Source organism: Stegostoma tigrinum, chromosome 1, assembly GCF_030684315.1.
Source record: "Stegostoma tigrinum isolate sSteTig4 chromosome 1, sSteTig4.hap1, whole genome shotgun sequence".
In the NCBI taxonomy this organism is placed as follows: Eukaryota; Metazoa; Chordata; class Chondrichthyes; order Orectolobiformes; family Stegostomatidae; genus Stegostoma; species Stegostoma tigrinum.
In genome coordinates this window covers 181,112,256-181,184,344 of record NC_081354.1, presented here as the reverse complement: position 1 = coordinate 181,184,344, position 72,089 = coordinate 181,112,256, and the positions used below count along the sequence as shown (strand labels likewise).

At 45.2% G+C, this 72,089-nt stretch overlaps 1 protein-coding gene across 1 annotated transcript; it reads left to right on the top strand.

Moving 5' to 3' along the window:
- The first annotated feature begins 26,396 nt into the window (after positions 1-26,396).
- On the top strand, positions 26,397-67,231 carry LOC125455018 (BCL2/adenovirus E1B 19 kDa protein-interacting protein 3-like). Its single transcript, XM_048536490.2, has 6 exons — positions 26,397-26,767; positions 47,549-47,711; positions 58,314-58,398; positions 59,695-59,801; positions 62,150-62,299; positions 65,139-67,231. Exons 1-6 carry the CDS (start codon positions 26,731-26,733, stop codon positions 65,185-65,187), a joined length of 591 nt encoding a protein of 196 aa, XP_048392447.1. The 5' UTR covers positions 26,397-26,730; the 3' UTR covers positions 65,188-67,231.
- The last annotated feature ends 4,858 nt before the right edge of the window (positions 67,232-72,089 follow it).

The window sequence follows — 72,089 nt, the reverse complement described above, 5'->3', positions numbered from 1 at the left end:
TTAGTTTTGCTGACGTTGAGAGGTAGATTGTTTTCACTGCACCCTGTCACCCAGCTGTCTATCTCCCTTCTGTATTCAGGCTCATCACTAGAGTGATGTCTCTAGCAAACTTGTAGATGGCATTCATTTTTTATGGCAATACAATCATGTGTGTACATGCAGGTACTGTAGGGGGCTGAGGATGAATCCTCGGGAGGGAGGGGTGCTCCAGTGTTGAGAGTAATTGTGGAGGAGGTGTAATTGTCTATCTTCACTGATTGCAGCCGGTCAGAAAGCTGAGGATCCAGCTGCAGAAAATGGAGACGAGACCATGGCCTCACAGTTTTAAGATCAGTCTGGAGGGGATAATGGTGCAAAAGGTGGAGCTGTAGTGAATGAGCAAGAGTCTGACGTAAGTGTCTTTATTGTCCAGGTGTTCCAAGGATGAGTGCAGGGCTAGGCATAAGGCACTCTCTGTGGACCTGTTATGTCGGTAGTCAAACTGTAGGGGATTGGGGCAGGTTGGAGGGCTGGAGTTGATGCAGGCCATGACCAGCCTCTCGAAAAACTTTGTGATCTTGAAGTCAGACCTATTGAGCAGTAATCAGTAAGGGAGACTGGTGTGTTTTCTTGGGTACAGGGATGCTGGTGATCTTCTTGAAGCAGGTGGGGCTTCGACTTGTTGGAGGGAGATGTTGAAGATGTTGGTGAATACCTCTGCCAGTTGGTCCACGCAGGATCTGAGTGCCCAGCAGGGGACACCGTCTGGGCCCGTTAGTTTTCCTTGGGTTGACTCTCAGGAAGACTGATCTGATTTCTGAAGCAGTGACAGAAGGAACACGTATATCTGGGCTGTTGGGGCAGGTGTTGCCACGCCGATGGTATTCTGCTCAAACCGAGCAGAGAAAGCATTGAATGCATCAGCAGAGGATCGGTCATTCTCCGCTATCTTGTACTGTTTCATTTTGTATCCCATAATGTTGCCTAGGCCTTGCCATAGACAGCAGGAAGCTGTTTGGTAGGTCTGGTCCTCTAACTTTGTCCGTTGCTTCCTCTTGTCCTCCCTGATGGCATTGCAGAGGTCATACTTGGATTTTCTGTATTGTTAAAGTCACCCTTTATAGTTTAAAAAAATCATGAGGGGCATGCATAGGGTGAACAGCCAAGGTTTTTTCTCGGTGTAGAGAAGTTCGAAACTAAAGTGCTAAGGCTTAAAGTGAGAGAGGAAAGATTTAACACAGACCTGAGGGGCAACTTCTTTGCACAGAGGGTGCTGCGCGCTTGGAATGAGCTGGCAGGGGAGTTTTTTTATAGAATCCCTACTGTATGGAAACAAGCCCTTTAGCCCAACATATCCACACTGACCCACAAAGCATCCCACCCAGACCCATCCGCCTATATCCCACCTAATCTACACATCCCTGAACGCTACGGGCAATTTAGTACGGCCAATCCACCTAGCCTGCACATTTTGGACTTCGGCAGGAAATCGGAGCACCCGGAGGAAACTCACACAGACACGGGAGAACATGCAAACTCCACACAGGCAGTTGCCCCAAGGGTGGAATCAAACCTGGGTTTCTGGAGCTGTAAGGCAGCAGTGCTAAACACTGAGACACTGTGCCACCCTGAGATGGTGGAGTCTGGTGCAATTACAACATTTTAAAGGCATCTGGATGGGTAGATGAATAACAAAGGATTTTGAGAGATGTGGACCAAATGCTGGCAAATGGGACTAGATTAATAATTGATCTAGGCACCAGAAATGACAACGTCAAATCCGCTCCCTGTCAATCCAGCAAAGTCCTCCTTGCAAACACTGGGGAGCTAGTGTCAAAATTGGGAGAGCTGACTCTCAGACTAGTCAAGCAAAAGCTTAACACATTCATACTCACAGAATCAGACAGAATCATGGAACTGTTATAATGGAGAAGGCCATTCAGCCCATTGTACCTACATTGGTTAGGATTCCTACTACCCATGTCACTGTACACATGTCCTATCCGAATAATCATCCAATGCCTTGAATGCCTCAATTGAATCAGCCTCTACCACACTTCCAGGCAATGGATTCCACATTCACTAAGTGAAAAAGGTTTTTCTCACATCACACTTTCTTAAATTCCAGAAAGCCCTTATTCTGCCCTGTCCCATTAGCAGAGCAGACCCAGCAGAGGTCCCAGCTCGGTAGAATAACATCGGGAAGGAGTTGCCCTGTGAATCCTCAACGTTGACTCCGAATCACCCCACAAAGTCTTGAGACTTCAAGTCAGTCATGGACAAGAAAAGATCCTACTGATTACCAAATATCTCACTCCCCCTTCTCAGAACGTCTCCGTAAAGAAACACTGAGCGTGGCAAAAGGGTATTCTGCATGGGGGACTTCAATGTCTGTCACTGAGAGTGAATCAGCTGCACCACTATTGTAACTTTTGCATATCATGGGCAGCAGAGTGGTTCAGTGGTTAACACTGCTATCTCACAGCATCAGGGACCTGAGTTGGATTCCATCATCCACGCTTGCGTGCGTGTGTGTGTGTGTGTGTGTGTGTGTGTGTGTGTGTGTGTGTGTGTGTGTGTGTGTGTGTGTCTGTGTGTGTGTTTGTGAGTGAGTGTGTGTGTATATGCGCTCTTCAGAGGGACAGTGTGGGCTCATTGGGCTGAATGACTTGCTTCCACACTGCATGGATTCCAAGATTCCTGGGTGCCAGGGTCCATGATGTCTCGGATGTGTCTTCAAGATCCTTAAGGGGGACGTGAACAACCAGCAGTCATGGTACACATCGGTACCAATGACATAGGTAGAAAAAGGACTGAGAATGTGAAAAACGAGTACAGGGAGTTAGGTTGGAAGCTGAAGTCCAGGACAAGCAGAGTAGTTATCTCTGGATTAATACCAGTGCCTAATGATAACGAGGTAAGAAATAGGGAGAGAGTACAGCTAAACACGTGGCTACAGGGCTGATGTAGGAGGGAGGGCTTCCATTACTTGGATAATTGGAGCACATTCTGGGTAAGGTGGGACCTATACAGTAAGCACAGGTTACACCTAAACAGGAGGGGCACAAATATCCTGGGAGGAAAGTCTGCTCGAGCTGTACGGCGTGGTTTAAACTAGTTTGGCGGGGGTGGGGAACCGGATTTATAATTCAGAGGATGAGGTATTCGGCCTTCCAACAGGCATAACGGAGAGTGATGGTAAAATGTGAGGCTGGATGAACACAGCAGGCCAAGCAGCATCTCAGGAGCACTCCCATTGCACTTCCCTGGACTGACCTATCCCCTCCCTACCTCCCCACCTACACTCTCTCCACCTATCTTCTTTACTCTCCATCTTCGGTCCGCCTCCCCCTCTCTCCCTATTTGTTCCAGTTCCCTCCCCCCATCCCCCTCTCTGATGAAGGGTCTAGGCCCGAAACGTCAGCTTTTGTGCTCCTGAGATGCTGCTTGGCCTGCTGTGTTCATCCAGCCTCACATTTTATTATCTTGGAATCTCCAGCATCTGCAGTTCCCATTATCTCTGATACTATTTTAACCTCACTGCGAAGCCTCTTCCAGGGATGCCTAACCTGAAGAAGTTACCCTCCTCCCTCCGGACCAACCTCAGGGAATCTCTCTCCCATTGCACTTCCCTGGACTGACCTATCCCCTCCCTACCTCCCCACCTACACTCTCTCCACCTATCTTCTTTACTCTCCATCTTCGGTCCGCCTCCCCCTCTCTCCCTGTTTATTCCAGTTCCCTCCCCCCATCCTCCTCTCTGATGAAGGGTCTAGGCCCGAAACGTCAGCTTTTGTGCTCCTGAGATGCTGCTTGGCCTGCTGTGTTCATCCAGCCTCACATTTTATTATCTTGGAATCTCCAGCATCTGCAGTTCCCATTATCTCTGATAACGGAGAGTGAGGTGGTTTATAAAGAAATGCGGTCGATGGAGTGTAATTGTGGACACCGGGATGGTTTGAGGTGTGCATACTTGAATGCTAGAAGTCTCAGAAATAAAGCGGATGAACTTAAAGCATGGGTCGGTACTTGGAACTACAATGTTGTGGCCGTTATAGAAACTTGGGTAACTCAGGTGGAGGAAGGGTTGTTGGAAGTTCCGGGATTTAGATGCTTTAAAAGAAATAGGGAGGAAGGAAAAAGAAGCAGGGGAGTGGCATTGCTAGTCAGGGCGAGTATAGCAACTACTGAAAGGCAGTTTGAGAATGATATGTCTACAGAGTCAGTTTGGGTTGCGGCCAGGAACAAGAAAGGAGCAGTCACTTTGTTGGGTTTTTTTTACAGACCCCGTAATAATCGCAGAGTTGTAGAGGAGCAGATTTGGAGGCAGATACTGGAAAGGTGCAGAAGTCATAGGGTCGTAATCATGGGTGACTTCAACTTTCCAAATATTGATTGGAAACGTAATAGTTGTAATAGTTTAGATGGAGTGGATTTTGTCCAGTGCATTCAAGAAGGATTCCTGACACAGTATGTAGATAGACCAACATGAAGAGAGGCTACTTTGGATTCGGTGCTTGGCAACGAACCAGGCCAAGTGTTAGACCCGTTGGTAGGACAGCATTTTACTGGCAGTGATCATAACGCTGTTTCTTTCACAATAATCATGCGTAAGGATAGGCACATACAGCAGGGTAAATCAGGGGAAGGGTAATTACAATTCTGAGGGGCAAGAACTGGGTAACATAAATTGGGAACAGATGCCGTCAGGGAAGAGCACCACAGAAATGTGGAGGTTGTTTAAGGAATGGATACCGCATGTGCTCGATATGTTTGTCCCTAGCAGGCAGGGAAGATGCGGTCGAGTGAGGGAGCCATGGTTCTCGAGAGAGGTGGAACAACTGGTTAAGAGGAAGAAGGATGCTTATGTAAGGTTTAGGAAACAAGGAACGGAAAAGGCTCTAGAGGGATACAAGCTATCCAGAAAAGTGCTGAAGAAAGGGCTTAGGAGAGCTATCGGGGGCATGAGAAAACTTTGGCAGATAGGGTCAAGGAAAACTCCAAGGTTTTTTACACTTACATGAGGAATAAGAGAATAACCAGAGAAATAGTAGGGCCAATCAAGGATTGTAAAGGGAATTTGTACATGGGGCCTAAAGAGATAGGAGAGATCCTTAATGAATACTTTTCTTTAGTATCGACAACTGAGAAGGGCCTAGTTGTAGAGGCGGATGTTGTGAAACAGGCAGGTAGGTGAGAGAAGGGTGATGTTCGTAAAGAGGATGTGCTAGGAATTCTGAGGAAGTTAAAGATAGATAAGTCCCCAAGCCTGATGAGATTTATCCGAGGATTCTATGGGAAGCGATGGACGAGATCGCAGGACTTCTGGTGATGATCTTTTCAACCTCACTGTCCACCGGCATAGTGCCGGAAGATTGGAAGAGGCAAACGTCATTCCCTTGTTCAATAAAAGTAACAGGGATAACCCCGGAAATTACAGGCCAGTTAGTCTTACATCAATGGTGGGCAAATTATTGGAAAGGGCTATGAGACGCAGGATTTATGATCACTTGGAAAGGCACAGTTTGATTCATGATAGCATGGATTTGTGAGGGGTAGGTCATGCCTCACAAACCTTATTGAATTCTTTGAAGAGGTGACCCTACACGTGGATGAAGGTGGAGCTGTGGATGTGGTATACACGGATCTAAGTAAGCCATTTGATAAGGTTCCCCATGGTAGGCTCATGCAGAAGGTAAGGAGGCATGGGATAGGGGGAAATGTGGCAGATTGGATTCAGAATTGGCTGACCCTTGGAATACAAAGGGTGGTCGTGGACGGAAAATATTCAACATAGTGCTCAGTTACAAGTGGTGTACCAGAAGGATCTGTTCTGGGTCCTCTTCTATTTGTGATTTTTGTGAATGATTTGGATGAAGGACTGGAAGGGTGGATTAGTGAGATTGCGGCTGATACAAAGGCGGGTCACGTTGTGGACAGTGCGGAGGGCTGTTTTAGGTTACAAAGGGACATTGATAGAATGTAGAGCTGGGGTGAGAAGTGGCAGATGGAGTTTAACCCTGAAAAGTGTGAGATGATTCATTTTGGAAGGACAAAATTGAATGCAGAATACACGGTTAACAGAAAGATTCTTGGCAGTGTGGAGGAACAGAGGGATCTTGGGGTTCATATTCACAGTTCCCTGAGAGCTGCCAAAAAGGTGTATAGAGTTGTTAAGAGGGCGTATGGTGTGTTAGCTTTCATTAATAGAGGGATTGAGTTCAGGAGCCTTGAAGTTATGCTCTAGCTATACAAAAGCCTGGTTCGGCCACATCTGGAGTATTGTGTCCAGTTCTGGTCGCCTCATTACAGGAAAGATGTGGAAGTGTTGGAAAAGGTGCAGGGGAGATTTACCAGGATGTTGCCTGGAACGGAGGGAAGGTCTTACGAGGAAAGGTTGAGCGATCTTGGGCTTTTCTGTTTAGAACGACGAAGGATGAGAGGTGACTTGACAGAGATGTACAAAATGGTCAAAGGTACAGACAGCCAGAGACTTTTTCCTGGGGTGGAGGTAGCTATTATGAGGGGGCATAGTTTTAAAGTGAGTGGAGGTAGATATGGGGGGAGATCAGAGGTAGGTTCTTTATTCAGAGAGTGGTAGGGGTGTGGAATGAATTGCCGGAGAGGGTAGTGGAGTCGACATCATTAAGAGCATTTATGCTGCTGTTAGATAGGCATATGGATGATAGTATAAGGTAAGGGTAGAGGTTATATACACCTTAGGATTAGGGTACAAATTTGGCACAACATCGTGGACTGAAGGGCCTGTACTGTGCAGTAGTGTTCTGTGTTCTATGCTCTGTTCTATAACATAAGCGCCAGATTGAGTCTGAAACCAACAAGAATGAAAAAACCTGTTCGACTGACTCCTTACCAATCTACCAAAGATGCTTCTGCCCATGGCAGTATTGGTAGGACTGACCACCGCACTGACCTCGAGTCTTTATATTGTTTTATGGGTACTACCTCGATGCTAAATGGAACAGATTTTAAGCAGATCTAGCAATGTGCACAATACTAGGGTTAAAAGGTTGAAAACATTTGGACACAGTGTGCACAGCTGGACTGTATTTTGAGATTCAAAGGATGATAATTGATCTGACTGAGGTTTTTAAAAAGATAAGCAGATTTTATGAGGTTGACACAGACTTTTTTTGTGTGTGTGTTAATCATAGTAAAAAAGGAACTATCTTGAAATTACAGCCAAAAGTGAAGTACATTAGAACAAAAACGGACAGTGGAAACTTGGAATTCTCCCTTCCAAAGTTTGTGGATTCTGGGAAGTGGTGGGTGGGTTGTAATTTAAGTATTTGAGACAAGGTTTTCAGGAATTTTAATTGTTAACCGTTAATCAAATGATCAGGGTCAAATGTGGGCAAGTGGGGTCGCCCTGCAGCTTGAATGGGCTGAACGGTCAACTACTAAGTTTCTGGAAGATGAGTCAAGTATCACAAACAATGTCAGCTCACTGTCAAAAGGTTCACTCACAGGGACTCTACTCAAGCATATTCTAACCAGTTCCACCTATTCAGCAGATAGTCAGGGTGTCAATGGTGGGCCAATTCACCTAGCATTGATGGTAAGGTTTCTCTTGCCTGGCTTGGCCATTACCTCGGACAGCATGGTATGAATGCTGCTTACCACAAGTCATCTTAACCCTGATAGTGGGAACTGCAGATGCTGGAGAATCCAAGATAATAAAGTGTGGAGCTGGATGAACACAGCAGGCCAAGCAGCATCTTAGGAGCAGAAAAGCTGTCGTTTTGGGCCTAGACCCTTCATCAGAGAGGGGGATGGGGAGAGGGAACTGGAATAAATAGGGAGAAAGGGGGAGGTGGACCGAAGATGAAGAGAAAAGAAGATAGGTAGAGAGGAGAGTATAGGTGAAGAGGTATGGAGGGTTGAGGTCAGTCCACGGAAGACGGACAGGCCAAGGAGGCGGGATGAGGTGGTAGGTAGGAAATGGAGGTGCGGCTTGAAGTGGGAGGAAGGGATCAGTGAGAGGAAGAACAGGTTAGGGAAGCAGAGACAGGCTGGGCTGGTTTTGGGATGCAGTGGGGGAAGGGGAAGAACTGGGCTGGCTTTGGGATGCAGTGGGGGAAGGGGAGATTTTGGGATGCACGTTTGGACATTGAGCAGTTTTTCCACTGCCTTCGCCTCCATGCTTACTTCTTTAACCGGGAGCCTAACCCTCCCTCCACTGACCCCTTCACCCGCCTCCAACACAAGTCCTCTTCCTGGACACCACCCCCAGGCCTCCTACCCTCCCTTGACCTCTTCATCTCCAACTGCTGTCGAGACATTAACCGCCTCAACCTCTCCACCCCTCTCACCCACTCCAACCTCTCCCCCACAGAACGGGCAGCCCTCCGCTCCGTTCGCTCCAACCCCAACCTCACCATCAAAGCCGCAGACAAGGGAGGCGCAGTGGTAGTATGGCGCACTGACCTCTACATTGCCGAGGCCAAACGCCAACTCTCCGAAACCTCCTCCTACCGCCCCCTCGATCATGACCCCACACCCGAGCACCAAACCTTCATCTCCAACACCATTCATGACCTCATCACCTCAGGGGACCTCCCACCCACAGCCTCCAACCTCACTGTTCCCCAACCCTGCACGGCCCGTTTCTATCTCCTTCCCAAAATCCACAAACTTGCCTGTCCTGGTCGACCCATTGTCTCAGCCTGTTCCTGCCCCACCTGACTCATCTCCACCTATCTGGACTCCATTTTCTCCCCTTTGGCCCAGGAACTCCCTAGCTATTTCCATGACACCTCCCATGCCCTCCACCTCCTCCAGGACTTCCAATTCCCTGGTCCCCAACGCCTCATTTTCACCATGGATGGCCAGTCCCTATACACCTGTATTCCTCATGCAGATGGCCTCAAGGCCCTCCGCTTCTTCCCGTCCCACAGGCCCGACCAATCCCCCTCCAACGACACCCTCATCCGCCTAGCCGAACTCGTCCTCACCCTCAACAAATTCTCTTTCGATTCCTCCCACTTCCTACAGACAAAGGGGATGGCCATGGGTACCCGCATGGGCCCAAGCTATGCCTGCCTCTTTGTAGGTTATGTGGAACAGTCCCTCTTCTGCACCTACACAGGCCCCAAGCCCCACCTCTTCCTCTGTTACATTGATGACTGTATCGGCACTGCCTCTTGCTCCCTAGAGGAGCTCGAACAGTTCATCCACTTCACCAACACCTTCCACCCCAAACTCAAGTTCACCTGGGCCATCTCCAACACATCTCTCAGCTTCCTGGACCTCTCAGTCTCCATCTCAGGTAACCAGCTTGTAACTGATGTCCATTTCAAGCCCACCGACTCCCACAGCTACCTAGAATACACCTCCTCCCACCCACACTCCTGCAAAAATTCCATCTCCTATTCCCAATTCCTCTGCCTCCGCCTCATCTGCTGCCAGGATGAGAAATTCCACTCCCGCACATCCCAGATGTCCACGTTCTTCAAGGACCGCAACTTTCCCCCCACAGTGATCGAGAACGCCCTTGACCGTGTCTCCCGCATCTCCCACAACACATCCCTCACACCCCGCCACAACCGCCCAAAGAGAATCCCCCTCATTCTCACATACCATCCCACCAAACTCCGGATACAACGTATCATCCTCCGACACTTCGGCCATCTACAATCCGACCCTACCACCCAAGCTATTTTCCCATCCCCCCTTGTCTGCCTTCCGGAGATACCACTCTCTCCGCAACTCCCTTGTCCGCTCCACACTCCCCTCCCACCTCAGCACACCCGGCACCTTCCCCTGCAACCGCAGGAAGTGCTACACTTGCCCCCACACCTCCTCCCTCACCCCTATCCCAGGCCCCAAGATGACCTTCCATATTAAGCAGATGTTCACCTGCACATCTGCCAATGTGGTATATTATATCCATTGCACCCGGTGTGGCTTCCTCTACATTGGGGAAACCAAGCGGAGGCTTGGGGACCGCTTTGCAGAACACCTCTGCTCGGTTCACAACAAACAACTGCACCTCCTAGTCGTGAACCATTTCAACTCCCCCTCCCATTCTTTAGATGACATGTCCATCATGGGCCTCCTGCAGTGCCACAATGATGCCACCCGAAGATTACAGGAACAGCAACTCATATTCCGCCTGGGAACCCTGCAGCCCAATGGTATCAATGTGGACTTCACCGGCTTCAAAATCTCCCCTTCCCCCACTGCATCGCAAAACCAGCCCAGCTCGTCCCCTCCCCCCACTGCATCCCAAAACCAGCCCAGCTCGTCCCCTCCCCCCACTGCATCCAAAACCAGCCCAGCCTGTCTCTGTTTCCCTAACCTGTTCTTCCTCTCACCCATCCCTTCCTCCCATCTCAAGTCGCACCTCCATTTCCTACCTACCACCTCATCCCGCCTCCTTGACCTGTCCATCTTCCCTGGACTGACCTATCCCCTCCATACCTCCACACCTATACTCTCCTCTCTTCCTATCTTGTTTTCTCTCCATCTTCGGTCCGCCTACCCCTCTCTCCCTATTTATTCCAGTTCCCTCTCCCCATCCCCCTCTCTGATGAAGGGTCTAGGCCTGAAACGTCAGCTTTTGTGCTCCTGAAATGCTGCTTGGCCTGCTGTGTTCATCCTGCTCCACACTTTGTCATCTTAACCCTGTCTGCTCATCGGGTCCTGCTGGTAGCTGGCTGTGGTTACTCTATCATTGAAGGATCTGCTAAATGGAGCAGAACAGTGAATTGTCGGTCAGCAGTTCCTGATCTAACAATGAGTAAGGCTTAATGATCAATGAGGATGTTTTACTGAGATATGATCTGTGGGTCCCTGTAATGACTGACCTCCAGAACTAGAACAGTTTTCCTATTTCTGACTCTTCATGAAATAATTCTCTATTGGGCTTCTAAATACTCCTCATCAATTAAAAAATTATGGATGATCATGTACGTGAATTGTGTATCAACATGCCCATGGAGAGATGATGGCCTAGTGGTATTATCGCTGGATTATTGATCCAGTGACCCAGGTAATGTTCTGGGGACCTTGGTCCGATTCCTGCCACAGCAGATGGTGAAATTTGAATTCACTAAAATCAATTAATGGTCTAATGATGACCATGAATCGATTGTCAAAAAAACCCATCTGGCTCACTAATGTTTCTGGGGAAGGAAATTGCTGTTCTTACCTGGTCTGGCCTACGAGGGACTCCAGACCCACAGCATTGTGATTGGCTCATAACTGCCCTCTGGGCAATTCGGGATGGGCAATAAATGCTGCCTAGTCAGTGGCACCCTCATCCTGTGAATGAATAAAAGACACTGGTAATTGTCTCTTGAACCTAAATGATATGAAGTGCCTGCCCAATGTTTTTTCACAAAACAAAAGCAAAGATTTTACCGTATTTGCTGCTCACAATGTGGTCTCCTCTACACTGGGGAGATGAAGAACAGATTGGGTGATTGCTTCACAGAACACTTACCTTCTGTCCACATAAAATAAAGTGATCCAGTTGCCTGCCACTTCAACATACCACACTGTTCCCTGGCCAACCTCTCTGTCTCAGGCCTGCTGCAGTGTTCCAGCAAAGCTCAGTGCAAGCTCAAAAAACAGCACCTCATTTTCCTCTTGGGAACTCTGCAACTTTCTGGATTCAATATCAAGGTCAATTATTTCAGGGCCTGAGTATTTTCTCCTATATCCTTACCCAAATCCACCAACATGCCTGGTCTTGCTATCACTTGGGCTGCTACCGCAAACAACCCATTGTCAGCAACTTATGGTCCTCATTAGCAGTTTTCATTCTCCCAGGCTGCCCTTTACCCTTAGAGATAGTAGAAGTTGCTGATTCTGGAGAATCTGAGGTAACAAGGTGTAGCACTGGATGAACGCAGCAGACCAAGCAGCATCAGAGGAGCTGCAAGGCTGATGTTTCAGGTCTGGAGGCTTCTTCAGAAATGACCCTTCTATTTCTGAAGAAGGGTCCAGACCTGAAACATCAGCTTTCCTGCTCTTCTAATGCTGCCTGGCTTGCTGTGTTCATCCAGTGCTACACCTTGTTACCTTATACCCATTACCCTTCCTTTGTCCGCCGAACTGTGTTTCTCTCTCTCTCTGGGCTCCATTTTCACCTAACATTTACTCCTTTTTCCTTCCTCACCCCATCTTAAGCATAAAAACCAAATTTTTAATGGCTGCAATCAGTTCTGAAGAAGGGTCACTGGACCCAAAACGTTAACTCTGCTTTGCCTCTGCAGATGTTGCTAGGCCTGCTGAGTTTTTCCCTCAATTTTCGATTCATTTCACATCCCTTTTTACTTTGGAAGAAAATGTTCCACTTTTCATCCAGTTTTGTTCTCAATGACTGAAATTTTCCCAAATAGAGTTTTGCCACAAGAATAGGAGTTAATTCTGTTTTGCACCTGCAACTAATTATAATGTTCACTGGATATTTGCATAATATTGTTAATTGCTGAATAAAGATACTTAGTCAAAGCTTTACACCTTATACCCAGCAGGGGTTTTTTCAAGAGTATCAGGACGTAGTGATTGGAATGTGGCCAGATGGTTCTCATTGACTATGAAAACTCTGTTTGCGGTTGCTAATAGGGACGAATCAGGGAGCCCTGGCTGACTGATAATAAACAAGAGAATCACAACATCTGCCCACTCCAGGGATTGGCTTTGAGCTGGATGGTCTGAATCCATGTACTGTGCACAGTTAAATGAGGGGTAGCCTGGTGGTGGGACCTGGTCTCTGCAATTCTTTCAGGAGAACACCCAATATATATACTTTGAGAGGAGATAGCCAGTTGGCAAGGTTGGAGAAGCGTCAACAGTGAGGATGCACAGGTTAATCATGATTGACAGTTAACTTCCAGGCTGGGAGGGCATTTCAAGACTCAGAAGCATATTTTTAAGGTGAGAGGAGAAAGGTTTTAAAAAGATATTATTTTTAGACAGTGGCTCATGTGTGACAGGAATGTCCAGAGGAAAAGGTGGATGTGGGTATAGTTGGAATGTTTAAAAGAAATTTAAGTATGTAAACAAATAATAAATGCTTGGAGGGATATGGGCCAAATGGTGGGACTAGCAGAATTCAGAATTATGGTCATCATGGACTGAAGGGTCTTTCCATGGTGTACCACTCTATGACTCTGATCAAGGCATGTCCACCTCCCCCTCTCTCCCTATTTATTTCAGAACCCTCTCCTCATGCCCCTCTCTGATGAAGGGTCTAGGCCCGAAACGTCAGCTTTTGTGCTTCTGAGATGCTGCTTGGTCTGCTGTGTTCATCCAGCTCCACACTTTGTTATCTTGGATTCTCCAGCATCTGTAGTTGCCATTATCTCTGAGCAAATGGCTGCTACTTATTTTGTTGAATTGAAACAGATGCAGTGTTTGTACGTCAATTTATTCTTTACAAAGGAGAGGGCCCAGTGTATTCATGTATGTTGCTTCCAGTCGACAAAAGGGTGCCACATTGAGAATATCACTGACAATCCAAACTGGCTGTCAGTGTTATCCCTCATGCACTGATTATCCAGTAAATGTTGTCTAATTACAGGACAATCTCTAACGTTACTCGCTGTGGTGTGAGTTTTGTGAGCACAAGCTGCTTGGGTACGTTCAGTACCTTATGTTCCAAACAGACAAATTTATGTACCACCATATTCATCTGTGTGATAGGCAGAACACTTTATTTGCTTGACAGCAGCATCCAGTTAGGGGTGATCTGAGTCCATTTGCCAACTAATCAGCATTCTCCTCTCCTACAGCATTACGTTATTTTTCCCCTTAAGTTGGTATTTCTTGAGAACAGTCCTGATGTGTGCAGGATGAAAGGCTTTGACAAAATTTGTCTTTTTATCAGCCATTCTAAAGTTCTGCGTTACCAAACAATGAAAACCTTGTTTCATTTTCTTGATGTTCATCCCTGATGCCCTCCGAAAGTGAGGGTCAGCCACCTTCTCACAGTCAGAGTAATACAGCATGGAAACAGACCCTCTGGCCCAAACTGGTCCATGCTGACCATAAGACCATAAAACAAAGGAGGAGAAATTAGGCCACTCAGCCCATTGAGTCTGTTCCGCCATTCAATCACGACTAATAAGTTCCTCAACCCCATTCTCCTGCTTTCTCCCTGTGACTCTTGATATAATCAAGAACCTATCTATTTCAGTCTTAAATGTACTCAATGACCTGGCCTTCAGAACCTTCTGTGGCAGTGAATTGCATGGATTCACCACTCTCTGGCTGTAGAACTTTCTCCTTATCTCCTTTCTAAAAGGTCTCCTCTTTACTCTAAGGCTGTACCCTCGGGTGCTAGACTCTCCTACCAATGGAAGCATCTTCCCAAAATCCACTTTGTCCAGGACATTCTGTATTCTGAAAGTTTCAATTAGATCCACCCTCATCCTTCTAAACTCCTATGAGTAAAATCCCAGAGTTCTCAAACATTCCTCTTATGTTAACCTTTCCATTCCTGGGACCATTCTTGTGAACCTCCTCCGAAGCCGTTCCAGGGCCAGTACACCTTTCCTGAGATATGGGGCCCAAAACTGAACACAATACTCCAAATGTGACCTGACCAGAGACTTATAAAGCCTCAGTAGTACATCCCTGCTTTTATATTCACGTCCTCTCAAAATAAATACCAACATTGTATTTGCCTTCCTGACTACTGACTCAATCTGCAAGTTTACCTTGACAGAATCCTGGGCTAAAACATTTGCCCTCTAGTTTCCAATTTCCCATCTCTGGGGTAAAAGACTATATGCATTCATTCTATCTCTGCCCGTAAGGATTTTATACACCTCAGTGAGTCTCTTTGCACATCAGACTTCTGAATTTTCTCCCCATCTAGAAAATAGTCCATGCTTTTATTCTTCTTACCAAAGTGCATGACCTCACACTTTCCCACGATGTACTCCATCTGTCATTTCTTTGCCATCCTCCTAACCTGTCAAAATCTTTCTCAGCCTTGCTACCTCCTCAGCACTACCTGTCGCTCCACCTATCTTTGTATCATCTGCAAACTTAGCCAGAATGCCCACAGCTCCTTCATCTAAATCATTAGTGTACAAAGTGAAAAGTTGTGTTCCCAGCACTGACCCTTGCGGAATACCATTTGCCACTGCTGCCATCCCAAGAAAGTTCCCTTTTTCCCCACTCTCTGCTTTCTGCCAGTCAGCCAATCTTCTATCCATGCTAGCACCTTGCCTCTAACACTGTGGGCCCTTATCTTACTCTGCAGCTTCCTGTGTGGCACCTTGCAAAAGGTCTTCTTGAAGTCCAGACACTGACCATGGTGCCCACCCAGTTAGTTCCAATTACCCACAATTAGTCCCTTTATCCCTCAATTTCCTCAATATCCCTTTATCCCACAATTATCTCTCTAAACTCTTCTCATCCATGTACCTATCCAAATGTTTTTAAGTGTAGCTCTTGTACCTGCCTCAAACATTTTCTCTGGCAGACAATTCCATATACATATCACTCTCTGCATGAAGAATTTGCGCCTCAGGTCCTTCTTAAATCTATCATCTCCCACCTTAAACCTATGCCCTCTAGTTTCCAATTTCCCATCCCTGGGAAAAAAGACTGTATGCATTCATTCTATCTCTGCCCGTCATGATTTTATACACCTCAATAAGGTCAACCCTCATTCTCCTACATTCCAAGGCATAAAGCTCTATCCTGGCCAACCTCTCCCTATAACTCAGGCCTACCAGTTCTGGCAACATCCTTGTAAATCTTTTTTGCACATGTTCCAGTTTAACTATGTGTTTCGTATAACATGGTGACCAAAACTGTACACAATACTCCAAGTGTGGCCTCACCAATGGTTGTTATACAAGTGTAACATAACATCCCAACTCCTGTCCTCAGTGCCTCAACCAATAAAGCCGGCATGCTAAATGCCTTCTTCACCAATCTGTCTACCTGTGATGCTGCTTTCAATGAACTATGTACTTGTACTCCTAGGTCCCTCTGTTCCATAACATTCCTCAGGACCTTGCCATTTACTGGATAAGTCTCTCCTTGGTTTGACTTTCCAAAATGCAACACTTCATACTTATCTGTACAGAATTGCATTTGCCAATCCTCAGCCCACATTCCCACCTGATCAAAACCTCTCTGTAATTCTTGATAACCTTCTTTGCAAACAATGATATTTCCTAATTTTTTATCATCCGCAAATCATGCCTTGTACATTCACATCCAGATCATTTATGTAAGTAACAAATAACAAAGGTCCCAGCACTGACCCCTGTGGCACACCATGAGTCACGGGCCTCCAGTCAGAAACAATCTTGAACCATCACTCTCTGCTTCCTACCATCGAGCCACTTAAATCCAATTGGCTAGCTCACCCTGGATCCCATGCAACCTAACCTTCATGACTAGCCTGCCGTGTGGGACCTTGTCAAAGTCTTACTAAAGTCCATGTAGACAATGTCCACTGCCCTACCCTTGTCCACCCTCTTGGTTACCTCTTCAAAAAACTCCAAAAGATTGGTCAGACATGATTTCCTGCACACAAATCCATGCTGACAATTCCTAATCAGACCCTCTTGATTTGCTGTAGATTCCATGTAGTTTGATGCGACTATGTATCTGGCTAGATCACTCCAAGGCCAATCCAGAGTTAAATGCATGGAAACGAGGTTTCAGTCAGCCATAGCTGCAGAAATCAATCGGCATTACAAATTCAGTGGTTATGAGAGGTTATAAATTCTGCACAAGTTAACACACACTCTTGCTCTCCCCAAAGTCCCATCCACCACTAAGTTCAGGAGTGCAACGGAATACTTTCTACTTGCTTGGATGGGTACAGTTCCAATGGCACACAAGGAGCTTGACATCATCAGGGACAAAGCAGCCACTTGACTGGTACACCTGAAATACTCATCCCCTTTGCCACTAAGGCACCATCTACAGTGTCCACTGCAGCGACTCACCAATGCCCCTTCGACACCCCTTCCAAAACCTCTGCCACCCAGAAAGCAAAGGCAGATGAGGGACATCAGTTATAGGAAGCTCCCCTCCAGCCACACACCCGTATCCCACAAATGAATTCTAAAAATACAGAAAATGACTGAAAGATTGATCAGGAAAAGAAGCTAGAACAGGAGAAAGAAATTAATACAATACAGACCTGGAGGAACACAGCAGGTCAGGCGGCATCAGAGGAGCAAGAAAGTTGAGGTTTTTGGGGCTAGGCCCTTCGTCAGGACTCAGGTCCAGGCCCAAAATATCAACTTTCCTGCTCCTCTGATGCTACCTGACCTGCTGTGTTCCTCCAGCTCCACAGTGTATTGACTCTGACTCCAGCATCTGCAGCTCTTGCTGTCTCCTTATAGGAGAAAGAAATTGTTATAGGAGCAGGAACTAGCTTGAAATGTAAAAATGGATGGAGAAAGATTCTACAAAAAGGAAAAGAGTAAGTAAAGTGAGTAAAAGCTAAAAGAACTGTGGATGTTTAAATCAGGAACAAAAACTGAAGTTGCTGGAAAAGCTCAGCATCTGCGAAGAAAAATCTGAGTTAACGTTTCGAGTGACCCTTCCTCAAAACATAAAGTGAATACTGGTCCACTAGAAAGTGCAAATAAGGAGTTAATAGTAGATATTAAGGAAATGGCAGATGAAATGATCAACTGTTTTCCTTCTGTTTTCATTAGAGGATGCAAAAATATCCAAGTCATTGTTGTAAATGAGGAAGTAGTAAGGAGAGTGTGTTAAAATTACAACAGCTAGGGAAGTGATACTAAACAAACTGATTGAACTGTGGGCTGATGTCACCCCAAAATTTGATGGGCACTATTCTTAGTCCTTAAAATAAGTGAATAACGAGGTAGTCAGTGAAATATGGGAATTTTCCAAAATTCTCAGGATTCAGGCAAGGTTCCCTCCCATTGGAAAGTCACAAATATAATAGGAGGTATGCAGAAAATGGGAAATTATAGGTCTGCAAGCCTTGGGTCTGTCATAGGGAAAGTGATAGAAATAATCATTAAAGAGTTGAAACGAGCATTTAGAAAGATGCAAGGTCATTATGAAGAGTTAACATGATTAAATAAAGGGAAAATTACATTGAATACATTTATTCGACATCAAGTAGCCAGTCAATAGTACAGTAATTGATAATTTCTGAAAAAGTGAAATGTTTTACTCGAGCTTTTTGAAGAATTATGCTGACAACCAAATTAGAATTGTCAATCAGGCTCTCACTGTGGCACACTTATGCATACTTGAAGTTGCATATGTTAACACATAGGATCCCTTTCTTTGTGGACAGAAAGCACATGTACATGGACTTTGCCTCCTTCAACTCAACAAAATGAATCATAGCAATTCAAAGAACAGCACAGGAACAGGCCCTTCAGCCCTCCAAGTCTGTAGCAGTACATTTTGCCCTTCCATACTAAAACTGCCTTCACTTACAGGATCCGTATCCCTCTGTTCCCTTCCTATTCATGTATTCGTCCAGGTGTTTTCTGAATACTGCTATTGTGTCTGCTTCCACCACATTCTCTGACAGTGCGTTCCAGGCACTCACCACCCTTTGTGTGAAAAACTTGTCTTGCCCATCTCTTTTAACCTTCTCTGCCCAACCCCACACTTTGAACCTGTGTCCCCCAGTAATTGACACCTCCACCCTGGGAAGGAGCTGCATGCTTTCCACTCTATCCATGCCATTCGCAATCTTATAAACTTCCGTCAGTTCGCCCTCTCAACCTCCTGTGTTCAAGTGAAAACAAACCCAGTCTGCCCAATCTTTCTTCATAGCTAAAATTCCCCATATCAGGCAACATCCTGGTAAACCTTTTCTGCACCCTCTCCAAAGCATCTGCATCCACCCAGTAGTGTGGTGACCAGAACTGCACACAACTCATTGGTCCATTTCTCAGAGTGAACCTGCCTGATTTAACCATAAGACCATAAGGCTACATGATATAGGAGCAGATTTATGCCATATGGCCCATCATATCTACTCTGCCATTCGATTCTGATTGATACGTTTCTCAACTCCATTCTCCTACCTTCTCCCTGTAACCTTTGATACCTTTACTAATCAAGAATCTGCCCACCTCTGTCTTAAATACACTCACGGCCTGGCCTCCACAACCCTCTGGAACCACCCTTTGGCTGAACAAATTCCTTCTGGTCTCAGTTCTAAAGGGGGATTCCCTCATTCTTAGGCTGTCTCCTTGGGTCCTTTTTTTCATCCAGGCCTCTGGGTATTCTGTAAATTTCTGTCAGATCCGCCCTATCCTTCTAAACTCCACCAAGTGCAGCTCACAACTATCCTTCTTACGACAAGCCCTTCATCCTTGCAATTAATCATGCAAACCTCATCTGGATGTCCTCTAATGCCAAAACGTTCCTCCTTAGATACGGGACCCAAAACTGCTCACAATATTCCAAATGTAGTCTGACCAGAGCCTAGTACAGCTTCAGCAGTGCACTTCTGCTCTTATATTCTGTCCCCGTTGAAATGAATGCCAACATTGCATTTGCCTTCTTAACTGCCAACTGAAACCAGATGTTAACTGAATAGAACCCTGAACTAGGGCTCCTAAGTTCCTTTGCACTTCAGATATCCTCTATTCTTCCTACCAAAGCGCATAACCCCTCACTTTGTCACATTGTATTCCATCTGTCACTTCTTTGCCCACTTTCCTAGCCTCTCCAAAGCCTTCTGCAGCACCCCTCTTCCTCAACGCTATGTATACCTCCACATCTTTGCAAATTTGGCAACAATGCCCTCAATTCCATTGTCCAAACATTAATATATAATATGAACAGTTGTGATCTCAATGCATATCCCTGCAGAACTCCACTCGTCACTGGCTGTCATCCTGAAAAAGGTCCCTTTATACCCATACTCTGCTTTCTGTCAGTCGGCAAATTGAATTAAAGTTTTCTGTCAATCAGCACTAACAGGTGCATTCTCCATGTCATTGCCTTGACTAATCAGAGGCCATTGGTCAATTGTTTAGCACTTCCTTTTCGTTTCGTCCAAATGGTTTTCCCTTTAACTGGTGTTTTTATGCATTGTACTGATTAGTGCAAGATGAAAAGCTTCCCACAAAATGTCTTTTCTTTGTTAGCAATACTCATTAAATATTTTCTGAAGGAACATCTTATACTGTGGATAAAAGAGAACCAGTAGAGGTACTGTGTTTGGACTTCCAGAAGGCATTCAATAAAGTGCTACACCAAAGGTTATTGTCGAAAAGAAGTTTAAGATGTCACGGCAACACATTAGCATGGATAGAAAATTAACAGCATCTATGAAGAGAGAAATGGGTTTAACATTTCAAATCTTATTTGACTTCTGAACATAGTTCTGACTTCTGTAGAGGAAGCATAATGAACTTGGAAATATTAGCTCTGCTTCTCACTCTCCAGATGCCGTTGGATCTCTTGAGTTTCACCTGCATTTTCTATGTTTGTTTCAGATTTCTAGCATTCTCAGTATTTTGATTATATTTAATAGGTAGAAGATTGGTTGACTGGCAGAAAACTGAGATTAAAGAAAAAAGATTTTTTTGCTCTGACGAGCTGCGATGTATGGAATCCCACAGGGGTTGGTGTTGGGGTCTTAATTTATATGAATGACTTACCAATGAGTGAGAAGACGTGGCAGCTAAATTTGCAGATGATACCAAGATAGGTAGGAAAATACATTGTGAAGAGAGTCTAAGATGGATGCTGATGGATATAGACAGGTTGAGTGTGCGGGTAAAAATCTGGCAGTGTATAATGTTAGAAAATGTGAAGCTGTTTTACTTTGGGAGAAAGAATGTAAAAGCAAATTTTTACTTAAATGGAGAACAACTACATAAATACAAGGCACTGGAGAGATTCAGGTATTCTGGTGCATGACAAAGGGTTAAATATTTGTGTACGGCACACAATGAAGAAGATTAATAACATATGTAAATATAATCTTGTACAAGTGAGAGATGTCTTTGGTTTGTTTGTTGCATAGGTGTTTGTTTGCTTCTTCACATGCTACCATACAGAACCAACTGCTTTAGGGACAAAAACAAAGTTGCTGGAAAAGCTCAGCAAGTCTGGCAGCATCTGTGAAGGGGAAAACAGAGTTAATGTTTTGGGTTCGGTGACCCTTCCTCAGAACAGGTTTTGGTTTTTGCTTTAGGAACTATGTATATAAAGATATTTTATGAATAACATATATTTTTGAAATAGAGAAAAAAACCCTGCACAATTCAGACTGGTGGTGGATGGGGGTATTGGGCTTGTTAGCTGTTTCACGGTTTGCTCTCTGAAGTGGTCGAGCAAGTTATTCAGTTTTATCAAAGGCCAACTAGGGTTGGGTGATAAAAGCTGACCTAGCCAGTGGCACCCACATCCCATGACTGAATAAAAATGTCTTCTACACTTCAGTCAAGTCACCCTTCACTGTTGTAAACTCTCCTTTATTACAGAGGAATTGAATATAAAAGTAAGGATTTTGTGCTTCAGCTATATAGGGCATCGGTAAGACCACTTTCGAACACTGTGGGCAGTTTTGGTCTCCTTATTTCAGAAATGACATAATTGTGTTGGAGTCAGCTCAGAGGAGGCTTGCTGGATTGACACCTGCAATGAGCAGGATGTTTTGTGAGGAAATGTTGGCCAGGCTGGACTTTCTTCCATTGGAGTTTAAAAGAGTAAAGGGTGACTTGACTGAAGTGTAGAAGACATTTTTATTCAGTCATGGGATGTGGGTGCCACTGGCTAGGTCAGCTTTTATCACCCATCCCTAATTGCCCTTCGATACAACTGAGTAACTTGCTCAACCATTTCAGAGGGCAAACCACGAAACAGCTAGCAAGCCCAATAACCCCAACCATCATCAGCCTGAATTGTCCAGGTTTTTTCTTCTCTCTTTCAAAAATATGCTTTATTCATAAAATATCTTTGTATACATAGTCCCAAAAGCAGTTTGGTTCTTTACAATGGGATGTGAAGAAAGAAACAAACACCAGAGTTTGACTCTATCCAAAATACAAATCAAAGACATCTCTTCCTTGTACAAGACTATAATACATGCATTTGAGGGTCTAATAACTGAGTGGGCCCTCATTTAACTTTGGTAGAAAGGCCTAAGACAGTGGTCTGCACCCTTGCCTGCTGCTGCTCTAAGCTTTAGTGCGTGCCTCAGCACACAGTCTTGGGCCTTGGAATATGCCAGTCTCCAACATTCGGTCAAGGTCAACTTTGTGGTCTGGAAAGCCAACAAGTTTCAGGCAGACCAAAGAGCATCTTTCACCAAGTTGATGGTCCACTAGGCACAGTCGATGTTTGTCTCAGTGTATGTCCTACGGAACAGATTGTCGAGCACAGGTTCTGCATCACAGAACTGTTTGGGATGAACCTTGACAAAAAAAAACAGCATCTTCCTCCAGACCTCCTTTGCAAAGGAACATTCCAGAAGGAGATAATGTGATAGTCTCACCCCAGTCACCATTCCCCACCCCCAACAACCACCTGTATCAGAGCATGCAATAGTTCAGAGAGTCTGGGCATACAAAAAGGTTCTCACAGGTAGTGCCCTTCTCACCACCAATCGAGTGATGTCTTGGTGCTTGCTGAAAAGTTCTGGTAGAGAGGCATTCTGCTAATTGACATTGACAATCTACTCAGGGAACAGGCTCCACCCTCTCCTTCTCCTGTAGGCTCTTGAAGTCATTATGTGCTGGCCACTTCCTAACCATCACGTCGTGATGGACTTATGCTCAAAGATGTTTAGCTTTATAATTTTATCTACAAAGGACAGGTGATTGGGAATGGTGCAACTACTTCAAGTGTTCGACCGCAACAAGGCCGGCCCCATCCATCATGACACCAGGGATAGGTAGACCCTCAGTGCACGGTGGCACTTGTTGTCTGCATACCGAGGGTCTATGCCCATCTTGATGCAGCCACACACAAAGGTGACCATCAGGATGAGGGCAGCATTGGGTACATTCTTCCACCCATAATCCAGAGTTTTGTACATGGTGTCTTTGTGGATACGGTCCATCTTAGTCCTCCAGATGAAGTGGAAGATGGCTTGGGTAACTGAATTGTCCAGGTACATTAAGTAACATTCTAAAACGTCCAGTTTTCAGACCAAGTTTCATATTGTTGGTTTTGAGTGTTCATTTCTTACTAAGGTTATGAAAGTTGGACATTGCTGAACTGTTATTACTACACTATATTGCCAATATGCTTTTTAGATCATGGTGAGCAGTAACTGTCACTTTAAACTGATGATCTAATCTGGTATGGCACTTCGTCATGCAGATCAATTTAAACTTATCTCATACTGTGCTGAGTCAGCTGATTATATTTGGGCTGCTGAGCCCATGTGAAAAGACCATGAAACATTGGAGAGGAAGTAAGACATTCAGCCCATTGACTCTGCTTCAACCTGATAACCATCAACTCCATGTTCCTGCCTTTTCCTTATAACTCTCAGTTCATTTACTGATTAATGAGCTATCTCAGCCTTGAATAAACTTAACAATCCAGTCTTGATTGCCCTGAGTGGTAAAGAATTCCACAGATTCACTGACAGAAGAAATTCTTCCTCATCTCTGTCTTAAATGTATAACCCCTTACTCTGATTCTTCTCATCGTAGACCCTCACAACGAGGGACAACAATCTTTTTGAATTTACTCAGTCAAACCCCCTAGGAATCTTATATTATCATCATAGAATCCCTACAGTGTGGAACCAGGCCCTTTGGCCCAACAAGTCCACACTGACCCTCAGAACATCCCACCTAGACCCATTCCCCCAATAACACAGCTAATTCTCACATCCCTGAACACCACGGGCAATTTAGCATGGCCAATCCACCTAACCTGTACATTTTAGGATTGTGGGAGGAAAGCGGGGCACCTGGAGGAAACTCACGCAGACACTGGGAGAAAGTGCAAACTTCATACAGACAGTCCCCTGGGGGTGGGATCGAACCCAGGTCCCTGGCGCTGTGGGGCAGCAGTATTGAGCTGCCATGTTCCAATAATGCCACCTCTCATTCTTCTATACTGCAACAAGTACAGGCGAAACCCACTTAACATCAGCTCATGAGACAATCCATCCATACCTGAGATCAGACAAGTGAAAGTTCGCTGGACTGTTTCCAAAGTCAGTATTGAAATTCTATTCATAGATTCCAGATGTGGTCTGACTCCTGCCTTGCAAAATCTTTCCACTTTTATATTCCATTCTCTTTGAAATGAATGCCAACATTCTATGAATCATATATATTTGAGATCATCAGATGGGAACAGGGTTTCTCTCAGGACTGATTAGCCCATTGAAACTCACTATTCACACAGATGCTGATCAGTTTGGCCAATTTACCAGAACTTTTATGGAACAACAGAACCTACCCAAATTTCAGCAGAGGGAGGATGGTACGGTGGCTCAGTGATTAGAACTGTTGCCTCACAGCGCCAGAGACCTGAATTCTGTGTTATCATCGAGTGACTGTCTATGTGGAGTTTGCATTTGCTTCCCCATGTCTGCGTGGGTTTCCTCTGGGTTGTCCGGTTTCCTCCCACAGTCCAACAATGTGCTGGTTCAGGTGGATTGGCCACAGAAAATGCAGGGTTATGGGGTTGGGTTTGGGTGGAAAGCTCTTTGAAGGGGTTTTTTTTATTCATTAACAGGATGAGGGCATCACTGTTTCAGCCAGCATTTATTGCCCATCCCTAATTGCCCAGGCTGCAGTTAAGAGTCAATCACATTGCTGTGGACCTGGAGTCACATGTAGTCCAGACCAGGTAAGGATGGCAGCTTCCTTCACTAAAGGGCATTACTGAACTAGGTGGATTTTTCTGACAATCGACAATGGATTCACAGTCATCAGTAAAACTGTAATTCCAGATTTTTAGTGAATTGAAATTTCACCATCTGTCATGGTGCGTTTCAAACCCAGATCCCCAGATCATTGTCTGGGTCAATAGGCCAGTGACAATACTGTTAGGATATCACTTCCCAAGCTGTGACCAACTTATTTCTATGCCATTTACCATAAGTTATAAGAGCAGAATTAGACCATTTGGCCCATTCAATCTACTCCACCATTCCAGCATAACTGTGATGCTTCTCAACCCCATTCTCCTGCCTTCTCCCTGTAACTTTTGCTCCCCTTAATAATCAAGCAGCTACCCATCTCCGTTTTAATTAAATCTAATAGCCGACCTACCCTGGGACCTACCCTGTCAATCACTCTGAAGGAACTTTACACGATATAATTTGACCACCTGTCTCATAGAACATAAAACACTACAGCACAGGAACAGAGATAATGGGAACTGCAGATGCTGGAGAATTCCAAGATAATAGGAACAGATGCTTTGATTACATTAGATTCCCTACAGTGTGGAAACAGGCCCTTCAGCGCAACAAGTCCACCCTGCCCCTTGAAGCATCCCACCCAGACCCACCCCCCTATCACCCACGCACCCCTGAACACTATGGGCAATTTTAGCATGGTCGATCCACCAGCGTGCACATCTTTGGACTGGAGGAACCTAGAGGAAACCCACGCAGACGCAGGGAGAATGTGCAAACTCCACACAGACAGTCGCCCGAGGTTGGAATCAAACCCGGGAATCTTGCGCTGTGAGGCTGCAGTGCTAACCACTGAGCCACCATGGTCCGCCATATGTGTTCTGACCATGATGTAACTCTATAAACTCATCCCATCTGCCTGCACATGTTCTGCATGGCTCTATACCCTGCCTGTGCGTATTTCAGTCTAAACACCTCTTAAACATTGCTATCGTATTTGCCTCTACCCCACTCCATGGCAGTGCTTCCCAAGCATCTGCTGTGCTCTGTGAAAGAAAAGTTGCCTCGCACATTAAACTTTCCCCCTTGCACCCTATTATTTGGTACTTCCACTCTGGAAAATAGATGCTGACTATCCACACCTTTCGCAATTTTATATTCTTCTACTAAGTCGTCCCTTCAGTCTCTAAACCTTGAGAAAACAATCCAAGTTTGTCCAATCTCTCTTTCAAGCTAATCCAACACAAATCTCTTGAACAAAAACAAAAACAAAGATGCTGGAGAAGCTCAGCAGGTCTGGCAGCATCTGTGAAGGTAAAAACAGGATCCCCGAAACGTCAACTCTGCTTTCACCTTCACAGATGCTGCCGGACCTGCTGAGCTTCTCCAGCATTTTTGTTTTCGTTTTTGTTACTGATTTACAGCATCCGCAGTTCATTCGGTTTTTATTACAAATCTATTTTGCACCGTCTCATTATATACAGTTCTGGAACTGAGTCTAGATGTTTGAACAAAAAAAATAAGTTCCTTGCGGTGTCTAATGTTACTGCAGGGCTGAAGGCTTTTTTTTGTTGGAGTGTCAGGGCTATTGGAAGACGTTCCCTTAGCTCTCTGTTTACAGAGCTGCTCTCTCTGGAAGCTCACATGATCATTGGAGCTGAGCAGAGCCGGCACAGACGTGCTTATTTGCACGTTTTTTTTTGAGTAAACGCTTCGGCAGATCGTGGGTAGAAGGACAGAAAAGCAGAGAAACACACAAGAGAAGGAAAGAGCTGAACCGACTGGGTTGGGGGGGATAAACAGAACGGTGAAGCAGAGTGGGGAAAAAAGGCACATTATTAGATAACAACACCAGCTTCCTGGTCCCTATTTGATTGATCGACTACAAAGAGAAAACATTTTAGAAGATAGGAGCTAAAAAAATTGTTTGTGGGAGAGAGACGAAAAAAAGACTTAAAATGTCAGTTTCCATTGTAGAAGACGAGAGCTTACACGGTGAGTATTGCAAACTACTCCAGAGGAGCTCGTTGTTAGACCTAATGGTGCGGTTTTGTACATAATATTGTTTAGTGTTATTGTTGCTTTTAGTTACGAGCATCCTTGTGAGGACAGACAATTGATACCTTTGTTGCCGCTGTGACAAAACGCTTATTTGAGCATTTTTGTGCCTCATTTAAAATAAATCGCCTTTTCATTTTGCAGTTAATATTTTGATTCGGGGTGTTCAAATGTCATGGAGATTTACATTACCAAATACATTTTCCTTCAGGTCTATTTTGCTGGTTATTTTGCATTCACGCACTTTTTCATGTGAATTGACTGGTGGTGCGTTTTCTGAATTGTGTATGTGTTTTCCTGTGGTGAATTGAATCTGACAGGGGTGAAATGACTGGGTCGCTGTTCGGCCGTGCTCCCGTTGCTTTCCGGCTGCTGGCATCTTTATGAATGGGCGAGAGGCTGACAGCAGACCTGAGGGGGATGGGCCCTGGATAATTTAAAGCGGCAGTGTTCTTTGAGGGAAGGAGCTGATAACATATAGACACCACCCCCTCCAATGACCTCCTGACATCCCAAAACACTCTACTTTTGAAGTTGGGAGTTGGTGAGCTCAGTTTGCAACACGGGGTGATACCAATTATGCCATTGGCTGAGTTTACGATAAAGGACTCTCCTTCCTTAACCTCTCCCCTCACCTGTGGCATGGTGACCCCCTGGATAAAGGGTAGCACGATGTCTCAGTGGTTAGCACTGCAGCCCCACAGCGCAGGGGATCCAGGTTCGGATCCAGCCTTGGGAAACTGCCTGTGTGGAGTTTGCACATTCTCCCTGCGTCTGCAGTTTGCGTCTGCTCCAGTTTCCTCCCACAGTCCAAAGATGTGCAGGCTAGGTGGATCGGCCATGCTAAGTTACCCATAGTGTTCAGGGGTGTGTGGGTTATAGGGGGATGGGTCTGGGTGGGATGTTTCAAGGGGTGGTGTGGACTTGTTGGGCCGAAGGGCCTGTTACCACACTGTAGGGAATCTAATAAACCACCACCAGTCATTTCTCTGTCATGAGAGAGCAGCCCTACAGTCTTGTACAACCATGGTGGCTTTACTTTTTCTTACTTCTGAAGTGCAACAATAGAATCAGAGAATCCCTACGGTGTGGAAGTAGGCTATTTGGCTCATTGAGACAACACCAACCCTCAGAAGAGTGTCCCTCGCAGACCCACACCGCCCACTCCACCCCTATCTTTGTAGCCCTTAATTTCCCATGGATGCTCCACCTAGCCTGCACATCCCTGAATACTACAGTGCAATTTAGCATGGCCAATCCAGTTGTAATGTAGGAAATAGGTTACATTTTAGTACATAGATTAGGTCCAACAAATGAGTTGGTGGAATGACTAACAGTTTGTCTTGTAACATGCTGATCAAGGAGTAAACAATAGCCAGGTCTCCGCAAGGCTCCTTTAAAGACATTGTGTTCAGCTCTGATGGGGAGGACTTAGTGACTCAGAGGTACATGCTACTCAATTGATGTTTGGATGGGAAAGTTCGATCCAGGTATTCTGACATAAAGTGGCACTGCTGTGTATATACACAAAGATACAAGAGGGACTATATGCCTTTAGCATGTTTTTTTATTATTCGTTCACAGGACATGAGGTTGAGAGGCAAAGTGATAGAGGTTAACAAAATAAAGAAGGATATCCATGAAGGGAATGTTAGGTGGCTTTTAAGGTTTCAAGACCAGGGCGCATATTTTTAAGGTGAGAGGAGAAACATTTTATAAAAAGACATGAGAGGCAATTTTTTTAATGCCAAGAGTGGTTGGTGGGTGGAATGAACTTCTAGGGGAAGTGGTGGATGTGGGTACAGTTACAATGTTTAAAAGCCATTTGGATAAGTACATGAATAAGAAATGTTTGGAGGCCAAGCGCAGGCAGGTTTAGTTTGCCAACATGGATGAGATGAGCTGGTTGTATCAAAGTGTCTGTCTCCATGCTGTATGACTCTATGACATGGGTTCCACTGGCTAATGGTTCATCCTGTGTGGTCAGATATGGCTGTCCAAGGAAAGGCTGAGTCTTTGCCCGTTGGTGTGCGGTAAAATGCAAGGTGATTGTGTTGAAGTATATAAGATTATGTCAGTTTACTTCATGGGTGCTGAATTTTCCCCCTCAAAAGAGAGCCTAGAACAAAGGGACATGATTTAGGAGTAAGGTATTTCCCATTTCCAATGGGGATAAGGAAGAATGTTTTCAGTCAGAGTGTTGATGGCCTCTTCCCCAGTGAGCAGCCATTAAATGCTTTCAAGACTGCGCTAAAAAGAGTTTTCATCTTAAACAGAGCCAAGGGTTATGGGAGCAAGGAGGCTAGAGACTGGTATCAAGGCTACATTTAGATCAGCTATAATCATTAAATAGCAGAACAGGTTTGATGGGCTGAATGTCCTTGTCCTGCTCCTGTTTGTGATGTGGTGATATCAGGTTTACCTTGTGGAGAAAATCTTGACAGCTGCAGTGTTGTGTATGCAGAGTGTTGCACAATATTCTGTACATGTTAGCAGATATTCTGTGCAACTGCTTGCAGCAGATCAGAAAACCTGTTAATCTGTCGAATGATATGAAGTTGTGTCTCTCTGAGATAACACAGTCTAATAGCTGTTTAGCGAACAGTGGGTGAGATCAGAGTTTACTGCTTCTTTAGGCTATAGGTCAGAAAGGGGGATGTTTCAAGTTATTTTTCAAGTCCGACTGATGAACCCAATTTTTGGTTATATATATTTTGCCTCCCATGCCAATCCATTGCTGAGGAACCCTTCTCTGTAAATTATAATTGCTTGTTTGAAAGATTTGGGGAAATGTGACAGGGAATGCATGTTGATATGCCCTGTTAATATTTTTGAATATCTTAAGTAGAAATTGATGCATATACATGTGAAAAGAAACTTTGCAGGTGTTTGGAGAGAGAGAGGGAGGGTGGAGTGGGATTAATTGACTTGCTGTTTAACAAAGAGCTAGCATAGGCATGATGGGCTGAATGGCATATCTGTTGCCTTGGTGGTTTTTACTGAGTTCTCCATGTCAACATCATCTAAAAATACTCTTGTACTAACTTTCCTTGTCCCTATTGGTTTATGTTTGGAGTAATAACATGAGATTGCCTTGTCGGGGCCATGTAACTTTATTTACTTCTGTGAGATCTCCTTTAACCATCTTATCTGGAGACTCTAAAGTTGCACTAATGTTTTCCCTTAGTGATTTCTCTTACTCATGATTAATGATCTCTGAACTCTCCAATACTATAGCCTTTTACAGCCCTTTGCATAACTAACTTGCCATTTACTGTCTGTTGTTTGCGGTTGACCTGTTCTTCAAGGTTCATCAAGCAAATATCTGAAATGAACAACAGTTTTATTGTTCAGGAACAGAGTGCAGTAGGATATTTGTCTATCTGTTGCTCTGAATATTCCACCTGAACAGAGACATTTTATACCTGTCAGCAATAATGTGAACAGGCTGGGGCTGTTTGCTGTAGAAAGGGGTGGGAGGGTGGGGATGGCGTGCATGTCCCGATTTATCAGATCATGTGAGCGTTTGATGAGATTAACATAGAGAATATGCTCTTACTTATGGGGATACTGAAACAACCGATCATAAATATGAGAGGTGGCAGTAAATCAAATAGGGAATTCAAGAGGAAGCACAGTGTGGAGCTGGAGTAACACAGCAGGCCAGGCAGCATTAAAGGAGCAGGAAAGGTGATGTTTCGGGTTGGGACCTTCTTCAGAAAGGGTCCCGAGCCGAAACATCACCCTTCCTGCTCCTCTGATGCTGCCTGGCTTGCTGTGTTCCTCCAGCTCCATTCTGTGTTGTCTCTGACTCTAGCATTTGCAGTTCTTGCTATCTCCAAGGCAATCCGAGAGGAACTTTGTTATCTAGGGAGTAATAAGAATGTGTACTCCACTGACATAAATACATTTAGCTGCAGTAAATAAGGCGGTTGCATTTTAGAGGGGAACCTGGAGTAATGGAGCCTCCAGTGTCAGGTGTCAACGGCGAAGGAAGGTGCCGAGCAGGGGAACTCAAGCAGTTGTGGCAGAACCTCCACCAGCAGGCAGCGACAGTGAGGGAGGGCAGCTGACGATTTGAACAAAGTCTGTCTGGAAAATACGCTGTCTTTGTGGGGAGCAGGGCAGATGAGAAGAAAGAGCTGAGAGACAAGAGATTTCTCAACCCCCTGTCAACCACAGCTTTCATTCCATGTGTATACTGGAAATACGTACACTTTTTCACCTTAAATTCTCCTTGTTGTAACGCTAGTGCCAAACAAATCACTATTCCACGCTTTGTGGGTCTTCCGTGTGTTTGTAGTTCCAGTTAAATTGAGCCACCATGCCACTCCTATATACTTCTGTTTAGCAAAAACATGAAGAATATGAGCCAAAGGCAAGTATTTAGACTTAGGCCCTGGATCAACCATGATCTAATTGAATGGTAGAACTGGCTTGAGGGGTTGAATGGCCTACTCCTATTCCTATGTGTCTAAGAAGCTCAGAGCCATAGTGACCTGCCCCACAGTGAGCATTAAATTTGATCTTTTTTACACTGGTTAAACTGTGAAGACAATGACTATTTTTATATTTTAAAATTGTGAACTGAAATGAGAAATAACTTCTAAAAGACAACCAAAGTATGGTTTGGAAGCAATTAATTTAGTGCTTATTGTGAACGTGTTTTGTGTCGCTGTGGGTTACAATGGTGTTTGCAGACGAACTGGAATTGAGGGTTGGTGAACAGATGGAGTGTTGGTTGGCAACAAAGAAGTTAATTTGTCTATGGACTAGTGACCAGTCAGTGATGACAAAGATCATTTGCCTGCCAACACTATGTAATCAGTTCTCAGGCAACTGAACAGCTTGGGACTAGGACGAAGATATGGAGAGAAGCCATCAGGTCTCCACCAGCCAGGAATTCTCTGCTCTCTGGGGCAAACAACTTAAAACCTGAAAAAAAACCATTTGACCTTTCCTTAAGCCGTTGCTGAAACATTTGAACTTTCCTTAAGCCGTGACTTTCAGTTAATAAGTCAGAGACTTATAAAAGAGAACCAGCCACCCTGTACCTCTTGCAAACCAATGTAGGCATTTGTAAAGCCAGGCTCAGAAGGAACCTTCTAATCAACAAGAACAAGCTGAACAGATCTTGAGAACTCTTTTCTCAGTTTTCCCTCTGTTTTGTGTTTTTCCCTTACTCTGTTTGTCTGTGTAAGGGGGATTTTCTAGGAGGATTAGGGGATTAATTAGTAGCATTGTATGCTGATGTTTATACTTGTTGATCTGCAGTACAGTGTAATTATTTGTGATAAACCATCTTTCTTGTTCAGTGCAGAATAGTGGCTTATGCTTTCGATCAACCTATATCTAGGAGATGGGCAACTTGGGGAACTTTGCATACTTTTCAAGTGATTTAACTTCTGTGCAGGGTCTGAGAATATTACTACAGACAAGCCAGCTGTGATAGGAAAAAGGCCAAAAGCTATTATCAAATTAGTTATAACAGCACATTTGGTTTATCTGGCAGAGTCATTGTGGCTTTGTGAAAGAGAAATCGTGTTTAACCAATCATTGAAAGCTCTTTGAGGACAACATAGAACATAGAACATTACAGCAGTACAGTACAGGCCCTTTGGCCCTCGATGTTCTGCCAACCTGCCATACCAATACCAATCTGAAGTCCATAACACATTAAAGAGGAGTTTTAGGAGGCAACACATTAAAGACGAAATGATGGATGTTCTTTACTCATGGTATTGGGTGGGGATGGTGAGTGGAAAGCTGGGAGTTTGTTATTATTTATCACAAGGAGAATTGAATACAAACTAACCTGCAAAAGGACAACTAACTTGCCATTGTTGTCAGTCTGACCTGCTTGACTCCAAACTCAAGACGTCTTTGACTCTGAGATTGTCTCGCAAGCTTGTAGCTCCAAGGCAATTAGCAAACTCTGAACTGGCCATTGACGCATGAAGGAATTAATAAACAACATCCAAACTGCCAGTCAGTGGGGGGGTTTTGGGGCCTGGCTGATGTGGGAAAGCACATTTGCCGTGCTTGCCTGCCAACCCCTCCTCCTCTGTTCAGGGCTTCAAGAGGGTTATAAGGGAGATGAAAGCTGCAGAGGCTTAAAGAGGGAGAGGGGGATGTAGGATAGGTCTGGTAGTAGGGGGAGTTGCAGGTAGAGAATGTACACTGGCTCTTTCCCCCTCCCCCTCCCCTTTCTCTGTCTCTCTCTCTCCCTCCCCCCACCCCTCCCAACTCTGTCTGTCTCCTCTATTTCTCTCCTTTTCTCTTCGTCCATCTTCTGTCCCTTTCCACCCTCTCTCCCAGTTCTGTAGCCCCTCAATCCCTCCACACTTCTCCAAGCTCTCAAATTCTCTTCCAAACCTTTCTGCCTCTCTTTCCCCTTTTTTCTTTTATGACATTCCTTAAACCTTTACTTTTAGAAACAGTGCAGAATTTGTTTCACTCATAGGGTGGTTGGGCTCTGGAATTTGCTGTTCGAAAGAAGCAGAAACCCTCAATGCATCTTTCAAGGCCTGTGTGTCAGTTTTCATAACCTACAAGACATAGGAACTATCTGTGACTCTTTCTCATTTCGCCTACTGGCCATGACCCTACCACTGAACATCTGCTGTTGTTCCCTAGATTGTCACTGTCCTCATCTCCTCCATCCTTCCTCAACTTCCCACATTCATAGTCCCCCAAACCCACATAGCCTGCTTCTATCATCTTCCCATTACCTGTAAAGAATACTGCCATCGTTTTAGCCTGTTCCTGCCCCATTGAGCTCATTTCTTCTTATCTTTACTCTCTATTGTTCGCCCCACCTTATCCAGTCTTTTTCCAACTCAATTTGTGGGCCTTCTGTTGCCCTATAGTATTGCAACTATGCCTTGTTTCCTGGCCCTAGCTGCTTCCTCTATAGTATGTGTCCAGTTCCTCTATGCCGTCCTCTCCTGCCAGTATAGAACATCGAACATAGAAAATAGAACATTATAGCGCAGTACAGGCCCTTCGGCCCTTGATGTTGCGCTGACCTGTGAAACCAATCTGAAGCCCATCTAACCTACACTATTCCAGTCTTGTCCATATGTTTATCTAATGGCCATTTAAATGCTCTTAAAGTTGGCGAGTCTACTACTGTTGCAGGCAAGACATTCCATGCCTTACTGCTCTCTGAGTAAAGAACCTACATCTGACATCTGTCCTATATCTATCGCCCCTCAGTTTAAAGCTATGTCCCCTCGTGGTAGCCATCTCCATCCGAGGAAAAAGGCTCTCATTGTCCGCCCTATCTAATCCTCTGATCATCTTGTATGTCTCTATTAAGTCACTTCTTAACCTTCTCTCTAATGAAAATAGCCTCAAGTCACTCAGCCTTTCCTCATCAGACCTTCCCTCCAGACCAGGCAACATCCTGGTAAATCTCCTCTGCACCCTTTCCAATACTTCCACATCCTTCTTATAATGCGGTGACCAGAACTGTACGCAATACTCCAAGTGCGGCCGCACCAGAGATTTGTACAGCTCAACATGACCTCATGGCTCCGAAACTCAATCCCTCTACCAATAAAACCTAACACACTGTACGCCTTCTTAACAGCCCTATCAATCTGGGTGGTAACTTTCAGTGATCTATGCACATGGACACCGAGATACCTTTGCTCATCCACACTACCAAGAACCTTACCATTAGCCCTGTACTTTGCCTTCCGGTTACTCCTACCAAAGTGCATCACCTCACACTTGTCCGCATTAAACTCCATTTGCAACCTCTCAGCCCAGCTCTGCAGCTTATCTATGCCCCTCTGTAACCTGCAACATCCTTCCGCACTATCCAGAACTCCACCAAATTTAGTGTCATCCACAAATTTACTAACCCATCCTTCTACGCCCTCATCCAGGTCATTTATAAAAATGGCAAACAGCAGTGGCCCCAAAACAGATCCTTGTGGTACACCACTAGTAACTGAACTCCAAGATGAACATTTCCCATCAACCACCACCCTCCGTCTTCTTACAGCTAGCCAATTTCTGATCCAAACTGCTAAATCACCCTCAATCCCATGACTCTGTATTTTCTGCAATGGCCTACCGTGGGGAACCTTATCAAATTCTTTACTGAAATCCATATACACCACATCAACCGCTTAACCCTCATCCACCTGTTTGGTCACCTTCTCAAAGAACTCACTAAAGTTTGTGAGGCATGACCTACTCTTCACAAAACCGCGTTGACTGTCCCTAATCAAATTGTTCCTTTCTAGATGATTCTCAATCCTATCTCTTATAATCCTCTCCAACACTTTACCTACAACCGAAGTAAGGCTCACTGGTCCATCATTATCAGGATTATCTTTACTCCCCTTCTTGAGCAAGGGGACATTTGCTATCCTCCAGTCTTCTGGCACTATTCCTGTAGACAATGGTGACATAAAGATCAAAGTCAAAAGCTGTGCAATCTCCTCCCTAACTTCTCAGAGATTCCTGAGATAAATCCCATCCGGCCCACGTGACTTATTTATTTTCACAGTTTCCAGAATTTGTTATAGCTCCAGCTATAATTTGAAGGCTGTGCACTTTTTATTTTAGAACAGAGGACAAAGCACCTGCCATCCATCACCACCATCCCTGTACTCTTCCTAGCTCTGCTCAATTTCTTAATGAACACTTTCACCCTTAAGTTGTCACACGTTCTCCAAGTCAAGTGTGTGGCTGTGCTTGTGATTATGCCCGTCTTTTTTGAGAGGTGCACACAACACTCCTTGTTCTGGTCCTACACAAACCCTTTCTTCAGCACATCAATGATATTGCCAGTGCTGTGTCCAGTTTCTGTCACCTTCACCCGGTCTATCTCTGATTCTTCCCTTCCATTTTGAGGATAGGCTGTCCACCAGCATCCATTAGATACACACTTACTCCTACGTTACCTCTATCTCACACGTTGCTTCCTATAAGGACTTTATTCTATTCCCCCAGTTTCTCAATGCCAACTGCCTCTGCTGCACTAAGGCTATATTTCAGAACAGTGCTTCTGACTTGACAAACTTTTTCCACAACTGCCGATTTCCCCATCCCTACCACTTCCTCACATCCACTCAGCTGAGCAAAACCCCTAACTATGTCTGTCCCACACCACACACTTCTTCCCTTACCCTTTCCCCTCCCTACCCTTGTCAATAAGGCTCCCTTTGTCCTCACTCACCATCCCATTCGACTCTACAATCAAAGGAACTACCTCCACCATTTCCACTGCCTCCACTAAGATGCCACCAATGGCCACACGTTCCTGAGCCCCGCACCGTCAGCATTCTGCAGGGACCGCTCCCTCTGGGAAACCCTGGTCCACTCCCTCCATCACTCTCAACACTTTCTCAACCCAACCCCCCCATTTCCTCCCAATGCACCTTGTCCTGCAGTCACAAGGTGTAATGCTTGCTTATTCACCTTTTCACCTCTTCTCTCTGCAAGGCCCCAAGTGCGCCTTGTAGTCGAAGCACTTGTGCTTCTTACAATCTTGTCTCCTGCACTTGTTGCCCACAATGTGGCCTCCTTTATATCGATGAGACTAAATGCAAACTGGGTGATTACTTTGTGGAATGCTGTCGCTCTGTCTGCAAGCATAGCCATTTCAATTCCCCATTAGGTGGATTGACCGTGCTAAATTGCCCATACTGTCCAGGGATGTGCAGGCTGGGTGGGCATAGCCATGGGAAATACAGCGTTTCAGGAATAGGGTGAGGGGTTGGGTCTGGGTGAGATGCTTTTCAGGAGGGTCAGTGTGGACCTGATGGGCCTAATGGCCTGCTTCCAGCCTGTACCGATTCTGTACATGTTGTTCTCATGTTAACATTTCTGTCCTTGCCTGCTTTAGTGAAGTTCAACGCCAGCTGGAGGAACAGCTCCACACCTTCCAATTAAGCACCTTTACAGACATCAGGATTTAGCATTACGCTCAACAAACTCAGACCATGAATTTAGTCCTTTCCACAGCCTTCAGTGAAGCTGCCATTAACATCTCTCACCAGGACCTACTCTGGATTATAAAAGGGTCACATCGAACTTCAAACCTGAACTCTGTGGCTGTCTGCACAGGCGCTGCCAGATCTGCTGAGTTTCTCCAGCACTTTCTGTTTCTATGTCATTGCTGTCTTTTCAGCTGGCAACAAGACGATGGACCGAATGACCTGTTTCCGCACGGTGAATATTCTGCCCCTTGGGCCAAGTTCCGGTGAAGCACCTTCACAACATCAAAGGCGTGATGTTAGTGCGACGTGGTGTGAATTTTATCCTTTTCAAAAAGAAAGATTCACCAACAGTTGCAACATCACAACCTCTCTCTTTTTGGCTATTTTAAAAATGTATTTATTGAAATGTGTGTGTTTGTGTGTGTTTGTGTGTGTTTGTGTGTGTTTGTGTGTGTTTGTGTGTGTTTGTGTGTGTGTGTGTGTGTGTGTGTGTGAGGGTTTGTGTGTGTGTGTGTGCGTGTGTGTGTGAGGGTTTGTGTGTGTGTGTGTTTGTGTGTGTGTTTGTGTGTGTGTGTGTGTGTGGGTTTGTGTGTGTGTGTGTGTCTGTGTGTGTGTGTGGGTTTGTGTGGGTTTGTGTGTGTGTGTGGGTTCGTCTGTGTGTGCGTGTGTTTGTGTGTGTGTGTGTTTGTGTGAGGGTTTGTGTGTTTGTGTGAGGGTTTGTGTGTGTGTGTGTGTGTGTGTGTGTGTGTGTGTGTGAGAGTTTGTGTGAATTACATCATTGATACAATTGGCGATCTGCCGTGCAGTATAAATAAATTTAACAACAAGGATGTGAGAATCCTGGCTTACTCCCAATTTGAACCATTTCACTAAAGCCTGTTGATTTATCTCAGACTCATCCACACCATTGCTACTTTGGCAGCGGCTGTAAATAAATAAAACAAATCAACTTCTATCGGATCAAATTGTATCTCGTAGGAAGGTCTCAAGTGGCTTTATGCACAACAGCAGTGGTTTTGAGGACAGTGCCTATTATTGTGTAAGCGAATGCATTCAGGCATGGCAAGGTTCCAGCAATAGTAGCTCTTCTGCGCTGTAGCAGTTTATTTGAAAGAACTGCAGATTTAATGTCTTCTTGCCATAACCTTGTCATTCGCTCTTTTGTATATTCATCTGTTTCACTTTCCAAAGCGGCTACCAGATCGTCAGCTCTGACAGACATTCCCTCCCAGATCATAACAAGACACTCTGTCAAAACATGTTGTCTCATCTTCCCACAGGAATGACAGGTTCTTTAAAACAAAAGATTTCCAAGGTACGTTGGTGAAAATGCCAGCTTTGCTAGAACTGAAAGAAAGGTGATACTGAAAGTGTGGGGGGCATGAGCAGGATGGTCGCATGAGACCTGAGACTTCCTCCTCGTTGCCCAGTGGCTTAGTGGTTAGCACTACTGCTCCACAGCTCCAGGGACAGGTTCGATTCCAGCCTCAGGCGACTGTGTGGAGTTTTCACATTCTCCCTGTGTCTGCCTGTTTCATTTGGGTGCTCTGGTTTCCTCCCACAGTCCATAGATGTGCAGGCCAGGAGGATTGGCCATGCTAAATTACCCATAGTGTCCAAGGATGCTGGGTGGATTCGCCATGCAGGGTTGTAGATCTGAGTGGGCTGCTGTTCAGAGGGTCTGTGCAGACTCAATGGGCCAAATGGAGTCTATCTGCTCTGTAGGGATTCTGTGATTTTATTTCATGCTCAGACCTGACTATTTCAACACTTTTGAAACCATGAGGCCATTTGGGCAAATGTTTGAGATCCTACAATACTCCCCCATATCATTGAGTAGGTGGTTAAAGCTTTGGACAAAAAAAGTGTCTGAGTGACTTTGGTTAAGTTTCTTTCATTCATTCTAAGGGTGTGGTATTGCTGGCTGGGCCCACCATTTATGACTGCTCCCTAATTGCCCTTGATGAGCTGCCTTCTCCTGGCTATGCAGGATCAGGGAATAGAGCCAGATACTTCAGGAGTGAAGTTAGGTACCAGAGAGTGCCAGAAGTTTGTAATTTCTTTTCAAAAAGCACGGTTGTTCATGGCTAACATGACATTGAGGCGTGAGATAATGGGAACTGCAGATGCTGGAGAATCCAAGATAACAAAGTGTAGAGCTGGATGAACACAGCAGGCCAAGCAGCATCTCAGGAGCACAAAAGCTGACCTTTCGGGCCTAGACCCTTCATCAGAAAACATTTCTAGGTCTCGGCCCAAAACGTCAGCCTTTGTGCTCCTAAGATGCTGCTTGGCCTGCTGTGTTCGTCCAGCCTCACATTTTATTATCTTGGAATCTCCAGCATCTGCAGTTCCCATTATCTCTCAAACTTTTTCTGCATTGTTCACCTCAGCAAGACACTGCCAAAGAGGTCAGATGGCACCTGTTGACCTGAAACCCTTTCCCTGCCTTCAGTCAGCGATATTTAGGGAGAAGGGTTAAACTTTGAGAACCAGAAGAATAGGCCTTCTCCAAAAACACAAAAAAACTTGCTTTATTGCTTTGGGGGAACAATTAGAACGTGGCAAACAAAATGCTTCTGCAATGGTAAACAAAAGGAGTAAGTTTATTCATAGCCTGTGGGTTTGAGTGAAAATTCATGAACTGTTTGTTTCTCCTTGGAAATATCAGGAAATGAGCTGTTTACTGACTTTTGTGGTGTGTTGTCATGTGTATTTATTTGATCAGTGAGGTATCTCACCCCTTTTAAAAGTCTTTAAAAGAAGGACTTGTATTTATTCAGTGTTCTTTTCTGTCCACAGGATGTCTCAAAGTGATTCACATCCAATGAAGTACTGTTTAGAATGCAATTGCTTATTAATGTATGGAGTGCAACAGTCAACATATGCATCCATGTGAAAACAGCAATGTGAATATGACCACATGACCTATTTTAGTGATCTCACATGAGGGGGTAAATATTGACCAAGACACAGGAGAACCCTGCTGCTCTTCAAAATATTGCTGTGGGATATTTATATCCTCCCAAGAGAACATAGAGAACGATTATTTTGTGTCTCCTCTAAAAAGCACTACCCCTGACAGTGCAGCACCCCCTGTGTACTTCACTGAGATCAACACCCTTCACTTTCTGCTTAAATCTCTGGGTTGGGATTAATCCGTAGCTTTCTTGAGAAAGCTGTTGATTAAGATATGGCTGACAGTCTTGGGTAGCAAAGGGAAAGAGGGGAATTCAGAGGACATGGTGAGTGGAGGTATGTGGGAGACTTGAAGTGAAGTAGGAGAAGGGGAATGTAGATGATGGGAGAGCTTTACGTGGGATGAGAAGACAGTGTGGTGTTGAGACGTGTGCAAAATGTAAAGAGCATTTACCATTGCGAATTGCTTTGTTTACATGTCTAAGCTTTCTAATCCTGAACTGTTAATCCAGAGGGCAAAAAACTTCAAAGAATGGAATTTGAATATAGTTTAAAAGCAACACTGGAAAGAATTGCTCTTGAGAAGCTGACGGTGAATTGTCTTCTCTTGGTTATGGTGTTTAGATTCAGGGAACAGACACAAAATTAAGCAAGGATAGTTTGGGAATGAAGTTAGGTAGCATAAAGTGAAGTTTTTGAGTGGTGACCTTATAGAGGCTTATAAAATCTTGAGGGGTATAGATAAGGTGAATGGCAGGTGTTTTTTTTCCCTAGGGTGGGGGCATTGAAGACGAGGGGGCATATTTTTAAGGCGAGAGGAGAAAGATACAAAAAGGACATGAGGGGCCTTTTTCTTAAACAAAAAATGGTTTGTGTGTGGAATGAACTTTCAGAGGAAGTGGTGGACGTGGGTACAGTTATGTTTAACAGGCACAGTGAAAATGCAGAGGGTGATTGATTAATGTGACATTGATTTTTTTTGCACTGCATTGCTGGCCTCAATCAGAGGCTGGGAAGCTTCTTCTCCAGAGGTCAGGTGGTACCTGTTGACTTGAAATCCTTCCCAAAGCCATAAATCAATGATGTTAAGGGAGGAGAAGGGCTAAACATTGAGAGCCAGAAAAGCAGGCATTGAACAGGGACTCTAGAAACTACTGGATTGTTGTAAAAACTCAACAGGTTCACAATTGTCCTTCTGCTTACCCACCCTCTTCAAGGGTGCCAACTCCAACAGTGTCATCCATATCTCACTGAGCAGAATGCACTCTTGCTTATTGCAAGAGTTATAGAGTCATTGAATCTTGCAGCATGGAAACAAACCCCTCAGGAAATGCAAATCACCAGATTACCATTCCATTAACATAGCCAGCAGACTGTGGGGAAAGTGGCCATAGAGTCATACAGCAATGAAACAGACCTTTCAGTTCAACCAGTCCATGCTGACCATGTTCCCAAACTAAACTAGCCCCGTCTGCCTGCACTTGGCCCATATCCCTCCAAATATTTCTTATTCATGTACTTACCTCAATGTTTTTTAAACATTGTAATGGCCTGCACCCGCCACTTCGTCTGCAAGTTCATTCCGCACACAAACTACTCTCCGTGTTTAAAAAAAAAGTTGCCCTTTGAGCCTTTTTCAAATCTTTCTCCTCACAGTATAAAAAAAATGCTCCATAGCCTTGAACTCCCCACCCTAAGGAAAAGGCACCTGCCGCTCACCTTATCTATGCTCCTTATGATTTTATAAAATTCTACAAGATCACCCCTCAGCCTCCTGCGCTCCAGTGAAAATAGTCCCAGCCTACCCACCCTCTCCTTATAACTCAAACTATGAGCCCATCCTAATTACCAATCCCACCTTGTTGAGGGCAATTAGTGTTAGGCAACAAATGCCTGCCACTGCTCATGTCCTAGAGATGAATAATAAAAAATAATCCAGAGAGCCTTGCTAATATATATGTGTCTATGTATCAGAGTGAGAAGGAGTAGGCTATTCAGGCCTTGAGCTCACTGTGCCTTCGGTAAGGCCATGGCCAACCTGATTATTCTGTATACCCATCAATCCTGTAACCACACCCTCTAGCTCATGAAAAAAACCATCTTAAAGTTCTGCTTGCAGTATTTTTTTTGAGAAAGAGAGTTTCAAAGACTCAAAATGCTGTGTGAGAAAACGATTAGAGACACAGAGTTGTACAGCATGGAAACAGACCTTTTGGCCCAACTCATCCACTCAGACGAGAACGCTGTGTTTCTCTGCTGTATAAGGCTATGACTCTATGAATCAATGTCTTGGATTTTCCCCATCTCTGGCTTAAATATGCAAACCATTATTTTTAAACCGTGACATCTATTTCCATTCATCCTGTATGACCTCTATTACTCTTCTAAATTCCAATAGATAGCCTGTTCAACCTTTCCCCAAAAGCCAACCCATCCAATCTAGTCTGGTAAGCCTTCTCTGAACTGTTTCCTGTCTGGTTCACTTCCTTTGGAGAAGTAAATCTGCCATCTGTTTTGGTCGCCCTATTGTCCAAACACATAGCAATGTGGTTGACTCTTAACTGCTGTGTGAAATGGCCAAGCAAGCCTCTCGGATCGAGAGCAGTTGTCAGCGACAACAGCGTCCCATAAAAGGAAAAGTTGGAAGGTAATTTACAAGAATGGCCCCGGGAATGAGAAACTTCAGTTATGAACTGAATTGAATTCACTTTATTGTCACATGTACTCAAGTGAGTGCAGTGGAAAGTTTACATTGTCACCACTGATGGCACCATTTTAGGGACAAGCTACCCAGGTACAGATTCTTCATACAATTCTTAGGGGAAAAAAATTAAAATATAGGAATAAAAAGGCCAGCGTTACAGATTGTAGAAATAAATTGGTAAATAGAGCAATGAAAAGTTCCGAACAGTAGTCCTTCCAACCCAGTCCATGCTGGCTCCCAGCCTCCAGTCCACACTGGGTCATTACTCCAGACCATACTGGGGTTCACCTTGATCTCTCAAGGCAGGGAGACCACTCTGGAATCACCTCAAGGCTGGATGTCCACCCTGAGGCCATGCCGGGCTGAAAGACCACCATGGGCCACCGGGAGACAATGACACTGGGCCAGGAGACTGCCACGTCGGGTCAGGAGACCACCACACTGGGCTGAGAGGTCGCTACGCTGTGAGACTGCCTCATTAGGTCCACGGATAGATTGAAGAAGTTGGGATGGTTCTCCTTGGAGAGAAGAAGACTGAAAGGGGCCTTGAAAGAGGTTATCAAAATCATGAGTGGGCTGGACAGAGCAGATAGGGAGAAACTGAGCCCACTTGTAAAAGAGAAAAGTATAAGAGTGCATAGATTTAAAGTGATGTGTGAGCAAAACAAGAGTGATGTGAGAAAAAGAACCTTTTCAGTCTGAGGACTTAGGGTGTGGAATGCACAGCCTGGAAGTGTGATGGAGGCAGGTTCAAGTGAAGCATTTAAGAGAACAATGGATGATTAGCTGAGAGAAATAGTGTGCGAGGGTATGGGGGTAAAAGCAGAAGATTGGCAGAAGATAATGAGGTTTGCTTTTTTCACTTGTGGAGCACAGGCATCACTGGCTGGCCAGCATTTATTGCCATATGAAGTTGACCCTGAGAACGCCGTGGTGAGCTGCCTTCTTGAGAAAAGCTATAGGCACAATGGGCTGAATGGCCTCTTTCTACTCCATAACAATCCTGTCATTCTGTAATTAGAGACTCTGGTCACAAGGTGATCATGCAGAGCATGTTTCAGACGTTTCTTGTAAAAATCTACAGTACCAGTGACAGTTTAGTGGTATCACAGACTCCAAAGAATGCCACTGAGCTCATCGCACTCGTGAATAATGGAATTTCATTCCCAAGCTTTCCTTGTAGCTCTGTGTGCTTTTCTTTTCAAGTATTTATCCAATTTCTTTTGAAATTTGCTGTTGATTCAAGTTCTAGGAAGTACATTCCAGACTTGAATAACTCATATTGCTTCAGGCATTTCTCCTCATTTAGTCTCTGGCTCGCCTGTTAATTATCTTAAATCCCCTTAACCATTTAGTAACTGACCCTCTTGCCAATGGAAACAACTTATTTATGAATCTAAACCCATCATCATTTCAAATGCGTCCCTTAAGCTCTTCATTGCATCTGATGTTCCTAGCGTCATATATAATTAACTAGGAATCAGCAGAGAAATTCATCTGTTCTGTGTTGATGCCTGTGTTCTTATGTCCTTCCTCCATTTGGTCTCAGCCCATCAGCGTACCCTGCTGTACCTTTCTCCCTGACACATTTATTGAACATGCCGTTAAACACATCTAACTTGTTTTTCATCCAGTTGTAGGACATGGGCATTGCTGGCCGGGCCAGCATTCCTTGCCTGTCCTTAGATGCCCATGAGAAGGTGGCAGAGAGCTACTTTCTTGAAGCACTGCAGCTCATCTGCTCTGGATAGACCCAGAAAGCTGTTAGGGAGTGAGTTTGAGGATTTTCAGCCAGCAACACTGAGGAACAGTGATACATTTCCAAGTCAGGATGATGTGTGGCTAGGCGGCACTTGCAGGTGATGGCACTGCTCTTGTCCTTCTGCGTAATAGATGTACTGGGCTTGGAAGGTGCTGTCAAAGGATATTGAGGTTTTCAAGGAAGTCTCAACCACAGTGGGTAGAGGAGAATCAGTAGACTTGTTGTATTTGGACTTCCAGAAGACGTTCGACAAGATACCCCACAAAAGCTTAAGTCATAAGAAAAGAACCCCAAATGTTGGAGGTAGTAAATTGGCATGGATAGTGAGTTAGCTCATGGTGAGAATCCTTGTGTAACATATAGATGAGATAGTTTCTTGATCAGTGGGGAAATCAAGAGTTATGGGGAAAGGCTAGGTGAGTTGACACGAGGAATATTGCGTCAACCATGATCCTGTTGAATAGCACAGGAGGTACTCCAGGAGCTGAACACCCAACTGCCATTCTTATTTCTTTGTTTCTATGAAACCATAGAACACTGAGTTAATATTTCAACTCCAGCATGGCTGTTCAGAACTGAAGATGATTTGCTGAGTTTTTCAAGCATCCTGTGTTTCTTTCAGATATTAAATTCCTTTAATCTTTCCTCTTTCCTCTCTGAATACCTAACTTCATCAAAACTTGGACCTTGCGATTATCCCTTGCTGTGTGCATATTGACTGCCACTTTTCTGAATACTGCAGCATTTCGAAAAGTACTCCAGTGGCTACAATGCAATCTGGGTTGTCTAGTGGTTGTTAAAACCCATATATAAATATAAACTGAGGAAGGATGTTTTGTAGTGGAGGGAATGCAACAAAGGTTTACCAGTGTGCTGGGGGCATTAGAGAAAATGGGAACTGCAGATGCTGGAGAATTCAAGATAACAAAGTGTGGAGCTGGATGAACACAGCAGGCCAAGCAGCATCTCAGGAGCACAAAAGCTGACATTTCGGGCCTAGACCCTTCATCAGAGAGGGGGATGGGGAGAGGGAACTGGAATAAATAGGGAGAGAGGGGGAGGCAGGCCGAAGATGGAGAGAAAAGAAGATAAGTGGAGAGGAGAGTATAGGTGGGGAGGTAGGGAGGGGATAGGTCAGTCCAGGGAAGACGGACAGGTCAAGGAGGTGGGATGAGGTTAGTAGGTAGGAAATGGAGGTGCGGCTTGAGGTGGGAAGGAACGGATGGGTGAGGGGAAGAACAAGTTAGGGAGGCAGAGATCAGGCTGGGCTGGTTGTGGGATGTAGTGGGGGGAGGGGATGAGCTGGGCTGGTTGTGTGATGCAGTGGGGGGAGGGGACGAACTGGGCTGGTTTTGGGATGCAGTGGGGGGAGGGGAGATTTTGAAGCTGGTGAAGTCCACATTGATACCATTGGGCTGCAGGGTTTCCAAGCGGAATATGAGTTGCTGTTCCTGCAACCTTCGGGTGGCATCATTGTGGCACTGCAGGAGACCCATGATGGACATGTCGTCTAAAGAGTGGGAGGGGGAGTTAAAATGGTTCGCGACTGGGAGGTGCAGTTGTTTATTGCGAACTGAGTGGAGGTGTTCTGCAAAGCGGTCCCCAAGCCTCTGCTTGGTTTCCCCAATGTAGAGGAAGCCACACTGTGTACAATGGATACAGTATACATTGGGGAAACCAAGCGGAGGCTTGGGGACCGCTTTGCAGAACACCTCCGCTCAGTTCGCAATAAACAACTGCACCTCCCAGTCGCGAACCATTTTAACTCCCCCTCCCACTCTTTAGACGACATGTCCATCATGGGCCTCCTGCAGTGCCACAATGATGTCACCCGAAGGTTGCAGGAACAGCAACTCATACTTCGCTTGGAAACCCTGCAGCTCAGTGGTATCAATGTGGACTTCACCAGCCTCAAAATCTCCCCTCCCCCCACTGCATCCCAAAACCAGCCCAGCCTGTCTCTGCCTCCCTAACCTGTTCTTCCTCTCACACATCCCTTCCTCCTACCTCAAGCCGCACCTCCATTTCCTACCTACTAACATCATCCCACCTCCTTGACCTGTCCGTCTTCCCTGGACTGACCTATCCCCTCCCTACCTCCCCACCTATACTCTCCTCTCCACCTATCTTCTTTTCTCTCCATCTTCGTTCCGCCTCCCCCTCTCTCCCTATTTATTCCAGAACTCTCACCCCATCCCCCTCTCTGATGAAGGGTCTAGGCCCGAAACGTCAGCTTTTGTGCTCCTGAGATGCTGCTTGGCCTGCTGTGTTCATCCAGCTTCACACTTTATTATGCTGGGAGCATTAAATTACTGACGAATATGATTGAGAAGGAATGGCATCCACTAACCTTTTGTCAACACCCTGTATTATTAGAGATAACAAGGTGTAGAGCTGGTTGAACACAGCAGGCCAAGCAGCATCAGAGGAGCAGGAAGGCTGACGTTTCAGGCCTAGACCCTTCTTCAGAAATCTTTCTGAAGAAAGAAAGAAAGGCCTGCTGCATTCATCCAGCCCTCTACCTTGTTATCTCAGATTCTCCAGCATCTGCAGTTCCTACTAACCCTGCATTATTAGTTGTATTTTTACTGATCTTAATCTAGCTCCCTCACACTGTTACTCAATTACCCGTATCCCCCCGTGTTATTGACTGTATTTCTGCTGATGGTGTTAATCCAGCTCCCTCACTCTGTCACTCACTAAACCCTCATCCCTAGCACCCTGTGTTTCTGACTGTATCTCTCCTGATGTTAATCCAGCTGCCTCACGCTATTACTTAGTATCGCCTGTCCCAACGTGCCCTATGTTATTCACTGTATCACTGTTGATGATATTAATCCATCTCTCTCAAACAGTCACTCAGTAGCCCGCCTCCCCAGCACCCTGTGTTACAAACTGTATCTCTGTTCGTATTAATCCAACTCCCTCAGCCATTCCCTCTTCCCATTCAATTCAGTGCCTTGCTATGGTGCCCAAACTTCTTCATAGGCCAGTCTGCTCTCATTGCCAGAATGACAGCACCCTTAATGACTTGTGTAGTGTTCTGTAGCCCTTGACATGCAACTAATTGTATTTTAAAGTCTGTATTTAAATGTACATTCCAGGATTTAACTCCGAACCTTGTTAATCACTGCAGTACCCCAGCCCAGAAACTCCTCATTTCCCTGGGATGAAATATACACACGATGGAAGAAGAGGAAATGGGGGAATTTGGAAAGAACTGTTGTAAAGCAGTCATTCAAATGCCGCCCCCCCCACCTCCATGTCCCTTTGGCAATCCTTTCCCCCTGGTGTAGCAGAGCTCCAAGATTGGTTTTGTCTGAGGTGACTGCCTTCATTTGTGGTTTATCTCTCTCTCTCTCTCTCTCTGTCAGGTTCATGGGTGGAACTGAACTATAGCCAGCAGAGCAACCCTAGGGTCTTGGAGCACATCCCTTCATCGAGTTCCATCCACAATGGCGACATGGAGAAGATCCTGCTGGATGCACAGAATGAATCGGAAAAGAACAGTTCACGAGGCAGCTCCCACTGTGACAGGTGATCCTGGCCCATTCTGGCCCCCTTGGTGCTCCCTGCTGGGATGAAGTGTCAAGGGTATCATTTTTCCCCAAGGTTGTTGAGCTTCTCGAGGAAACATACAGTGATTGGACCCGAATACTAAATAATAAGTCAACATAAAACGAAAGCAGTTTTCTAGGAATGGGAATCGGCCCTTAGAACCTGTGCCCTACCCTTCTTTGAGATCATTGTTCAGCAACCTCCGTGGGCTGGGTGTTACATCCCAGTCTTTCTGGAGGCATATTTGAAGGCGAGAGGCAAGTCAAGTACAGAGGGTGGTCTTCCCACTGCCTTCTGCCTCACCTCTGAACAGCTTCCCATTTTACAACAGATGGGGAGGGCAGTTTGCTGGTTCTTAGGCCTGCTCAGGCCAGGAGGTGACTAAATTGACTTCAGTTAGGCCACTTTGGAATAATGCACACAGTTCTGGAAGCCACGCCAGAAGGATGTGGAGGTTTTGAAGAGGGTACGGAAAAGGTTTTACCCAGACGTTGCCTGGTTTGGAGGGTATTAGCTACGAGGAGAGATTGGACACTTGATGTTGGAGGCTGAGGAGCGACCTGATAGAAGTTTACAAAATTGTAAGCAGCATAGATAGAATGGATAGTCGCAGTGTTCTTCCATGGGTGGAACTGTCAACTACTAGCGCACATAGGTTCAAGGTAAAAGGGGGTAAGTTTAAAGGAGATGTGAGAAGCAGGTTTTTTTGCACAGAGGGTAGTAAGTGCCTGGAATATGCTGCCAGAGGAGTGGTGGAGACAGGTACAGTAGCAACATTTAAGAGGCATCTTGACAGACACATAATAGGCAGGGCTCAGAGGGATATGGACTGTACAGGGGTTAAAGTTTTTAGTTTAGAAAGGCATCGTGTGTGGGTGCATACTTGGTGGACTGAAGAGCCTGTTCCTGAGCTGAACTGTTCTTTGCACTTTAATGGCCACTGGAGAGTCTCATTCAGCCTGTGACAGTACTTCATGTGGCCAGGGGAAGGCAGAGGCAGAGCGTACATAGCCCGGCAGATTCTTCTTCATTTTTTTTCATGGAGCATGGATGTCACTGCCAGCATTTTTCTGCCCTCTAACTGTCTGGCTTGCTTTGGGTTGGAGTGAGCCCTTAAGAGTGGTACCACTCAATAGGCTGATAATAGAACAACAGCCCACAGTGTTAGAGGCATTTCATAACCACGAATTTAGTACCATTATGGGGAGGTGATGGCCTGAAGATATTTTCGCTGGACTGTTAATCCAGAGACCCAGGTAATGCCCTGGGGACCTGGGTTCGAATCCCACCATGGCAGTTGGTAGAATTTGAATTCAATAAATATCTGGACTTAAGAGTCTAATAATGACTGTGAATCCGTTGCCAATTGTTGGAAAAACCCATCTGGTTAACCATTGTCCTTCAGGGAAGGAAAGTGCCATCCTTAGCTGGTCTGGCCTACTTGTGACTGCAGACCCACAGCAATGTGGTGGTTTCTTAACCACACTCTGGGCAATTAGGGACGGGGGGCCATGAATATTACCTAATCAGTGCCGTCCGCATCCCATGAGTGAATAAAGAATAGCGGATTAGGTAACAAGTAGGAGACAGAGTTGGGATGAGGACCTTTTCAAGATGGCAATCTGTAACTAGTTGATTGCCACAGAGACTCAGTGCAAGGGCCACCATTGCTTACAAAGATAGAGTTGTACAACACAAAAACAGACCCTTTGGTCCATCTTGTCCATGGTGACCAGATATCCTAAATTGATCTAGTCCCATTTGCCAGCATTTGGCCCATATCTCTCTAAATGCTTCCTATTCATATCCCTATCCAGATGCCATTTAAATGTTGTAATTGTACCAGCCTCTACCACTTCCTCTGGTAGCTCATTCTATTCATGCACCACCCTCAGCGTGAAAATGTTGTCCCTTAGATCCCTTTTATATGTTTCCACTCTAACCTTAAACCAGTTTTAAACACTCCAGTTTTGGACTCCCCTACCAGGGGGAAAATACCTTGGCTATTCACCCTCTCCATGCTCCTCATGATTTTAAAAACCTCTGTGAGGTCACAGTTCAACCTCTTACGCTCCAGGGAAAATAGCCCTAGTGTGTTCAGCCTCTCCCTATAGTTCAGACCCTCCAAGCCTGGCAACATCCTTATAAATCTTTTCTGCACTCTTTCAAGTTTAACAAATTTTTCATGTGGCAGGAAGACCAGAATTGAATGCAGTATTCTAAAAGTGCACTCACCATGTCCTGTACATAACATCCCAACTCCTGTACTCAATGCACTGACAAGTAAAATACCTGTGACTTCGCTTTCAAGGAACTATTCTGTCAATCCATGAACAGTTCATATTGTTACAGTAGTGGTGAGCTGCTTTCTTGAATGTTGGAGTCCATATGCTGTCTGTAGACCCGCAATGATGTTAAGGCAGGAATTCTCAAATTTTGACCCAACGACAGCGGAGGAACAGCAATATATTTCGGAGTCAGGATGCTGTGTGACTTGGACGGGAATTTGCAGGTGATGCTGTTTCCATGTACCTCCTGCCCTTGTCCATCTAGATTGAAGTGGTCATGGGCTTGTCTCAGAATCTTCGGCAGATTTTTGCACTGGATCTTGTAGATAGCCCGCACTACAGCTACTGAGCATCAGTGGTTGAGGGATTGGATGCTTATGGATGTGAGCTGCTTTGTCCTGGATGGTGTCAAGCTTCTTGAGTGTTGTTAGACTTGCATCCATCTAGACCAATGGGAAGTGATAATGGGAACTGCAAATGCTGGAGAATCCAAGATAACAAAGCGTGGAGCTGGATGAACACAACAGGCCAAGCAGCATCTCAGGAGCACAAAAGCTGACGTTTTGGGCCTAGACCCTTCATCAGAGAGGGGGCTGGGGAGAGGGAACTGGAATAAATAGGGACAGAGGGGGAGGCAGACCGATGATGGGGAGAAAACAAGACAGGTAGAGAGGAGAGTATACGTGGGGAGGTCGGGAGGGGATAGGTCAGTCCAGGGAAGATGCACAGGTCAAGGAGGAGGGATGAGGTGGTAAGTAGGAAATGGAGGTGCGGCTTGAGATGGGAGGAAGGGATGGGTGAGAGGAAGAACAGGTTAGGGAAGCAGAGACAGGCTGGGCTGGTTTTGGGATGCAGTGGCGGGAGGGGACGAGCTGGGCTGGATTTGTGATGCAGTGGGGAGAGGGGAAGAACTGGGCTGGTTTTGGGATGCAGTAGGGGAAGGGGAGATTTTGAAGCCTGTGAAGTCCACGTTGATACCATTGGGCTGCAGGATTCCCAAGGGGAATATGAGTTGCTGCTCCTGCAACCGTCGGGTGGCATCATTGTGGCACTGCAGGAGGCCCATGATGGCCCCTCCCCCCACTGCATCCCAAAACCAGCCTGTAATGTCCAGGGATGTGTACATTTAGGTGGATTAGCCATGAGAAATGCAGGGTTACAGGGATAGGGTAGGGGGATGGGTCTGGGTGGGATGCTTTTTGGAGGGGGTGGTGTGGAATTGTTGGGCTAATTAGCCTGTTTCCACACTGTAGGGACAGCAGGTCAGGGGCTAAGAAATCTGCAGCAATAGACTTAGCGCCTGACTCTCGAAAGCCTGTCCATCATCTAAAAGGGATAAGTCAGGAGTGTGATGAGATACTTCCCATTGGTCTAAGATAACAAAGTGTGGAGCTGGATGAACACAGCAGGCCAAGCAGCATCTCAGGAACACAGAAGCTGACATTTGGGGCCTAGACCCTTCATCAGAGAGGGGGGTGGGGAGAGGGAACTGGAATAAATAGGGACAGAGGGGGAGGCGGACCGAAGATGGAGAGAAAAGAAGATAGGTAGAGAGGAGAGTATGGGTGGGGAGGTAGGGAGGGGATAGGTCAGTCCAGGGAAGATGGACAGGTCAAGGAGGAGGGATGAGGTGGTAGGTAGGAAATGGAGGTGCAGCTTGAGGTGGGAGGAAGGGAGGGGTGAGAGGAAGAACAGGTTAGGGAAGCAGAGACAGGTTGGGCTGGTTTTGGGATGCAGTGGGGGGAGGGGCCATCATGGGCCTCCTGCAGTGCCACAATGATGCCACCCGACGGTTGCAGGAGCAGCAACTCATATTCCCCTTGGGAATCCTGCAGCCCAATGGTATCAATGTGGACTTCACCAGCTTCAAAATCTCCCCTTCCCCTACTGCATCCCAAAACCAGCCCAGTTCTTCCCCTCTCCCCACTGCATCACAAATCCAGCCCAGCTCGTCCCCTCCCGCCACTGCATCCCAAAACCAGCCCAGCTTGTCTCTGCTTCCCTAACCTGTTCTTCCTCTCACCCATCCCTTCCTCCCATCTCAAGCCGCACCTCCATTTCCTACTTACCACCTCATCCCTCCTCCTTGACCTGTCCATCTTCCCTGGACTGACCTATCCCCTCCCTACCTCCCCACCCATACTCTCCTCTCTACCTATCTTCTTTTCTCTCCATCTTCGGTCCGCCTCCCCCTCTGTCCCTATTTATTCCAGTTCCCTCTCCCCACCCCCCTCTCTGATGAAGGGTCTAGGCCCCAAATGTCAGCTTCTGTGTTCCTGAGATGCTGCTTGGCCTGCTGTGTTCATCCAGCTCCACACTTTGTTATCTTAGACCAATGGGAAGTATCTCATCACACTCCTGACTTATCCCTTTTAGATGATGGACAGGCTTTCGAGAGTCAGGCGCTAAGTCTATTGCTGCAGGTTTCTTAGCCCCTGACCTGCTGTCCCTACAGTGTGGAAACAGGCTAATTAGCCCAACAATTCCACACCACCCCCTCCAAAAAGCATCCCACCCAGACCCATCCCCCTACCCTATCCCTGTAACCCTGCATTTCTCATGACTAATCCACCTAAATGTACACATCCCTGGACATTACAGGCAATCTAGCATTTCCAATCTACCTAACCAATGCATCCTTGGATTGTGGTGATGGGTTTAGGTAGTGGGGGGAGGTGGTGGAGTGATGCAGAGACGCAGCAGAATCCCACACTGACTCGGGGAGAATGTGCAAACTCCACACAGACAGTCGCCCATGGGTGAATCAAACCTGGGTCCCTGGTGCTGTGAGGCAGCAGTGCTAACCGCTGAGCCACCGTGCTCTTGTAGTCACTGTATTTGTGTGGTTAGTCCAGTTCAGTTTCTAGAATAATTTCACTGTGCTGTTATCTCCCCTGAGGTAGTGTCATAAACGTGTTGTCCCTCAGCTAGTAATTCAGAGATTCAGCATAATGATAAATCTGTAATTAAAATATCTGTATCCTTTGGAAGTTGTTCTTCGTGGAAACATGCTTTTGATATCAGCATTGACCTACTTTTTGGGGAGAGAGTTCCAAATTTTCCACTTGCATTTGTGAGAAAAAGTGCTTCCTGATGTTACTCCTAAATAGTGTGAGACTTTTAAATGGGGGAGTGGGATCTCACAACTCTAAGACCCCGTAGATCAAAGACACAAGGTAAGCTGCAGATCCAAACTCCACTCTGTGGAGAAAATCTTTAATGACTCCCTAAAAACTAGCATATACTCACAACAGTGGTTTCTTAACAAGGCCCATCACTCACAAAGCTGACACTTGGTGCTCACTCTGCCAACGATATCTCCATAATTCCCATTTTCCCATGATTGACCACTTCACTCTTCCTGTCTGCAACAGCAATGTCCTTGAGGATGGTGGTTTTATTCTACCTTCTCACCCTGTTCTCTGCGGAGGCAGTTCTCCAGGTGAATGTCAGCAATGGGTATGATAACTACGCTTTGGCAAGGCAGGACGTATGTGTATGTGTGGTAATGTTAATTGACTAATGTTCATGGGTGTGAGATAGTGAAATTTTAATCAAACCAAATATCTGGAATAAAAAGCTGGCATAGTGCTGACCTTGTGACTATTGCTGATTTGTTTAAAAAAAAATCCAATGAATGGTCTAGTCCCGAAGCGCCAGCTTTCCTGCTTCTATGATGCTGCTTGGCCTGCTGTGTGCATCTACACCTTGTTATCTGCTTCACTTAATGTTCTTTAGGGAAGGAAATCTACCATCCTTCCCTGGTCTGGCCTACATGTGTCCCGAGATCTATAGCAACGTGGTTGACAGTAAATGCCATTTGGGCAATTGGAGACGGGAAATAAATGTTGGACTAGCCAGGGCCACCCGATGTAATGATTGTAAGGAGGTCAGCCAGGTGTACCTCATTGATTATAATTTCCTTGATTGGGGCTGTTAACCTGGGACAATCGGGGACCCCTGGCTGACAGATATAAACAGGAGTGTCAGAGGTTCTGTTCACCTTGAAAGCTGGCCCTGATGGAGTTGGATCAGTGTCAGACGCTCCTTGTGTAAAAAAAGAGTGACTTTGTAATGGGATACCGGCCTGTGCAGAGTAATATCAGCCCACGTTCTATGAATGAATGAAAAGAAATCGGAAAGTTCCTTCCTTTGCCTGATTTTGAGCTCAGATTGTTGGCGGTCCTCCTCATGAGTGGTCACATTTTAGTACAAGTATAAATACAATATATATTTTGAAAAACACAAGGAAGGGCCTTAGTATGACAAAAACATACAAAATCTCAAAGTTGCCTGTTCTAATAGTCCACAAGTACATAATAGTACCTAGCTGTGATATTGAAATCCTCTTTTTGGACTTACTCCACCAGCACTTTTTCTAAAACATACTTCGAAATTGCTGGAAAAGCTCAGCAAATCTGGGGTAAAAAGCAGACTTAACATTTTGAGTCAAGTGACTCTTCATCAGAATTGGTTCTGAACCTTTCCTCTTACTGAATCATTTTACCCCCTTCTATTAATTAACTGAGTAAGGGCATCGCTGGCTAGGCAGTATTTAATTGCCCATTCCTAATTGCCCAGTGGGCAGTTAAGAGTCAACCAAATTGCTGTGGATCTGGAGTTACGTGTAGATCAGACCAGGTAAGGATGGCAGTTTCCTTCCCTAAGGGACATTAGTGAGCCAGATTGTTTTTTTCCCCCAACAATCAACAATGGATTCTTGGTCATCATTAGATTCTTAATTCTGGACATTTATTGAATTCAATAATGGCAGGATTTTAACCCAGGTTCCCAGAACATTGTCTGGGTCTCTGTATTAACAGTCCAGTGATAACACTACTAGGCCAATTCCTAGTCTTCTGAATTCCAGAGAATGTATACCAGCCCAACTATGCATTCCTCCTTCTTAATTTAATCTTTTAACCCCCAGTGAGTTCATACTGGGATGCAGTGAATAGGACAGAAAAATCCAAAATGGTGAGTTTGGGCCTGGGGTGGAGGAGGGAACGGGATAGTGTCTGAGTCAGCACTCCACAGATGATGGAACTGGTCCTGCGTGAGTGAATTAAGCAGACAATGTGTCAGATTGCTGGCTCATTAAATACCCACAAAGTCAATAAAACCAACCAAGTGATTGCAACACCATTTGACAGCATCCTCCCTTTACAGATTTGAGTCCCAGCTTGTTCTGTAGCCTGGCCTTCTCCACGCTCTGTCAAAAGAGGAATTAGTTTCATGACGTTCTGCCTTGCCAGGAGAGACAAAAAATTAAAGTTGCTGATTTCATTAACTCCACAAAGTGACTGTTGCAATGACAACTTTCAGAACTATTAAAGGCACAGTCCCACTGTGATTTGAGATATTTTATTTTCCCCTTGTTGGGGAATTGACCAGAGATGACTGCACTCTAGGTCCAGGAGATTGATTTTTAACAGCCCTGTACTCATCTTAGCCATTAACAAGAACATGTCCTGTTCTTGAGAGGACAGTTTTGTTTGAAGTAGAATCCCTATAGAATGGAAGCAGCCAGACAGACAGAGAGAGAGACAACTGGTGGTGAGCTTTGCCCAAGGGTAACCATACATTAGGTAATTGGAGATGTTGAGAAGACCAGACTTATAGGGCCACCTTAGCCAGTGTGGATTGCAACCCCATTCAAACTGACAGCACAGAACTGGGCTCTTCAGTCCATTTGGCACATGTTATTGCTGATGCTTCACATGATTTATTCTTAACCGCCACCTGTCAACATATCCTTCATTCCTCCTTTGTGCTTTTTATCTAATTTTCCCTTAAATGCATATTCACTTCATACACTGAGAGTTCCAGTTACTCACCACTCTTTTGGTAATACAGTTGTTTTAAAATTCCCAATTAGATTTACTTACAGGGGCTGTTTATACTTATACAGCTAGTCTTGCACTCAATGGAAATATCTTATTAATACCTGTCTGATCAAAAACATTTCAAATAGGCAGTACAGTGGCTCAATAGTTAGCACTGCTGCCTCACAGCACCAGGGACCTGGGTTTGATGGTCTGTAGAGTTTGTGCATTCTTCCCAAATCTACTTCTGAGTGCTCCAGTTTCCTCTCTCACTCCAAAGATGTGCAAGTTAGGTGGATTGATCATGATAAATTACACATAGTGCCCAGGGATATCCATTCTAGGTGAATTATCCATGAGAATTGTGGCATTATAGTGTAGAGGTGTGGGTCTGGATGCAGTGCTTTTCAGAGGGTCAGTGTGGACTAAATGGGCCGAATGGTCTGTTTCCACGCTGTGGAGATTCTGTGATTCTATGACATTAACTGATGTTGATAGTTAAGTAGCGTAGTCTGAATTGGATTTTCAAGTTGAAATAGACTCTAATTGAAATAAGTGAATATCTGTAAATGTCTGATTGTTACAAAAAGGGATCTTTAACATGACCATATTTCTCCAACCCATTAACACTGACTTACAGATCATTAATGTCCTTCAATAGTCCAGTCTCTGGAATATGGGAATAGGAGTTAGCCACTTAGCCCTTATTCTTCAACGCAGCTGTGGCGTCATAGAATCGCAGAATTGTTACAGTGCAACAGGAGGCCATTCAGCCTATCATCCCTGTCCCAGCTCTATAACCTAGTGCCAATCCCCCGTCTTTCGCCCATATCCCTGCACATCATTTTGACCCAAATAATCATCCAATTCCTCGCTTGAATGCCTCAAGTTAACCTACCATGTTTCCAGGCATGTTTTAACTAATCACTATGTGAAAAATATTTTTCTCACACAGGAGGCCATTCAGCCTATCATCCCTGTCCCAGCTCTATAACCTAGTGCCAATCCCCCGTCTTTCGCCCATATCCCTGCACATCATTTTGACCCAAATAATCATCCAATTCCTCGCTTGAATGCCTCAAGTTAACCTACCATGTTTCCGGGCATGTTTTAACTACTCACTATGTGAAAAATATTTTTCTCACATCACCCTTCCTTCATTTGCACTTCACTTTCCAGCAAGGCCCTCTGTTTCTCAGTTCGTTAATGACTGAGAACAGTTATGCTTATCTCCATCATTGCTGCAAGCACCCGTTGAGGTTCTACAGCCCTTCTCACCCTGAAACAAACAATCCATTAGTCAGAAAAACCCCAAAGAACAGTGGATGCTATAAAGCAGAAACAGTTGGTGAAACTCAGCAGGCCTGGCCACGTCTGTGGAGAGGAAGCAGAGTTGGCATTTTGGATCTGGTGACACTTCTCCAGAACAGTTTATTACTCTCAATTTTTAGAGCTTAAATTGTCCCAACATCCACAGTTTCATTGGAGATGGGAGGGAGGGCAGATGCCCAACGTGCATTCCTGAGATCCACTGCTGAATGGCCTACCTGTAATTTTACCACTTCATTCCAGATCCTACCACCAGCAGGAAAACGTATTTCTGTCTGTATACCCCATCAACTCCTTCAGGCATCTGAGTACATCATGATGAGAACGCTGCTTAAACTTCTAGACTACAGGGAATATAGATGAGAAATGATACCTGTTCTCATAATTTAACCCTTTTAGCCTGTAATATAATAACTAATTGGGTGCCAATTAGCTCAGTTAGCTGGAAGGCTGGTTTGTGATACAGTATGGCTTCAATTCCCATCTGAGTTTGCTATGAAGGACACTCCTTTTCAGCTTCTCCCCTGCCTGAGGCATGGTGACCCTTAGGTTAAATCGCCACCAGTTGTCTCTTTCTCCGTCTCTAACGAGAGAATGACACTGTAGCCTGGTCGGACTACGGCAACTTTACCTTTCTAATAGCTAATGTAGGAACATTATGGAGCAGGAGCTGGCCATTTGACTCTTCATGCTCAGTCTACCATTCAAAAAGTCCATTTTTGATCTGACCTAAACATCCCTGCCTACCCCGAGAACCATTGACTCCCTCACCAGTCATGAATATATCTACCTCTTATACATTTTTAATGACCTTCCCCCTACCATTTGCTGGGGAAGAAAGTGCCAAAGACTCAAGGCCCCCAGAGAAAGAAAAACTCTCCTCAACGCCAGCTTAAACAGACCTGTTCTCTTTAACGTGTGAGCCGTAGTTGTAATCTTCTGCTGAAGACATCTTTCTGCCAGGATGAGTGGAATGTTGTGATTATCCATTACTGTACCCAGGTACTCACTCAACCAGTAAGAGGGGACCAAGTGAGGAGAGAAGGATGGCCTGTGGTGTTCTGATGCCATCTGACAGAACGAAATGGAAGCCTTGCGTCCATTCCATGTTACAGAGTGTTGTTTACCATGTTTTTCAGCCCTCCATTGCTGATGAGCCCGCAGACGTCTCACATTCCCACCGAGTTTGATACTGGAAGCATCGGAGATACCAACAGTACTCAGGTATGTGAGGACTCAACAAGGGGAGGGATGTCGGTAATGACTAATTTCCCCCACACTAGGGTGACTCTGAAGTAACAATATTTCTGCATTCTTGTTGACTGTCCCATTTTGAAGAATGAACTCAAATGCTCCCAATGGAGGATCTGTGCTGGCCAGAGAATGAGAAACATTTGTTCTGGTCTGCATGGGAAAATAGGGATACTGAACTTGTAAATGACCATTTTTAATACAGTGTGATGATGGTCCTTCCTTGAGTTTGGTCAACAAACTCCCTGATTATATCGAGACATACAGATTGAAACAGGCCCTTCGGCTCAACTCATCCATGCCCACCAGGTTTCCTAAACTACACTAGTCCCATTAGCTTGCATTTGGCCCATATTCCTCTAAATCCTTCCTATCCATATTCTTGCCTCAATGTTTTTAAATGTTTTCATTCTACCTGCCTCTGTCATTTCCTTTGTTGGCTCCTATGAGCTAAAGGAAACTCCAGCTCTGTGGGGAAGAAGTTCCAGAACTTGACTGGGAGACTTTAAATGCTATTGCATTGGGACGTCTGAGATGCCTGGTGAGAGGGGAAAGATATAAAAGGGACCTAAGGGACAACTTTTCATGCAGAGGGTAGTGCGTGTATGGAATCTACTTCCCGAGGAAGTGGTGGAGTCTGGTACAATTACAGCATTTAAAAGGCATCGGATGGGTATATGAATAGGAATGGTTTAGAGGGATATGGGCCAAATGCTAGTAAATGGGTCTAGATTAGGATATCTGAACGGCATGGAAGAGTTGGATCAAAGGGTCAGTTTCTGCGCAAAACAACTCTGACCAAAGTAGGAATTCGTTCATTCAGCATCAGAATTATGGCAGGTACTAGCCATAAGGCTGTGACTCAATGGAAAATAATTTTTCTCTTTGGTTTGTCTCTTTTCAATTATTCTTTCCCCTCTGTTTTTCTTTGTCTTCATTCCTCCATTGTTTACCTGTTTGATTTTCTTACCTTGGCATTCATTCCCGTTTGCAATCCGCACACAACCTCTTACCACACCATGACCTGCCCCAGAGTGGTGGACATAAAGTGGCCACTCGAGTCATCTGGGAATGTGTGCAATTTGTTTATTTTTCCCAAATATTGTGGAGTATCTCCACAGTTGTTTCAATCTCTTTGTTTTATTTTGCTTTTCCATGGGAACCTCAAATCTGACCATCTGGAAAATCTCAGGATATTCCTTCCTGTGATCATACTTTCACTAGGAATGCATTGGATTAAGGTTGACCTGTCATTGCGTCTTTTCGCAGTCTGATGAAGAGAGCCAGGAGAGGAATGGAGAGATTGAGAAATTACTGAGGAACAATGCGGAGTGGATCTGGTACTGGTCCAGTCGACCAGAAAATGTACCTCCAAAGTGAGTGGCGATTCTGTACATTTTCCTTATTCACTTGTGGGATATGGGCATCACTGCCAAGACCATCATTTATTGCCTGGCCTCATCTGCCCTTTGGATGCTGATGATGAGCTGCTTTCTTGATACGCTGCAGTCTGTGAGCTGTAGACAGACCCACCATATTGTTTTCACCCAGCAACACTGGCGATAATGAATGGCTTGGAGGGGAACTTGTGGCTGGTGGTGTTCCCACATGCTGTCTCAGGAGCGTTGGTGAATTTCTCTTACTGCTGTGTTTTTGGATGCGGTCATCTTACGGTTACAGCACAACGCCTCAGACAACTGTCTGTGTGGAGTTTGCATGCTCCCCCCCCCACCGTGTCTGTGTGGGTTTCCTCCGGGTGCTCTGGTTACCTTCTACAGTCCAAAGATGTGCAGGCTCGGTAGATTGGCCATGCTAAATTGCCCATGGTCTCCAGGGATGTGAAGATTAGGCAGGTCACAGGGAAAAGGGGTAGGGGAGTGGGTCTGGGTGGGATGCTCTTTAGAGGGTTGGTGTGGACTTGTAGGGCCAAAGGGCCTTTTTCCACAGAGTAGGGATTCTATGAGAACTGGAAGGGTCTTTGGTCCAAATCATACCAGGATAAACTGTGAAATTCAATTCACTAAATCTGTGAACCCCTTGGCTGGTATTGGAATAAAAATGTGGAAAAAGCTGGTGAACTTTTAAATGACTTTTAAACGACTCTTGAAAAGGCACATGGAGGATAGTAAAATGTAGGGTATGCAGGGTAGTTTGATCTTGGTAGGATAATCGGTCAGCACAGCATCATGGGCCGAAGAGCCTGTACTGTGCTGTACTATGTTCTATGTTTTAAAACTCTACTGGTTAAAAAATGTCGTTCGATAAAGGCAGTCTGCCAACCCTTTGATCTTAACTCCAGCTTCTAGGGTCACTATATGAAACAGGAGTTGTAGTAGGTCATTTCATCTCTTGAGCCATTTCCACCATTCATTAAAATTGTGGCTGATCTTCTAATCCAACTCCACTTCCGCCTGGTACCCCCATAATCCTTAATTGAGGAGTAATCCAGAACCTCAGGCTAGTACTCTGGGCCGTAGGATCAAATCTTACCACAACAGATGGTGATGTTTAAATTCAATTAAGACATTCTGTAATTAGATGCCAGTCTTAATGATGGCAACTGCAAAGCTATCATTTGCCAGGCGGCACGGTGGCTCAGTGATTAACACAGCTGCCTCGCGGCACCAGGGACCCAGGTTCCATTCTACCCTTGAATGACTGTCTGTGTGGAGTTTGCACATTCTCCCTGTGTCTGTGTGGGTTTCCTTTGTGAGCTCTGATTTCCTCCCACAGTCCAAAGATGTGCAGTTTAAGTGGATTGGCCATACTAAAATGGCCTATAGTGTGCAAGCTAAATGGGTTAGCCCTTGGGAGTAATGCAGAGTGACAGCGTTGGGGTGTGTTTCAGTGGGATGCTTTTTGGAGGGTCACTGTGGACTTGATGGGCCAAATGACCTGCTCCCACACTGTGGGGGCTGTTTAATGTTGTAGAATCTCATCTGGTTCACGAATGCCCTGCAGGGGAGGAATTTGCCATCCTTACCTGGTTTGGCCTCCATGTGACTCCAGACCCACAGCAACGTGGTTGACTCTGTACTGCTCTCTGGGCAGTTAGGGATGGGCAATAAATGCTGGCCTTGTCACCAAAGTTGTCATTTTTTAAAACATCCCCAAGTAACCACAGATCTACCATTCTCCATCTTGATTCTGCTCAATGTCTGAGTGCCTGCAGAAATATAAATCAAGAAACAGGAGCAGGAGTAGACCATTCAGCCCATTAAAACCTGCATCACCATTTAACTAGATCAAGTCTGATCTCTTTACCTCAGTGCCATTTTTCCACATCATTCCCGTACCCCTCGAAGTCCTTAACATTCGAAAACCTATCAATTATTCTCTGGGGTAGAGAAATGGCCAACTTCTTATTCTGAGATGGTGACCCCATTCCACAGCCATTGGAACCAATCTCTACTTAGCTACCTTGTTACTCTTGTCCAGGATCAGAAGTTGGCCATTCAACTCATGAGCCTGAAGCAAGACTGCTCAGAAACCAATGGGCCAGTTCAAATGCAAGGAGAACCCTCACCGGCCCCACCGGATGGTCATTTGGTTGTGATCAAGTTGCACTGCTATTCTGCCAGAAATTACTTAATGCAGGACAGACCAATGAGCACTTCATCAAAAAGATAACATTGTTGAGGCTCAGGGTGAGCACATTTTCTAAGCTGTGCGTTGACTGGATGGAAGTGACAAGTGCTTCTTGTTATATTTTTGTCGCTGTTAGGGAATTTGTGTTCAAGCATCCAAAATATTGTTCGAGCCTGAGTGTGCAGAAGACAGGCGTGATGAAGAAAGGAGGGATCTTCAGTTCCGATTTTGTAATGTTCCTGCTCCCGTCTCTCCTGATCACTCACCTGCTAATGCTGGGAGTGGGGTACGTCCATGATTAATGTCGACATTATCTTGCACTCCTATTGCATGTAGCACTTACATAAAAGCCAGGTCTTGTGGCTCAGTTTGTAAAGTCCCAATCTCTCGACCAGAAGGCTATTTTTAAGCTGCAGAGGGTTGCGGAGAGATCTACCAGGATGTTACCAGATATGCGAGGTTTGAGTTTTAAAGAAAGGCTAGATGGGCTGGGATGTGTTTCACTGCAGCGTATGAGGCTGAGAGCCAACCTTATAGAGGTTTATAAAGTAATGAGAGGTTTAGTTAATGGTAGTTATCTTTTCTCCAGATGGGGGATTTCAAGACTAGCGGCACATTTTTTAAATTGAGAGGAGGAAGTTTCAAAAATGACATGAGGGGCAAACTTGGTACACATGATAGAACATAGAACATTACAGCACAGTACAGGCCCTTCGGCCCTCGATGTTGTGCCGACCTGTCATACCGATCTCAAGCCCATCTAACCTACACTATTCCATGTACATCCATACGCTTATCCAATGACACCTTAAATGTACCTAAAGTTGGCGAATCTACTACCGTTGCAGGCAAAGTGTTCCATTCCCTTACTACTCTCTGAGTAAAGAAACTACCTCTGACATCTGTTCTATATCTTTCACCCCTCAATTTAAAGCTATGCCCCCTCGTGCTCGCCGTCACCATCCTAGGAAAGATCAGCCACAATGATTTGTGTGGATTGAGCTTCCTGAGGAAGTGGTGGATGCGGGTACAATTGCAACATTTAGAAGATGTTTGGATAAGTTCATGAATAGGAAAGGGTTAGAGGGATGAGGGCAAGGAACAGGTAGGTGGGTTTAGTTTAATTTGAGATTATGTTCAGCATGAACTGGTTGGGCCGAAGGGTCTGTTTCTGTACTGTGTGACTCAGTGACTGTCTGAGTCCAGGTTCAAGTTTGACCACATAATTTGGTTTGCATGAAGGGGCAGCTGCTGGCATCTTAAAGTAGCTGAACAGTTTGATTGTCAATCTGTAAATCCTTCTGAAAGGCCTTGAGCTGGTCCGAAGAACAGGAGCATTCTCCACTCAGCCAGAACTGTGACAATGCAACAACGTCTCCGTATTAAAAGACTCATCAACAGGTTTCTGTCACGAGCAAGGATAACCCTTGTTCCAAGAGGCTGTCACATATGCGACACACACACACACACACTCACACACACACTCACACACACAGACACACACACAAACACATACACTGTTTTACACACACATGCGCACACTCACGCGTGCATGCACACACACACAAACACATACACTGTTTTACACACATTCACACACAAACACATAGACTGTTTTACACACACACACACACACACTCGCACACACACACACACACACACACAAACACATACACTGTTAAACGCACACACACATGCACACACACACGTGCACACACACACTCGCGTGCGCGTGCACACACACACACTCACACAAACACACTTTTACACACACACACGCGTGCACACACACTCATGTGCACACACACACATACACACACAAACACATACACTGTTAAACGCACACACACATGCACACACTCACACGTGCACACACACACACAAACACATACTGTTTTATACACACACGCACACGCGCGCACACACACACACTCACACGTGCACACACTCACATGCACACACAAACACATACACTGTTTTACACACACACACACTTATTTGTACGCATACACACGCACACAGAAAAACACACCATGCACTCAACACACACACATACCCATATGCATGCAAACGTATTTTTACAGAATGCTACCATGAATGTAGGTTAGGTTATTTTATTTTTGGACTAGGAATATTCCACGGCACAACATCGTGGGCCGAAGGGCCTGTACTGTGCTGTACTTTTCTATGTTCTATGTTCTATTTGATAATTTCATATGATAGTCTAGGAATTTGAAGCCATCTTTGTTAGCCTTGACAAATTGTTCTATTGAATCTGTAACACAGAAACAAGTCATGCAGTCTCACAGATCAATGCACACATTTACGGTCCATGTGAACGTCGTCTCAACCTCTCAGCAGTTGTTTCTGTTACTTTCTCCTTCTCGTGCTTGTCTAGCCTTCCCTCAAATCCGAACAACAGACAAAGGAGCAGAAGTAGACCATTCAGCCCATCAAGTCTGCTCCGCCATTCAATGAGATCATGGCTGACCTGATCATCGTCACATCCTGCCATATCCCCAAAACCCTTGATTCTCTTACTGATGAACGATCTACCTCAACCTTGAATAGACTTAAAGACTCAGTGTCGACAGCTGTCTGCAGTAACAAGTTCCACAGATTCACTACCCTCTGAGAAGAAATTCTCCGCTATCTTGAATGTGCGACCGACCCCTTATTCTGAAATTGTGTCCTCTAGTGTGTAGCTGTGCTATTTACTTCACCTCCTGTGGGCTGGCCTCTTCAGGTGTCCACCTCTGTGTGGGGGAAAAGGGGCTCATTTTTCCTGAAATGCCCCTTGAATGTATTGGTGCCACCTTTATACATATGCTCCCCAAGGTATGCCATTGATTACGTTTGGAGACGTGTTCAGGAATTGTACAAAGAGGGAAATTTTCCATCACCCCACCCCTTGCAACTCCCCACCCTATGCCCAGGATGTCACCCGTGAAAAAGCCGACTGTGCCATTTAATGCCTAGGGTGGTTTTAAATGACCTAGGGTGATCCATTGTTGGCAGTGGGAAATTGTGCTCCTAAGATGCTGCTTGGCCGGCTGTGTTCATCCGGCTTCACACTTTGTAATCCCCTGATGCTGTTTGATTCTGTTCTGTGTGCCCTGCTGTAGAATATACATCGGCAAGCGATTGGCTGCATCGTCGGCGAGTACCTTATAAAAAAAAACCTCCAGGAAGATTGGCTCGCACCCGATAAATGACAGAGGTTTGACATCGAACTCCTCACTCGTCCCTCGGTTCGACGGACATCGGCAGCAGCCGTGATGGAAGTTACAGTGATTCGAAGCGTTTTCGCAGTTACCCCGTTTCGACCCACCGTGACATCTCATATGTTCCCTCCTCCCCTGTAATTGTCCTCGATGTGTACAAGCTATCCTCAGCAGCGCGGGTAGTTGGCTTTAGACTGCGTTGCTGTTCCTCTGCTCTTGCGGGTGCAGGCGGAATCTGTCTTAGTAACACAGGGCTTGCACTCGGACTCTCTGCTGCAGGATTTGTGTCGGGCCTGTGTGTGCCTGTGCACACAGGTGAACATACGGCCATGTGTGTGTCCTTCCCTCCTGTGTCCAAGTCCTGAAAACCTGTGTCCCCCGACCCTGAGTCATTTTGTCCAAGAGTTACAACGTCAATTGGTCCCTCTCCACGTCAACACCAAGGCATCTTGGCAATGCCTCGGTTTGCCTTGCACTGCCAAGAAAAAGAAAGCAGCTTCACTCTCACCACAGCTCAACATTCCAGAATGTCAGATGACTTGTTTGGAAATCCATGGTGCTGTCACGGTAACGGCTAGAAAAGCAAGTTAATGATTATACATTTCTTTTTTTAAAAAATGCGACAAAAACCAGGCTCAGAAAGGGCAATTGGGGATGAGCAATAAATGCTGTTGCAGTCCTGCAACTGAACATAAGTTAAAGTATGAAATCAGGAAGTTCAGGTTGAGCCATTTGGAAGTGAATCCTAGAAAAATGAACATCTCACGTAGGCTAGAGAGAATAGTGGAGGGTTTCGGGTTAATAGTCCACCTGCAGACCATTGATGTTAAGGTTAGATTTTGTTGCTGTATCTCCCAGCTGTAGAATGGGAGTTTGGCTAAAAATAGAATGGTTTGTGTCATCAATCAAGGATGCTCTGTAACTCTTCTGGCAGCAAAGTGAAAGTGGATTGCCGAACTGATGCCAGATAGTATACCTCTAAGCACTGCTGATTGATTGGCCGAAGAATCCAAAATACCTGAACCCTGACCATGAATTAAACCTTAAGATCTATAAAGCTTCATGGTACAAACCTGCTGTGACCATGAAACGCATTCCTCGTCAACCCCACGTTGGAGATCAGCTCCTGGGACTGTGGTAATCCTGATACAGCTGTGAAATCTGTCACATTGTGTCATCCCATTTTAAAACTCAATAGGAGGCCCGAAACGTCAGCTTTTGCGCTCCTGAGATGCTGCTTGGCCTGCTGTGTTCATCCAGCTCCACACTTTGTTATCTAGGGTCACTTGCTTCTTTTCCTTGCTCTGCTGAAGGCACTTCATTGTGGGCACAGTAATAAGTCGCTGGATAGGGTCAGGACCGTGTTACACTCCACGTCTTCAATTTGGGGACTTAAGTGATTCCTGGCTCCCACAGAAGGCATTCCCAAGTGACTGAATTCAAGCAGTTTGAGCAAGTCTGTTTGTTTTGACTCAGAGCTCACCCTCCCTGGTTTACGGAAGACCCTTTGATCGACTCAGGGACTACATTTTTCCTCATCCCTTAACAAGAGAAGGGTCTGCTGCTTTAGTGGCAGTGCTTCTAGCTGGAATTGAAACAGTGAGCTGATAGAAGAGAAATCCTTTGCTTTGGCTCTTTCACAACCTAGGGCACCTTGGAGCTACTTTTGTAGTCATTGTACTAATGTGGAAAACCAATTGCACACAGCAAGGTCCCACAGATAGCAATAAGATAGTGTGGGATGGGCTTTTTAGTGGTTTTGTTTAGGGATTAATATTGACCAGAGTGCAATACTCCCTAATCTTTGAAATGATGCCACGAAACTGACTGCCTCCCAAACAGCACCTCTGAAAGTGTGACACTCCCTCATTACCGCACTGGTGTATCTGCCTAGATGTTACTCTCAAGTCTCAGGGGTGGGTCTTGAACGCACCACCTTCTGGATCGGAGTTGAGGGTGCATCATTGCGTACTGAACCACAACTAAGCTGGTAAGCAACCTTAGTCCCTTGCTTCTGTCACCACAACACAGGGCCTGAGCAGATTTCACTTAGTCCCTGGGGATGGTAGCTGTGTAGTATTTCCTGCATGCCTGGTATAGGGGGTCATTTGGCAAAGTTGGTTCACCAGCTGGGTTGCAATGCAGGGTCATGCCAACAGCATGGGTTTGATTCCTGCACCAGCTGAGGTGCCCATGTCGGTCCTTTATTCTCAACCTTGCCTGAGATGTGGTGACCCTCATGTTAAACTCACCACTCAGTTGTGTGTCTCTGTTATGAGAGACAAACCCATTGGTCCACTGACATTATAGCAACTGCAGCAATACCTGGCTGATAGCTGTCTGGTGTTTCCTGTATTCCTACTGGCTTCATGATGTTGAGGTGCTGGTGTTGGACTGGGGTGGGCAAGGTCAGAAATCACACGAGACCAGGTTATAGTCTAACAGGTTTATTTGAAAACACAAACTTTCAGAGCCTCAGTCCTTCTTCAGTTAATGAGAGAGATAGTTACAGACACTAAATTTATAAATAAACAATCAAAGGGTCACACCATTGAGGATGTACTAAACAAACCCTAAGATGCTGTTAAATCTTTAATCAGTTAGAATGTTTTAATTGATTAATATATGTGTGTAAAGCCCCAAATTCCTTTCAAGTCATTGCCATGAGAGAAATAAAGGTTTTATCAGTGTAAAGAAGTGGTGACATTTTAGGTCAGACAATGCATGATCGGTCTGAGACCTTGTTTCGAAAATAGTGTTTTAGTTCGGAGTCAGACAGGTTTTATTTCTAAAGTAAGAATTTGTAAAATACCATATTGACTGACTGTCTATAAATTGTATTCTTTTTGAACAAAATAAAATGTATCTGCGAAATAAATTCCATAGATTCACGTGTGTGTGTGAGAGAGAAAGTAAGTGAGTGAGTGGGAATATGTGTGTGTGCAAATGTGCGCGAGAGAAGGGGGTAGAGTGTGTGTGTGAGAGAGAGAGAATGGTAGTGTGGTGGGGGTCACCTGTAGTGCACTCCTAACTGATTAAAGATTTAACAGCATCTTAGGTTTGTTTAGTAGACCCTTGTCAATGGTGTGAACCTTTGGTCTTTCACTTATAAATTCTGTGTCTCATACTACCTTTCTCACTAACACCTGAAGAAGGACTGAGGCTCCAAAAGCTTGTGTTTTCAAATAAACCTCTTGGACTATAACCTGATGTTGAGTGATTTCTGACTACTGGTATCAGGGAGATCTCCAGGTAATGGTGTTGACCTACCTCCATGACAAAAATGATCAAACTCAACATGAAACAGCCATCAAATTTCCATGTGTGTGTAACTCCACATCCTTCAACTTTTCTGAAATGAACAATAGTCATTGAATTTAGCTCAAACCATTTTTTTTGCATCAATTAAGCAAGTATAATTATATCATCATTAAAATATTTTCAGTGAACCTGGCATTAGACTGATGTCCACCACACTGAGTACTTACAGGGATTAGATGAGGGTTATTTGGCTCATTTTAGCTCAGAATTCCCCTAAGAATTCATTTTTAAAATGCCAGCATGACTTTTACCTCCAGTACTATATCCAAGGGACACATTTATTTGAGACATTTCTAAGTTGCTCTTAAATCAGCATTTTACTAAGATTGATCCTATGTTATCTGGTCCCATTCCCAATACCACAGTTTCTGCCTTTTGCAATATGGCTTGCTCCGATTTCTGAGGCATTACCGTCCAGCTTCTGCCTTTGAAAACTGAAAGGTCCATGTATCTCCAGCCTCTTATTCCCTAAACAGCACAGCTTTCCCATAACTAGCATTCAGTCTGTGTGCCCAGAGTCTGCACTGCATCTGAAGTGTGAGGATTTTCACCGTCTCTCTTAACAAAGACCTCGACCTAATTAATTTAGGAATGAAATCTGGAAGAGTTTTATCCACTTTATGCACACTAGTAACTGGACTTGGAGAAATTCCAAAGCTCTTCAAGATGAAAAATGTTTGAGCAAAATAGTGGGATCTTCACTCTCTAAGCTCCAATCATTTGCCAGTCTGATTACTTACCAGAAGCCTCATTGGATGAGAGCTCTCCATTACGGTGTATGAGCAGAGATCCCTTTTTAATTATGAATGACTGGAATTAAGTTTTGCAATTAAAAAATCTGTAAATATGCTTCAGCTTATAACCCCCCAGTGTAAAAAGTTAATAAACCTGAGCAGTGAAAGACTTCTGTTGATTACTTTGTTTCACCATCAGATTATTTCCCACATTTGTCATTTCTTGGGTTGGAGCAGATCCTCCTCACCCATTTTGTCAACCGAATTCTCAGCAAAATGCTTGCCTTAGTTTTGCTTTATCTTCACGTTTTTTCCTGAACTTGCCACTCTTACTCTTGGCCAAAGCCATTTCATTACAATAGGGGTCCGCGAACGGTATGCAGTCTCATTCTCGCTCAGCACAAAGGGTAACTGAGCAGTCAGCAGGAGTAGCAATCCCTGCAAATTTAATTTTGAACATCCCCACGGATTGACCATTCAGCACAGCCCCCTCCCTCGAGCATGTTTCGCCACTCAGTAAAGTTCTGTGCAGATCTGATCGTCCCATTGACTCCACTTTCCTGCCTGCTCCCACTGTTTCCCAGCCTTCTGTCATCATGGAAGGAAACAAGCAGTCAGCACATGTCAGCACCTCAGGCTGAGGTGGCTTGGTGGTTAGCACCGCTGCCTCACAACAGCAGGGTCATGGGCTCAATTCCACCCTTGGGTGACTGTGTGAGTCTCCTCCAGGTGCTCTGGTTTCTCCCACCACCCAATGTTGTGCAATTTTGGCTTCAATGGGCTGAATGGCCTGCTTCCACACTGTAGGGTTTCAGCGATTTGAATTCAAGTCACTCATCACTCTGATTTATCACTGTACCTGCATGGTTGCTGAGTGAAAATTCTGGAACACTACAGATGTCGAGAAAGCGTCTAAGCTGGCTGACAAGAACATTATCAGGAACAAAAAGCAGAAGTTGCTGGAAAATCTCAGCAGGTCTGGCAGCATCCATGAAGAGAAATCAGAGGTAATGCTTTGGGTCTGGTGACCTTTGCTCAGAACTGCTCTTCCTAAGAGCATTTTGACTCCAAGCCTCAGTGAGATTTCAAAGGAGCTCCATTTACAGAGGAGTTAGGAGCCGGAGTAGGAGACTCAGTTTTCGAGTCCACTCTGTCAATTTGCATGATGATGGCTGATCTTATCCTGATCTCAGCTCCACATCAGCAGCACTTCCAACTTTACCTGGTCTGGCCTTTACCTGTGACTCCTGACCCACAGCAAAGTAGATGACTCTCACTGCCTTTTGGGCTATTCGGGACGGGCAGCAAATGCTGGCTTAGCCTTAATTCCCAGGAATAAATTTTTGAAAATGCCATGAGGCTGTGGGTTCGTGTTGGCAGTGAAGGAGGTGGAGTGGTCCAGGGTGCCCTGGAGGGAACAGTTCCAGTGGAAGTTTGACAAGGGAGGGAGGGGAATATGTGTCTGGTGGTGTCATCCTACTGGAGGTGGCGGAAATGGCAACTAATGATCTCTGGATGTGGATGCTGGTGGGATGGTAGGTAAGGACAAGGGGCACCCTATCACTGTTGTGGGGGGGAAGAAAAGGGATGATGGAGAAGGGTCAGACCTGGCTGAAGGCCCTGTCAACTATGATGCCGGAGAATCCTCAGTTGAAGAAGGTGTACAAATACAGTGATAAATCAGAGTGATGAGTGACTTGAATTCAAATCATAGAAACCCTACATGTGGAAGCAGGCCAATCAGCCCATTGAAGCCAAAATTGCACAACATTGGGTGGTGGGAGAAACCAGAGCACCTGGAGGAGACTCACACAGTCACCCAAGGGTGGAATTGAACCCATGACCCTGCTGTTGTGAGGCAGCAGTGCTAACCACCAAGCCACCTCAGCCTGAGGTACTGACATGTGCTGACAGCTTGTTTCCTTCCATGATGACAGAAGGCTGGGAAACAGTGGGAGCAGGCAGGAAAGTGGAGCCAATGGGACGATCAGATCCGCACAGAACTTTACTGAGTGGCGAAACATGCTCGGGGGAGGGGGCTGTGCTGAATGGACAATCCGTGGGGATGTTCAAAATTAAATTTGCAGGGATTGCTACTCCTGCTGACTGCTCAGTTACCCTTTGTGCTGAGCGAGAATGAGACTGCATACCGTTCGCGGACCCCTATTGTAATGAAATGAAGGTGGACATTTCAGAGGCCATTTGTTGAAGTTGGCATCATTAGAACATCGGATGCAACAGGGATGCAGGAACTTGGAGAATGGAACTTTTTTTTGCAGGAAGCAAGTTATGAGGATGTATAGTCAAGATAACTGGGAGTCAGTGAGTTTGTAGGAGTTGTTCATGGCTAGTCTATCCCCTAGAAATGGAAACAGTCATGTCGAGAAATGAGAAGGGAGGAGTCAGAGATGAGAACAGGGTGGAAATTGAAAGCAAAATTGATAAACCTTTCCATTTCCGGACGAGAGAGGGAAGCAGCTCTGTTGATATCATTGATATACTGGAGAAAGAGTTGTGGGTGGGGGCCAGAATAGGATTGGAACCCGTGTTCAAATCCAGCCTCGAGTGACTGTCTGTGTGGTGTTTGCATGTTCTCCTGGTGTCCACAGAGCTTTCCCCTGGATGCTCTGGTTTCCTCCCACAGTACAAAGATGTGTGGGTTAGATGGATTGGCCAGTCTAAATTACCTGTAGTGTCCAGAGATGTACAGGCTAGGTGGATTAGCCATTGGAAGTTCAGGGTTATGGGATGGGTGTAGGTGGAATACTCTTCACTGGGGCAGTGTAGACTCAATGGG

Coding starts and splice junctions, on each gene's coding strand:
- LOC125455018 (XM_048536490.2), top strand. CDS start 26,731: ATGTCAGTTTCCATTGTAGAAGACGAGAGCTTACACG. Junction 47,712..58,313: donor GGCAGCTCCCACTGTGACAG/GTGATCCTGGCC, acceptor CATGTTTTTCAG/CCCTCCATTGCTGATGAGCC. Junction 62,300..65,138: donor CTGCTAATGCTGGGAGTGGG/GTACGTCCATGA, acceptor GCCCTGCTGTAG/AATATACATCGGCAAGCGAT.